The 72,089-nt window shown below is 49.6% G+C and overlaps 1 pseudogene; it reads left to right on the forward strand.

Annotated features, from left to right (window-relative positions):
• Window positions 1-25,038: 25,038 nt before the first annotated feature.
• On the forward strand, window positions 25,039-54,253 carry LOC139262689 (E3 ubiquitin-protein ligase TRIM39-like; annotated as a pseudogene).
• Window positions 54,254-72,089: the final 17,836 nt, after the last annotated feature.

Here is a 72,089-nt window from a genome sequence, read left to right on the forward strand (position 1 = left end):
AGCGATCCACTTTGGACCTTGACCATAATTCAGTATATAAACCGGATCGTTGACAGAGATGTCACATGACACAGCAGCACAATCATGATACCATTGCTGACTTTGACGTCTGTTTTCAACATGATCATTCAAATCAGGATGAACAAGAGAAAGCTTGGTCTTGAGATTTCTCTTCATCAGTAGTTCAGCAGGGGAAATCCAAGTAAGCTTGTCCTGTAACTGAGCAATATATAGGACAAATGAATCTGCAGTGAACCCTGAGTTAATAGTCTCATACTTTGCTTGATCGTTTGAGCAGCACTCTCTGTTTGACCATTAGAAGCAGGTTTGAATGGAGCTGACCTCACATGTCTAATACCATTGAGTTTCTTAGTGTAAGTACGCAACTTGGCATTGACTGGACTCAGCTTAAGCTTCACAGACTAAGTGTCTTACAGCTTGTCGAATGTCCTTTGGCTCATTATCAACTGACTCGCACCAGTGTCCAGCTCCATTGATACAGGCACGCCATTCAGCTTCTCATTAACAATTATCGGCTGGCTCTTTGCCAAGAACGAACTTTTGAACAGCCATTACAGGAGTATTGTTTAAACCAACACTGATGAGACCGATGATTGCCCCACAATGCCAACAGGATGAAATCAGATTCGGACCAGTTGGCAGACTCTGAGCAGCTACAGATTTCACATAATCAGTCGAGTAGACCCTGCCATAAACAGTTCTGCCAGAAGATGACACAATCTTGTTTACAATACCTGCCGTGGAGCTCCGACTTTTCGATGATATCTGCCTCAAATTATCATCAGTCGTCATGTATGCCTGAGCAATCGCGATGGCCTTTCTCAAGTCCAGCTTCTCTTCGGCCAATAACTTCCGGAGAATCATATCATGGTTGATGCCTATCACAAAGAAATCTCACAACATGTATTCCAACACATTCTCGAACTTACACAGCTCAGCAAGACATCGTAAGTCGGCGATGAATCCCGACACATCCTGGCCCTCATCGCGATCATGCGTATAGAATGATAGCGTGAGATGATGCTCCCCTCTTTTGGCTTAAGGTGGTCATGCACCAAAACACACAAATCCTCATACTCTTCATCTGTTGGATGTAAAGGCGAGAGAAGGTTCTTCATGAGGCTGTAAATTTTCTGACCACAAATGGTGAGGAAAAGCACCCTGCGATGAAGTGCGTCAGCCTCCCCTTCCATTTTGTTGGCCATAAAATACTTATCTAGGCGGTCGATAAAATCTGCCCAATCCTCGCCCTCCGTGAATTTCTCCAGAATTCCAATAGTGCCCATTGTACATGAGAAGGTTCTTAATTTACCTCGTCGTGTAGGGGTGGTGGGTCTGTCAGCTTGCATTCCTGACCACAGCGGTTGCGAGTCACTCCCACTCCCTGGTTCTCGACCTTGGATTTATTAATCAGGGTGTGAAAAAGTGCAGCAGACAACTGTTTTGTACAAAGAAGGTTTGGGTTTTATTCAAGAAAGCAGATAACACAAATACACTCCAATAAAAACTGTAAAATCTTACAAAAAGGTTCGAAACAATGGAGAATACTTTATTACAGGTAATAAACACAACAGAAATACCTCCCACCTCCCACTTACTTTCTAACTAGGTTAAACTCTAGGGCTCCAGGGTTTCATGCTCACCAGATCCTCCCTTTGAAAGCTAGGGCTGTTTCGCAGTTTCGGGGTTCTTTGGTTATAGCCGGTTTGCCTTGCCGTACCCCGGATGTGGTAGAAGACCTCTGCTGTGTATTGAAGCCAGTTGGGATGAGTCTGCTGATGCGGTTAGACGTGTTTTGGATTTATCTCTGGTGATTTCCCAATTTCCTTTGTTAGCAATAGGGTTTTAAGTTCTTTAGATAATTTTTACCCACTGGATAGTCTCGGCACATATTGTCGGGTGGAAAACTTGTGTGGATCCCGGTTTTCTTGGTGGATGATTTTCCTGGTTAGTTTCGTCGGTCGCGGTGGTCCGGTTGATGGCTGTTACCAAGTCAGTTGGTATTGATGTTCCACTGATTGGTTTTTGAAGTTCTTTTCTCCGATGTCGCGATGTTTCTTCCTGCGTTTTCTCGCAGTGTGCTCTCGATCTTGATCTTGTTGTTCCGAAGTGATGGTCAGAAAAAGTTTTTCTCAGAAATAGTTCCCTGGTACGATAGGCCCGCAGTTATACTCTGAGAGTCTGTTTAATCTTCGCGCCAAATCTAACGTTTCTTTTGTTTAAGTTTTGCTGCCCATTGATTTTGAGTGGTTTTCTTTGTATAAGTTTTGGTGGGCTAGCTAACTGAAACTTGATTAAATGTTTTAATCTGGTGTTGATAGACCTTGGGATTGTGATACTCCTTATTTATGAGCTGATGAACTCTTGTCCATTGTGATAGCACTGCTTTGGCTTCGGGAAGTCTGGGCTGAGCCAGATATTTCTATGCATATTGAAAAAGGTGTTGGAATATGTATGTGATATTTGGGTCCTGTGGGTTGGGTGGATAATGTTTCTTCTGTGGTCGATTGTTTAGATGCTAATGTTTTCTGGGAGCCTGACTATGGTTAAACAGCTCCCCCAGACAAACTGATTAGCTACTGACAAACTGAATACCCAAATTCCAAGGGTAAATGTTGATCCCACCCCTCTGTTTCTGTAGTTTTTCCCCACAGGCCCAAACATGCCTTTTAAAATCCCAAACGTGGTTAAAACTCGTAGATTTCTTCCATATGCATTTTCGGATCCCAAACTTTCTATTTAATAGGCCCAAATCGAATTTCCTTTTCAGTGAGTCCAAACACTGGCGGGGGGGTGGTTTCCATGAATTTTGGTATCTTACAATCCCCATTTGACACTCTCCGTCACAGAGTATCATCCTAAGTGAACGAAATTCTTGGAACCCGAGAGCTAAAACCTTTCCCTGACATTTACCTAGCTAAACCCAAACGTATATTCCCCTTTGTAATATATTGCTATTTACAGGTAAATTCAGTCATTCCAATTACATTACAGCATAAAGAGGGTCCAACGCCCCTCCATGACTCCAGTTTCACAAAAATACACAGTAAAACACACATAGTACAAACTTTTTACAACACTTGACCTCTGCGCTTTTACAGCAGGTGGAATCTAAACCAGACCGCACCATGTGACTGTTATTTTACTGCAGTGTTCTACCATATTTTGTGTTTCTATCTGTGATACAATCCTGAAGTTCAGCTAGGGCTCGTCCAGCACCCTCTGGTGCCGGGATCGATGACCTCGGCCCCTCACCCTGCAGGTAGTACACCATAAATAAAGAATAATCACCAGATGGCAGATAACTAAAATATGGGAAGCTATTCTGATCCAGGGAGGGACCTCTATATTTATGACAATGATCCAGAACTTAAAGAAGGGTAACTTTGAAGGTATGAGGCGTGAATTGGCTCGGATATATTGGCGAATGATATTTAAGGGTTTGACAGTGGATGGGCGATGGCAGACATTTACAGACCGCATGGATGAACTACAACAATTGTACATCCCTGTCTGGCGTAAAAATAAAAAAGGGAAGGTGGCTCAACCGTGGCTATCAAGGGAAATCAGGGATCGTATTAAAGCCAAGGAAGTGGAATACAAATTGGCCAAAAATAGCAGCGAACCCGGGAACTGGGAGAAATTTAGATCTCAGCAGAGAAGGACAAAGAGTTTGATTAGGGCAGGGAAAATAGAGTACGAGAGGAAGCTTGCAGGGAACATTAAGACGGACTGCAAAAGCTTCTGTAGATATGTAAAGAGAAAAAGGTTAGTAAAGACAAATGTAGGTCCCCTGCAGTCAGAATCAGGGGAAGTCCTAACAGGGAACAAAGAAATGGCAGACCAATTGAACAAGTACTTTTGTTCGGTATTCACTAAGGAGGACACAAACAACCTTCCAGATATAAAAGGGGTCAGAGGGTCTAGTAAGAAGGAGGAACTGAGGGAAATCCATATTAGTTGGGAAATTGCGTTGGGGAAATTGATGGGATTGAAGGCCGATAAATCCCCAGGGCTTGATGGACTACATCCCAGAGTACTTAAGGAGGTGGCCTTGGAAATAGCGGATGTATTGACAGTCATTTTCCAATATTCCATAGACTCTGGATCAGTTCCTATGGAGTGGAGGGTAGCCAATGTAACCCCACTGTTTAAAAAAGGAGGGAGAGAGAAAACAGGGAATTATAGACCGGTCAGCCTGACATCGGTAGTGGGTAAAGTGATGGAATCAATTATTAAGGATGTCATAGCAGCGCATTTGGAAAGAGGTGACATGATGGGTCCAAGTCAGCATGGATTTGTGAAAGGGAAATCATGCTTGACAAATCTTCTGGAATTTTTTGAAGATGTTTCAAGTAGAGTGGACAAGGGAGAACCAGTTGATGTGGTGTATTTGGACTTTCAGAAGGCTTTCCACAAGGTCCCACACAAGAGATTAATGTGCAAAGTTAAAGCACATAGGATTGGGGGTAGTGTGCTGACGTGGATTGAGAACTGGTTGGCAGACAGGAAGCAAAGAGTAGGAGTTAATGGGTACTTTTCAGAATGGCAGGCAGTGACAGTGGGGTACTGCAAGGTTCTGTGCTGGTGAGAATGCATACTGAACATGGATATTAAATGTATACAGACATTAAAGTCGAGAAGTTGAGAACGTGGGAATTATATATGGACAGTATAAGCTAACAAAGAATTCATGGTGGAATAGCCATGACATCTCAGACTCGAGACTGCAAAATGTTACAACACTAACACAGTTTGAAACAAAACCCACAGCTTGCAAAAAAACCTCAAGGTCTTATTAGCTCATAATGGGCCTTTGTGTAAAATCAGACCATACTAAGGTCGGCTTATGAGTGGACAAAGGAAAAGAGGGATCAAAGGGGATAGGCTGAACTAGGATGTCACTCTAATTGTATCTTGTTATCTTTTACCGAAAATGTATAACCGTCGTCCCTTTACAATGTAACGTCACTTTGTCCGTAGGAAGTGAGTGCAATCTATCAGAGTGCATTCCTTCTGTTTGATAAAGTCCTCGATCGAGACTTGCTTTGAAATAAAAGCTTACTTTGTTTAAGGCAGAAACGGTATTCGACTCAGTAATTTCGCTGAACCAGATTGAGGGAAAAGAATCAACTTTTATCACTGGGGCCCCAGCTGTTTACATTGTACATTAATGATTTAGATGAGGGGATTAAATGTAGTATCTTCAAATTTGCGGATGACACTAAGTTGGGTGGCAGTGTGAGCTGCGAGGAGGATGCTATGAGGCTGCAGAGTGACTTGGATAGGTTAGGTGAGTGGGCAAATGCATGGCAGATGAAGTATAATGTGGATAAATGTGAGGTTATCCACTTTGGTGGTAAAAACAGAGAGACAGACTATTATCTGAATGGTGACAGATTAGGAAAAGGGGAGGTGCAACGAGATCTGGGTGTCATGGTACATCAGTCATTGAAGGTTGGCATGCAGGTACAGCAGGCGGTTAAGAAAGCAAATGGCATGTTGGCCTTCATAGCGAGGGGATTTGAGTACAGGGTCAGGGAGGTGTTGCTACAGTTGTACAGGGCCTTGGTGAGGCCACACCTGGAGTATTGTATACAGTTTTGGTCTCCTAACTTGAGGAACGACATTCTTGCTATTGAGGGAGTGCAGCAAAGATTCACCAGACTGATTCCCGGCATGGCGGGACTGATATATCAAGAAAGACTGGATCAATTGGGCTTGTATTCACTGGAGTTCAGAAGAATGAGAGGGGATCTCAGAGAAACGTTTAAAATTCTGACGGGTTTGGACAGGTTAGATGCAGGAAGAATGTTCCCAGTGTTGGGGAAGTCCAGAACCAGGGGTCACAGTCTAAGGATAAGGAGTAAGCCATTTAGGACCGAGTTGAGGAGAAACTTCTTCACCCAGAGAGTGGTGAACCTGTGGAATTCTCTACCACAGAAAGTTGTTGAGGCCAATTCACTAAATATATTCAAAAAGGAGTTAGATGTAGTCCTTACTACTCGGGGGATCAAAGGGTATGGCAAGAAAGCAGGAATGGGGTACTGAAGTTGCATGTTCAGCCATGAACTCATTGAATGGCGGTGCAGGCTCGAAGGGCTGTATGGCCTACTCCTGCACCTATTTTCTATGTTTCTATGTCTATGTTTCTATCCCACCAGGATGGAACGGTGATATCCGAAATCTTCACCCCTATCTCAACTGTTTTTTGTTCGAGAGTATAGAAATGTTTCTGTGATACTTTCAGTCGGGCGGGAAGATGTTTGGGTAGAGGGGGGATTTCATATCCGAAATGTGCGACATAATCTTGTAAATTTGTGAAATTGTTATTTACAGTGAGGTGAACAGTGGAGGGTTCAAGAATGGGGACAATCCGTTCCTCGGCCACTTGAACTTCCGACTCGGGTTTAAAACAAAAACTGCTTTCACTCACCGGACACCAAATGTGTTGTCAATGCTGGTAGTGGGGCGCACTTGTGGTGACACAATATGTCCCACCCGCTATATATGCTGCCTGTGGAGGAACATGATCTTGTGCCATTACCTCCATGGTACAGTTGATAGGCTGTGCGCCATGCTTTAAACCCGCACTGTGGTTTAGAATAGGTGTTCAAGTGCTGGGGACACAGTATTATGTGTGCACCCCGGCTCCAGCACCCGGAGAGGTCAGTACCCGTCATAGCGTGCTCCCACTTTATGACATAGGGTGGGACCGCTGTGAAACGAACATGTGCACTTCTTTGAATGATCCCAATATTCTCCACCCTGTACACCGGCGCGGGTCGGGCTGTCCCACCCATAACTGGCATCCTTACAACTATCTCCATGATGGTATGGTTGGACCACCCACAATCTACTGGGACAGGGTAGGCTTCAGAAGCTAGACGGAGCTGACATGGGCTTAACAAATTACTAAATGGGAGGAGGGCTGCGAGGTGCTTGTTGCTAGTCCAGGAGGGGACTAAACCTTGCTTTAAATCCTGCTTTCTGCAGCCCTCACCCAGCAACCATGCCCCGTACAGCACACACACCTCATTCCTCGCAGCCTGATCCAAGGCTTTCCTGTTCTGCCGTATAAGTAAATTTAGTGTTTTGTGTGTCTTTCCAGCTCAGCAATAATCTCCTTTAAATGGACGTCATAGCCTGGTCCTCGTGTAGCTCTGAGCCTACCACTATGTTCTCTTCCCTTAGGATCTTCCGTAGTTGGTTTTTTAGACCATTTATTTGCATTTGCAGTTCCATATCGTCCATGCTATTTATCACAGAGGTTCCTGTATTATATGCAGTGAAAATATCGTTCCAGGTTCCCCTCCTTTGTCTCCCTGTGCCCATAGTGTTCCCAGCGTATAGTGTGTATAAATCTGCTTTGTCTACATTGCCTAAATCTAATTCGTAAAATTTCCTAAACATTTCTCTGAGTAGGGCCTGCTATAGCTGTTCTGTCTCCTTCAGGCACCATGCAGGCAAGTGTACTTCTGTAAGGTTTAAGATGACTGAAGCTACTGCATAGTGTACCCCCTGGTATAATACCTTTTCGGTCAGTACTAACACTAACCCATTCCCTGGTCCCTTGGTGGTGGCAGACACCTCTCTATCACTGTCCGTACTGTCGGGATCGTGGACAGGGGCTTTCTGGTGCGTGCTATGAGTTCTGTGGCGTTGACTGGGATCGGTTGATGTGGGATCACACATGATTCCTAGCTCTGATCCCAGCCCATCCCCTCCCCCTCATCCTGCCATTTCCTGGCAAACACAATGGATATGCCTGCGGAATAGACCCTTTCTGACCCCCACATGCATACATAGATCCTCTCTTCAGACTCCCACCACTTGTCCCAACATACACTCACTCCTCCCTGTGTCCCCATGATAAGTACCATTACTGAGTCGTTCCCAGTCAGCTACCTGGTCCCCCGTGTCCCGGCTCAGCTTCCTGAGCCACCACCACCTATCCAGGGGAATCTGCCCCTTACATGTCAAACACACTCATTTCCCCTCAGTGACACTGACCCGTGCTGCAATGACCTGTACCCTGGCATGGGATGGAGGCCTCCATGTAGCTAAACACGGCCTGGCTGGAGTACCGGGTAGAATTGGACCCCAGCCACCCTGGCCAACTCCACTCGTGGAAGTAGGCGGCGATGTCCTCCAGCAGTAATGGCGGGTGCTCTTCCTCCTGAGCACCCAAAGGTACAAGATTCCTCGATGTCACCTCTGTGACCTGTACTCGCCCCCATTAGGGTGAGCAGGAGCAAGGCCCCTCTTATCATTCGGGTCCTTCCCTGTACGGACACAAAATTGCTAGCGACCTGCCAGTGAATCTGCTTGAAGTGTTCAAACAGATTCCTGACAAAGCTGTCCCGGGTCACCTCTCTGATCTGGCCTTCCATGAGCACCGGAGCTAGCACATGGTGGGGGTATGCATGACCCTGCCAGTCATAAGCTCGTATGGGGAGTACTTTTAGACTGGCTGGCCCGGACCCCCATTCGGACCGACGGAAAGACCTCCACCCATTTCTTGGTTGAATCTCCTGTATCCTTTCACAGCCTTTCCTTACTGGTTCTATTTAGTCGCTCCACCATACCCGATGACATGCCATTTCCCCTCCACACCGAGCACCTTAAGAGTTGCCTGCATGACCTGCCCGGTAAAATGACTCACCATGTCGGACTCTATGTGCAGTGGTAGTCCCCATCGTGAGAATACTTCCATTATCAGGATCCGAGCAGTACTCAATGTGGTGGCTGTTCGGCATGGGAAGGCCTCCACCTACTTGGAGAAAACATCCACCAATACCAGGCAGTATTTGTAGCCTCCCTGGGCGGTGGGTAGAGGCCCAATGTAGTCGACCTGAATCGACTGCCATGGTCCCTCTACACTCCTGATGTTTCCCATGGACACCTTCCTCTTCTGGGGGTCAGAGATGTTAGCAGCACACACCAGGCATTCCGCGCAGAACTCGCAGACGTCCTCCCTGAGCCCCGGCCACCACCCTGCCTGTTCCTGTGGTCTCAGGTCCGGGGTGTCCCTCGTGCCAGTTGGAGGAATTCCCTTTGGTACTACCCACTGCTCCCCTCGGAACAGCATGCTTTCTTTTATGGCTATATCTACTGCGCCATGTGGACCCTCTACTCTCTCCCCTTTAGCCAGCGTGCTCTGGACAGTTTTCAGGACGGGGTCCTGGGTCTGAACCATTTTCAGGTCCGAGGCAAATGCTACCCCTGCCCTCCCTGTTGTCCCAATCCTGCACCTAACCGCTGCAATTGGGCCTGAGTCATAGGGATCCCAAAACTCGCCCGTGCGGGCACCTTCTTTAGTCAGCATGTTGGCCTGCTGGTTTCCCTCTGCATGGGGTTCGGTTTTGGTGGGCCTTTACTTTGTGCATGTTCACCCTCCCTTCATCCCCTGTAGCCGCCATGATTTTCTCCAACAAGGGTTTTGTTGCCAAGGGTTTCCCGTCAGCGGCCCGTGGGCAGTATCCGCGATGGGACCAAATGGCCAGGTACTCCGTACACGAATTGCAAGTGAACATACTGTCCGAGCAAATCATGTAGGGGGTAGGGAACTTCTCTGGGTGTGTAACCACATACATCACCGCGGACAGTTCAGCGTGTTGGGTGCTCATGGTACTCGCGAGTTTAATTGCCAGGGCAATGCCTGCCTTTGGATCATAAACCCCGAAACCAGTGAGTCGCTCACCAGCAGACACTGTGTTTGAACTGTCCACATAGATTTCGCGGCCCATGGGCTGTATCCCGGCCCGAAAGCCTCTGTCAACTTCCCATACCCCTTCAACGGAATACCGGTGGGCTGTCCCTGGATAAATCATGTTAGCTGCGAGACTGGGCTTACAGACGCCTTTTACTCTTAGGTCCATTTGGGAGAGAATGGGGGTCCAGTGAGCAATGCGCACACTGATCACTGACCCATCCTTGATTCTCCCATCTAAGAGCATCTGGGTGGGTGTATGGTGGGTGAGGAGAGTTATAGCGGACCCCTGTGAAGATGAACGATCTCTTCACAGCCCAGTGAGTGGCAAGGAGGTGCCTCTCACAGTTGGAATATGCCTTCTCCACATCGGTGAGAATACTGGAGGAGTAAACCACTGGTCCCAGCTGGCCGTGCCGCTCCTGAAGCAGCACTGAGCTCAGGCTGTCCCCGCTGGCTGCCACCTCCAGGAAAAACTCCTTCCCCCCATCAATAGCCCCTTGGGCCAGCGCAGTCTGCAGATTTCCTTTTAGCTGGCTGAACACCACTTCGCAGCCCACATCCCACTCCCAATCCCCTCCTTTGTGTAGGAGTCGCAGTAGAGGGGCTGCTGTGGCTGCGTAATCTTCGATGAAGTCTCTGCAGTACCCGGTGAGCGCCAGGAACGACCTTACCCCTGTAACTGTACTGGGGGTCGCTAACTCTTGTACTGCCTCCCTCTTAGCCTTGTCAATTGCACTTTTGCCTGCGCCTACGGTCAGACCCAGGAATTTGACTTCCTTCAGGCCGATCTGCGCCTTCTTGGGGTTAACTTTAAACCCTTCCTCCTTCAACAGCTCCAGCAGTTCAGCCAGCAGTGGGCCATGCTCCTCCCCCTCATCGGTGAACAGGAGCAGGTCATCCACATACTGTACCAGCTGCTGGGGTCTGCTGAAGCCCTTTAAACAGTTGGCCATGCATTGGTGAAAGATGCTCGGTCTGTTATGGAAACCCTGAGGGAGACAGTTCCAAGTGTATTGCTGGCCTTTAAAGGTAAAAGCAAAACTTGTACTGGTGCCCCTGCCTTAAAGGGATGGAGCAGAACCTGTTGGAAATATCCAGCACTGTGAAGGTGGTCACGGAGGCTGGGATACTTCCAATGAGGTCGGCGACGGCAGCGACCGTGGGTGCATAGACGGGAATGTTACGGTTGAGTACTCGTTGTCCACCGTGGCTCTCCAAGAGTTGTCCGGTTTCTTAACTGGCCAAAGCAGGGAGTTTACGTGGGTGGCTATCGGTCTCAACACCCTCTGTTTAACTAGGGAACCCAGGGCTGTCTCCATATCTGCCTCCGCCTCCCTGGGGAAGTTGTATTGCTTTTGTGGACGGGACATGGGATCCCCTTCCACACTAACCTCGACCCCGTTTAACCTCCCACAATCGTGTTTGTGGGTGGAGAATGCTGCGAGATTAGCCTGCACATATGCCTGGTATTCCAAAGGAGTGTTACTGACCAATTGGTCGAGGTCATAACCCTCCTTTGGTTTTACGGTACACAAGTTCCCTTCCCCTGCTTGTCCGGGATAACTACCACCTCTTCCTCCTTTCCAGTGCACACCGCTCCCCAAAGACAGTGGTTCCGGAGATCCACTAGGATCTTGTGGCCTATAATGAAGTCAGCCCCCAAAGTTCCCTTCCCTTCCTGATCCCACTTCATCAGGACGCACGTCTGCTTGGTGTGGAGTGCTCCCAGATGAATGGTGAGCGGGATGGAGAATGAACCAGCCTGCTCGTTCCCTGTGAACCCTACGAGGATAGAAGTGAGGTGGCTGGGCTACCTGCATAAACAATGGTGCTCGAAGCTCCAGTATCCAGCAGATAGGTCCCTTTTACCTTTTCCACCTCCATCTTGATGCATGGCCTCCTCCATGCATCATACTCCTAGGGACACAGGTATACTGGCGGTGCCGGTTCTAGTCATTGCTCAGTGTTGTATGGGGCGGATGGGGTTTCCCACCCCATGGCCGTAGCTACCTTCCCTGGACCGCCCAATATGGACCGGAGCGCGGCCAAGAACTCCTCGAAGTAGGAGGGAGAGTTCTGCACTCCGGGTCCAGGTCCGGCTTTTTGTGCAGCTGCTGGGGGTTCCTTAGCTACGTTATCCTTCCAAGGGTTCCTACAATCCTTTCTCCAATGCCCACTTTTCCTGCACCCAAAGCAGTTATGTTTGGTGTCGGAAGAGATACCCCCTTCCTGGTGCCATTCCCCCTTTGCTTGGTGGGGCCTTAACTCATGTACCCTCCTCTTGGGTGGGTTCTCCTCCGTCCCTCGGCCGCTCCTAAAAGCCAGGGTTAGTTGCCTAATCACTGACTCCTCGGTGGCGTTGGGATCCCTAGGATCAAATCACAGCTTGGCTTTGGCCTTTACCCACCAGGCTCCGGAACCAGTGGGCCCTCTCATCCCGGGTCAAGTGATCCTGGTTGAGGGTCCCACTGCAGGCACTCTCGTAGACGGGCCACAGCCTGTCTGAGAAAGCTTGTGGGTTTCCCCTGCGTGTTGCATTGTCTTTTCCACTCAGGAGAAGGGACTACCATCGTTTAGGCCCATAACTTCCAAGACTTCTTCCTTGATAGTAGCATATGTACTCTGCCCTCTTTTACTTTCCGCAGAGAGAGAGACTGATATACTCCACTGTCTCGGGAGAATAGGAGCATTTTTGCCATTGCGGAGTCGTCGCACCCATTGATGCCTGCCGCTTGGTCTATTTCCATAAAGTGAACCGAAGGGTCCCCTTTATGGGTGAGCTTGTCCAGGTGGGCTACCATGGTTCGAAGCTGCTGGGTGTTGTGGGGGATCACGAAGTTACTTTCGAGGGGCCCTGCTGCCCCACCGAGAGTGGGCGCACCGTACTTCTGCTGCTGTACCGGGCACATCGGCCCTGGTCCCGGCCCTTGTTGTACTGGTGTCACTCCCACCTCTCCCTGCTGCCAAGCCGAGTCACAACCCGACGCCACAGGTGGTGGTGCACTGTCCCCATCTACCCCACAAACTGTTCACCCTCCTGCTGCCTGACCGGGCTAAGCCCCGGGGCCACAGGTACTGGGTGAATGTCCCTCTCCGTTCTCCCCTCCTGCTGCCTGACTGGGCTAAGCCCCGGGGCCACAGGTACTGGGTGAATGTCCCTCTCCGTTCTCCCCTCCTGCTGCCTGACCGGGCTAAGCCCCGGGGCCACAGGTACTGGGTGAATGTCCCTCTCCGTTCTCCCCTCCTGCTGCCTGACTGGGCTAAGCCCCGGGGCCACAGGTACTGGGTGAATATCCCTCTCCGTTCTCCCCTCCTGCTGCCTGACCGGGCTAAGCCCCGGGGCCACAGGTACTGGGTGAATGTCCCTCTCCGTTCTCCCCTCCTGCTGCCTGACCGGGCTAAGCCCCGGGGCCACAGGTACTGGGTGAATGTCCCTCTCCGTTCTCCCCTCCTGCTGCCTGACCGGGCTAAGCCCCGGGGCCACAGGTACTGGGTGAATGTCCCTCTCCGTTCTCCCCTCCTGCTGCCTGACCGGGCTAAGCCCCAGGGCCACAGGTACTGGGTGAATGTCCCTCTCCGTTCTCCCCTCCTGCTGCCTGACCGGGCTAAGCCCTGGGGCCACAGGTACTGGGTGAATGTCTCTCTCCGTTCTCCCCTCCTGCTGCCTGACTGGGCTAAGCCCCGGGGCCACAGGTACTGGGTGAATGTCCCTCTCCGTTCTCCCCTCCTGCTGCCTGACCGGGCTAAGCCCCAGGGCCACAGGTACTGGGTGAATGTCCCTCTCCGTTCTCCCCTCCTGCTGCCTGACTGGGCTAAGCCCCAGGGCCACAGGTACTGGGTGAATGTCCCTCTCCGTTCTCCCCTCCTGCTGCCTGACTGGGCTAAGCCCCAGGGCCACAGGTACTGGGTGAATGTCCCTCTCCGTTCTCCCCTCCTGCTGCCTGACCGGGCTAAGCCCCGGGGCCACAGGTACTGGGTGAATGTCCCTCTCCATTCTCCCCTCCTGCTGCCTGACCGGGCTAAGCCCCGGGGCCACAGGTACTGGGTGAATGTCCCTCTCCGTTCTCCCCTCCTGCTGCCTGACCAGGCTAAGCCCCGGGGCCACAGGTACTGGGTGAATGTCCCTCTCCGTTCTCCCCTCCTGCTGCCTGACCGGGCTAAGCCCCGGGGCCACAGGTACTGGGTGAATGTCCCTCTCCGTTCTCCCCTCCTGCTGCCTGACCGGGCTAAGCCCCGGGGCCACAGGTACTGGGTGAATGTCCCTCTCCGTTCTCCCCTCCTGCTGCCTGACTGGGCTAAGCCCCGGGGCCACAGGTACTGGGTGAATATCCCTCTCCGTTCTCCCCTCCTGCTGCCTGACCGGGCTAAGCCCCGGGGCCACAGGTACTGTTCAAACAGTTTCCCCCTGCTTTTCCAGGTCTGCCCGAGGCGTGCTCGGGTTTATTCGGCAGAACATGCCTTTGGCCTTCGAAAGAGCAAGGTTCAGTCTCTCAATTTGCTTTTGGCAGGGACCGTGGTCTCTAGTCTCGAACCCTCTGCTGCTTGCTACCTTACAAGCGGCCTGTACATCCCTTACCTTCTCCTCCTGCTCTTTATTTATCCTGGTGAGGCGGGTGTTTTCCTCCCGCAACACCAGTTCTTGACCCTTTGCTTCGGTGACCTGGCACTGAAGGTAATCCTGGCGGTTTCTATGTGTTTCCACTAACTGTAGTTTCCCTTGCTTTTGCTTGCCTAACTCCTCAAATAATCTCCATCCCATGATAGCCCTGGCACTCGAGTGTGCCTCGGACTCCCTGAGGTCTGCCTTCAACAGAACTACAACAATTGTACATTCCTGTCTGGCATAAAAATAAAAAAGGGAAGGTGGCTCAACCGTGGCTATCAAGGGAAATCAGGGATAGTATTAAAGCCAAGGAAGTGGCATACAAATTGGCCAGAAATAGCAGCGAACCTGGGGACTGGGAGAAATTTAGAACTCAGCAGAGGAGGACAAAGGGTTTGATTAGGGCAGGGAAAAATGGAGTATGAGAAGAAGCTTGCAGGGAACATTAAGACGGATTGCAAAAGTTTCTATAGATATGTAAAGAGAAAAAGGTTAGTAAAGACAAACATAGGTCCGCTGCAGTCAGAATCAGGGGAAGTCATAACGGGGAACAAAGAAATGGCGGACCAATTGAACAAGTACTTTGGTTCGGTATTCACGAAGGAGGACACGAACAACCTTCCGGTTATAAAAGGGGTCGGGGGGTCTAGTAAGGAGGAGGAACTGAGGGAAATCCTTATTAGCCGGGAAATTGTGTTGGGGAAATTGATGGGATTGAAGGCCGATAAATCCCCAGGGCCTGATGGACTGCATCCCAGAGTACTTAAGGAGGTGGCCTTGGAAATAGTGGATGCGTTGACAGTCATTTTCCAACATTCCATTAACTCTGGATCAGTTCCTATGGAGTGGAGGGTAGCCAATGTAACCCCACTTTTTAAAAAAGGCGGGAGAGAGAAAACAGGGAATTATAGACCGGTCAGCCTGACATCGGTAGTGGGTAAAATGATGGAATCAATTATTAAGGATGTCATAGCAGTGCATTTGGAAAGAGGTGACATGATAGGTCCAAGTCAGCATGGATTTGTGAAAGGGAAATCATGCTTGACAAATCTTCTGGAATTTTTTGAGGATGTTTCCAGTAGAGTGGATAAGGGAGAACCAGTTGATGTGGTATATTTGGACTTTCAGAAAGCGTTCGACAAGGTCCCACACAAGAGATTGATGTGCAAAGTTAGAGCACATGGGATTGGGGGTAGTGTACTGACATGGATTGAGAACTGGTTGTCAGACAGGAAGCAAAGAGTAGGAGTAAATGGGTACTTTTCAGAATGGCAGGCAGTGACTAGTGGGGTACTGCAAGGTTCTGTGCTGGGGCCCCAGCTGTTTACACTGTACATTAATGATTTAGATGAGGGGATTAAATGTAGTATCTCCAAATTTGCGGATGACACTAAGTTGGGTGGCAGTGTGAGCTGCGAGGAGGATGCTGTGAGGCTGCAGAGCGACTTGGATAGGTTAGGTGAGTGGGCAAATGCATGACAGATGAAGTATAATGTGGATAAATGTGAGGTTATCCACTTTGGTGGTAAAAACAGAGAGACAGACTATTATCTGAATGGTGACAGATTAGGAAAAGGGGAGGTGCAAAGAGACCTGGGTGTCATGGTACATCAGTCATTGAAGGTTGGCATGCAGGTGCAGCAGGCGGTTAAGAAAGCAAATGGCATGTTGGCCTTCATAGCAAGGACTTTTGAGTACAGGGGCAGGGAGGTGTTGCTACAGTTGTACAGGGCATTGGTGAGGCCACACCTGGAGTATTGTGTACAGTTTTGGTCTCCTAACCTGAGGAAGGACATTCTTGCTATTGAGGAAGTGCAGCGAAGGTTCACCAGACTGATTCCCGGGATGGTGGGACTGACCTATCAAGAAAGACTGGATCAACTGGGCTTGTATTCACTGGAGTTCAGAAGAATGAGAGGGGACCTCATAGAAACATTTAAAATTCTGACGGGGTTAGACAGATTAGATGCAGGAAGAATGTTCCCAATGTTGGGGAAGTCCAGAACCAGAGGTCACAGTCTAAGGATAAGGGGTAAGCCATTTAGGACTGAGATGCGGAGGAACTTCTTCACCCAGAGAGTGGTGAACCTGTGGAATTCTCTACCACAGAAAGTTGTTGAGGCCAATTCACTAAATATATTCAAAAAGGAGTAGATGAGGTCCTTACTACTAGGGGGATCAAGGGGTATGGCGAGAAAGCAGGAATGGGGTACTGAAGTTGAATGTTCAGCCATGAACTCATTGAATGGCGGTGCAGGCTAGAAGGGCCGAATGGCCTACTCCTGCACCTATTTTCTCTGTTTCTATGTTTCTATGTTTCAGCGACTTGACTTTCTTGTCCAATTGCTGGACCTGTTGCTGTCGGCAGACTAACCATATTGCTTTCTCCACAGAGCGTTTATGGTCCTTACTCTCAGTCCATTTGGCTGTAGCGTCCACAGGACGATCAGCGTGCAATAGGTTCAGTACCCATTTCTTTGTTATATTGACTTTCTTGAATATGTAAGAGGAAATCCTCTCTTGCATTTTGCTTCTTTCCTCAAAAACAGTGTCTATTGCATCACACCCTTTTGCCCAAGCTCCTACCTGGCTCGCCATTCTGTAGCGGTGGTGGGTCTGTCAGCTTGCCTTCCTGACCAGAGCGGTTGCGAGTCGCTCCCACTCCCTGGTTCTCAACCTTGGGTTTATTAATCAGAGTATGATAAAATGCAGCAGACAACTGTTTTGTACAAAGAAGGTTTGGGTTTTATTCAAGAAAGCAGATAACACAAATACACTCCAATAAAAACTGTAAAACCTTACAAAAAGGTTCTAAACAATGGGGAATACTTTATTACAGGTAATAAACACAACAGAAATACCTCCCACCTTCCACTTACTCTCTAACTAGGTTAAACTCCAGGGCTCCAGGGATTCATACTCACCAGATCCTCCCTTTGACAGCTCGGGCTGTTTCGTGGTTTCGGGGTTCTTTGGTTATAGCCGGTTTGCCTTGCCGTACCCCGGATGTGGTAGAAGACCTCTGCTGTGTGTTGAAGCCAGTTGGGATGAGTCCGCTGATGCGGTTAGACGTGTTTTGGATTTATCTCTGGTGATTTCCCAATTTCCTTTGTTAGCAATAGGGTTTTAAGTTCTTTAGATAATTTTTACCCACTGGATAGTCTCGGCACATATTGTCGGGTGGAAAACTTGTGTGGATCCCGGTTTTCTTGGTGGATGATTTTCCTGGTTAGTTTCGTCGGTCGCGGTGGTCCGGTTGATGGCTGTTACCAAGTCAGTTGGTATTGATGTTCCACTGATTGGTTTTTGAAGTTCTTTTCTCCGATGTCGCGATGTTTCTTCCTGCGTTTTCTCGCCGTATGCTCTCGATCTTGATCTTGTTGTTCCGAAGTGATGGTAAGAAAAAGTTTTTCTCAGAAATAGTTCCCTCGTACGATAGGCCCGCAGTTATACTCTGAGAGCCTGTTTAATCTTCGCGCCAAATCTAACGTTTCTTTTGTTTAAGTTTTGCTGCCCATTGATTTTAAGTGATCTTCTTTGTATAAGTTTTGGTGGGCTAGCTAACTGAAACTTGATTAAATGTTTTAATCTGGCGTTGATAGACCTTGGGATTGTGATACTCCTTATTTATGAGCTGGTGAACTCTTGTCCATTCTGATAGCACTGCTTTGGCTTCAGGAAGTCTGGGCTGAGCCAGATATTTCGATGCATGTTGAAAAAGGTGTTGGAATATGTATGTGATATTTGGGTCCTGTGGGTGGGGTGGATAATGTTTCTTCCATGGTTGATTGTTTAAATGCTAACGTTTTCTGGGAGCCTGACTATGGTTAAATAGCTCCCCCAGACAAACTGATGAGCTACAATACCCAAGTTCCAAGGTAAAGGTTGATCCCACCCCTCTGTTTCTGAAGTTTTTCCCCACAGGCCCAAACATGCCTTTTAAAATCCCAAACTTGGTTAAAACTCGTAGATTTCTTCCATATGCATTTTCGGACCCCGAACATTCTATTTAATAGGCCCAAATCGAATTTCCTTTTCAGTGAGTCCAAACACTGGGAGGTTTCCACAAATTTTGGAATCTTACAGTCGCAAAACGTAATGACTCAAGAGTCTTGTTACTGTAAACCGCCTCAGGTGTGAACCTAATCCATCTTTATCCACGCCCAAAGTACACACGTGACATAGTACCCCGCTTATATACCAGTGACCGCACACACGTGTGTACAACCCAATGACCTCCGACAGTGGCGCCCTCTGGCATCAATACATAACAGACTCATTAACCATTTCCTACACTACATTGTAGAAATGCTTTGCTGCTCCATACCCACCCTGGAGCCAGATGTCTGTTTGCTGTGATTTGTGTGTGTGCAGGAGGTGGGAGTGATCTGAGATGGTCCAGTATGTTGTCGCCATTTGTTTACAACAAGATGCTGATACAGTTCCCTTACTTGGGGGATATTTAAAACTGCTCCTGATTCAGGCGTGACCCTGTACACGTACTTTCGGCACATGTGTGTTATATATCTGGACTTGTATTTACTCTGTACAGCCACCAAAGGGCTCATCCCCTGGAGTCCCAAGGGATCACAGGTATTTAAGGAGGCTTCACAGTTTGGAGAGGCACTCTGGTGACCTGCAATAAAAGACTAATGTCACACTTTACTTTGAGCTCACAGTGTTCAGTCTGACTCTTTCTCCATATGCAACAACTGGCAACGAGATACAGATAGCGAACCCAAAGATGCAGAGAACAGTGGGCATCCTGGAGAAATTCTCAGAGGGAGATGATTGAGAAACTTTTGTGGAGCGACTCGACCAATACTTCGTGACCAACGAGCAAGATGGGCTGCCAAACAAAGGGCTTTCCTCCTCACCGTCTATGGGGCACCAAAGTATGGCCCCATGAAGAATCTGCTCACTCCAGCGAAACCCACGGAGAAATCATACGACGATTTGTGCACACTGTTCGAGAGTATTTGAACCTGAAGGAAAGCGTTCTGATGGCGAGGTATCGGTTCTACACCTACAAAAGGTCTGAAGACCAGGAAGTGGCGAGCTATGTCACTGAGGTAAGACGCCTTGCAGGACATTGCGAATTTGAAGGACATTTGGAGCACATGCTCAGAGACTTTTTCGTACTTGACATTGGCCATGAAACCATACTTCGCAAACTTTTGACTGCAGAAACCCCAACCTTGAGTAAGGCCATAGCGATAGACCAGGCGTTCATTGCTACCAGTGACAATACGAAGCAAATCTCTCAGCACACAAGTGCTGCTACAAGTACTGTGAATAAAGTGATGCTGTTTTCAAATCATAATGTACAGGGCAGGTCACACATACCTGCAGCTACACGTCCGCAGATAACTCAGAGTCCACCATTAAGGGTGATGAATGCAAGGCCATTAACACCTTGTTGGCGCTGCAGGGGGGTGATCATTATTTCCATTCATGCCGATTCAAAGGGTATGTTTGCAAGGGCTGTGGAACAATGGGACACCTCCAACGAGTGTACAGGCGAGCTGCTAAGCCTATTAAACCTGCAAACCACCATGTTGCAGAGGAGGACAGATCCACGGAGGATCATGACGAACCAGAGCCTCAGGTAGAGGAGGCAGAGGTACATGGGGTGCACACATTCACCACGAATTGTCCCCTGATAATGCTGAATGTTGAACTAAATGGACTCCCGGTGTCAATGGAGCTGGACACGGGCGTGAGCCAGTCCAACATGGGCAAAAAGACTTTCGAAAGGTTGTGGTGCAACAAGGCCTCAAGGCCAGTCTTAACTCCAGTTTGCACGAAACTAAGAACTTACACGAAAGTACTGATTCCTGTAATCAGCAATGCTACCATAAAGGTCTCCTACAATGGAGCAGTGCACAAGCTACCACTCTGGGTGGTTTCAGGCGATGGTCCCACGCTGCTCAGCAGGAGCTGGCTGGGAAAGATACGCTGGAACTGGGACGACGTCCGAGCGCTATCGCCTGCTGACGACACTTCGTGTGCCCAGGTCTTAAACAAATTTCCTTCGCTGTTCGAAACAGGCATCTGGAAATTCCAAGGAGCAAAAGTGCAGATCCATCTAATTCCAGGGGCACGACCCATCCATCACAAGGCTAGAGCAGTACCGTACATGATGAGAGAAAGAGTAGAGATTGAGCTAGACCGGCTGTAAAGAGAGGACATCATTTCATCGATTGAGTTCAGCGAGTGGGCCAGTCCTATTGTCCCAGTCCTCAAGGGAGACGGCACCGTCAGAATCTGTGGCGATTACAAAGTAACTATCAATCGTTTCTCCCTGCAGGATCAATACCCACTACCAAAGGCCGACGACCTCTTTGCAACACTGGCGGGAGGAAAGACGTTCACGAAGACGTTCACGAAGCTGGATCTGACTTCAGCCTACATGACGCAGGAACTTAAGGAATCATCGAAGGCCCTCACCTGCATCAACACGCACAATAGTCTTTTTGTTTATAACAGATGCCCGTTTGGAATCCGATTAGCGGCGGCGATATTCCAGAGAAACATGTAAAGTTTACTGAAGTCGGTCCCGCACACTATCTTGGTCACAGGTCAGAACACAGTCAAGCACCTGCAGAACCTGGAGGAGGTTCTTAGTCAACTCAACCACGTGGGGCTCAGGTTAAAACACTCAAAGTCCTTTTTCCTGGCGCCTCAAGTGGAGTTCTTGGGAAGGAGGATTCCGGCAGACAGCATCCTCCAACGTGAAGATGGAGGCAATCGAGAACGTGATGGAGCTACAGTCGTTTCTGGGACTCTTGAACTACTTTGGTAACTTCTTACCGGGTCTCAGCACACTGCTAGAACCATTACATGTCTTACTACGAAAGGGGGTGCCGAATGGGTTTGGGGCAAAAGAAAATGTCTTTGTAAAAGCGAGAAAATTGTTATGCTCAAACAAATTGCTTGTGTTGTATGATCCATGTAAGCGTTTGGTACTAGCATGTGATGCGTCGTCATATGACATCGTGTGTGTATTACAACAAGCCAGTGATTTCGGGAAACTGCAACTGGTTGCTTATGCATCCAGGAGTCTGTCTAAGGCTGAGAGAGCCTGCAGCATGATTGAAAAAGAAGTGTTAGCATGTGTCTATGGGCTAAAGAAAATGCATCAATACCTGTTTGGGCTAAACTTCGAATTGGAAACTGACCATAAGCCACTTATATCCCTGTTTTTCGAGAGTAAAGGGATAAATACCAATACATCGGCCCGCATTCAAAGACGGGCACTTACGTTGTCCACAGGCCAGGCACAGAAAACTGCGCCTATGCTCTCAGTAAGCTGCCATTGCCCACCACGGGGTGGAAATGGTGCAGCTCGCCGATCTAGCCATGGTGTTGGAGAGTCACTCTGGAGACCTGCAATAAAAGACTAAGGTCACACTTTACTTTGAGCTCACAGTGTTCAGTCTGACTCTTTCTCCACAGACAACAATATGTGTGTTGTAGAGGTCAAGACTCGAGCTCTTCAGTTTACAGCTGAACCAGTTTCACTCATTCCCAGACCAGGTGAGCTTTGTTGTGTTGTTTTGGGCAGGAGGCGAGAGGAACTGATTGACCCTGTTTTGTGCTCCCTGTTGGCCAATGCCCTGAAACCAATAGTGAAAGAAGCCTCGAGGAGTCTGGAACTATCAGGCACACAAACCCCAGCAAAGAATTCAGCCTGTGATCAGAGACACTATTCGTCAGATACCGGTTAGTGGCTTTTACAATAATGTGCCCAGTCCCAGAATAGTTGAGCAGGTGGGGAGGCAGAGGAAGTGAAATCTAGAAATCTAAACAAGGCTTGCATTCCCTTGACTATAGAAGATTAAGGGATGATCTAATTCAGGTGTTGAAGATGATTAAGGGATTTGATCGGGTAGTTATGGGATAAAAATTGCGTCGAGCCCCGTTTGGGGGCAGTAACAGCCGTGAGGAGGGAGTTCCTGTGCCAGGCCTGGAAATCCCGTCCCGCTCGCGATATTGGTGTTACCGCCCCGAGAGTAACTGGGGCGCAAGGTAACGAAAGATAACGCCGCACTGCTATTGTGTCAAAGCTCCCCGGTCCTTCTCCTGCTGCTCCTCCTCCTCCCCGCCCCACCCCCGTGCCCCATCGCCAGGCTCCAACTTTCTTCCCCCTCCTGCTCCTTCATCCTCATCCTGTGCTCTCCAGTCACCCTCTAATTTCAGCTCCCCCCCCACCCTCTAGTTCCAGCTCCCCTCCCCCCACCCTCTAATTCCAGCTCCCCTCCCCCCCACCCTCTAGTTCCAACTCCACCCTGCCCTCCACCCTCTAGTTCCAGCTCCCCTCCCCCCACCCTCTATTCCAGCCTCCCCCCCCACCCTCTAGTTCCAGCTCCCCTCCCCCCACCCTCTATTCCAGCCTCCCACCCTCTAGTTCCAGCTCCCCTCCCCCCACCCTCTAGTTCCAGCCCCCATCCCCCCACCCTCTAGTTCCAACTCCACCCCGGCCTCCACACTCTAGTTCCTGCTCCCCCCACCCTCTAGTTCCAGCACCCCCACCCTCTAGTTCCAGCTCCCCTCACCCCCACCCACCCTCTAGTTCCAGCTCCCCACCACCCTCTAGTTCCAGCTCCCCTCACCCCCACCCACCCTCTAGTTCCAGCTCCCCACCACCCTCTAGTTCCAGCTCCCCCCGACCCTCTAGTTCCAACTCCACACCCCCACCCCGCTCCACCCTCTAGTTCCAGCGCCCCCTCTCCCCCTGCCGGAGCTCAATCTCCGAGCCTGAGCAAGTCGCACAACTCTCGAGTCGCAGATTAGAATGTGCCACCGACTGAGCCATGCACAGGTCAGTCAGCCTCGGAGCATCAGGGGAACGGGAGGACAGTGGTTACATTATGGGATGAGTAAACCAGAGGCCTGGATAATAATCCGGAGACGTGAGTTCAAATCCCTCCATGTCAGCTGGGGAATTTAAATTCAGTTAATTAAATAAATCTGGAATAAAAATGCTAGTATCAGTAATGGTGACCATGAAACTACCGGATTGTTGTAAAAACCCATATGGTTCACTCATGTTCTTTAGGGAAGGAAATCGTCCGTCCTTACCCGGTCTGGCCTATATGTGACACCAGACCCACAGCAATGGTCCCTCTGAAGTGGCCTAGCAAACCACTCAGTTATACACAACCGCTACGAAAAACAAGAATAAAACCGGACGGACCACCCGGCATCGACCTCGGCACTGGCTTTGGAAATGACCGTGGCACACCCAGCCCAGTCGGCCCTGCAACGTCCTTCTCACCAACATCTGGGGACTTGTACCAACATTGGGAAAGCTGTCCCACAGACTAGTCAAGCGACAGCCTGACATAGTCATACTCACACAATCATACCTTTCATCCAATGTCCCAGACTCCTCCATCACCATCCCTGGGTATGTACTGTCCCACCGGCAGGACAGACCCACCAGCGGTTGCGATCAGTCGGGAGGGAGGCCTTGGGAGTCCTCAATGTTGATTTGGACACCATGAAGTCTCATGGCTTCAAGTCAAGCATGGGCAAGGAAACCTCCCACTGATTACTACCTACCACCCTCCCTCAGCTGATCAATCAGAACTCCTCCATGTTGAACACCACTGGGAAGAAGCACTGAGAGTAGCAAGGGCACAGAATGTACTCTGGGTGGATGGAGTTCAATGTGGCTCGGTAGCACCAGTACTGACAGAGCTGGCCGAGCCCTGAAGGACACAGCTGCCAGACTGGGCCTGCAGCAGGTGGTGAGAACCAACACGGGGGAAAAACCTACTTGACCTCGCCCTCACTAATCGACCTGTCGCAGATGCATTCTTCAAAAATAGGAAATGCATTGCAGTTGCAGCTACTAAGCTGCAAAACAGCATTGGTAGCAGGGACAGCACAGTCATTGTGGAGACAAAGTCCCATCTTCACACGGAGGACACCATCCATCGTGTTGTGTAGCACTACCACCGTGCTAAATGGGATAGATTCAGAACAAATCTAGCAGCTCAACACTGGGCATCCATGAGGCATTGTGGGCCATCAGCAGAATTGTATTCCACCACAATCTGTAACCTCATGGCACGGCATATCCCTCACTCTACCATTAGCATCAAGCCTAGGGACCAACCCTGGTTCAATGAAGAGTGGAGAAGAGCATGCCAGGAGCAGCACCAGGCATAACTAAAAATGAGGTGCCAACCTGGGGAAGCTGCAACACAGGACTACATGCAGGCTAAACAGCAGAAGCAGCATGCTATAGACAAGGCAAAATGATCCCACAACAAATGGATCAGATTAAACCTCTGCAGTCCTGCCACATCCAGCTGCGAATGGTGGTGGACCATTAAACAACTAACGGGAGGAGGAGATTCCATAAATATTCCCATTCTCAAAGATGGTTGAGCTCAGCAGTAAGTGCAAAAGACAAGGCTGAAGCATTTACAACCATCTTCAGCCAGAAGTGCCGAGTGGATGATCCATATCGGCCTCTTCCTGAGCTTCCCACCATCACAGAAGCCAGTCTTCAGCCAATCCGGTTAACTTCACGTGATACCAAGAAAAGCCTGAGTGCACTGGATACAGCAAAGGCTATGGGTCCTGACAACATCCCGGCTGTCGTTGTGAAGATTGTGCTCCAGCACTAGCTGCAACTCTAGCCAAGCTGTTCCTGTACAGCCACAACACTGGCATCTAACCGACAATGTGGAAAATTGCCCAAGTATGTCCTGTCCACAAAAAGCAGGACAAATCCAATCCAGCCAATTATCACCCTATAAGTCTACTCTCAATCATCAGCAGTGCTATCAAGTAGCACTTACTCAGCTGCAGGAAAAATGCAGGGTACAGAGCCAGCCCTTATACATGGCCTTCTTCGACTTTACAAAGGCCTTTCACACTGTCAACTGCAAGGGTCACCAATAACATGCTCACTGATACCCAGTTTAGGTTCTGCCAGGAGCACTCGGCCACAGACCTCATTATAGCCTTGGTCCAAATATGGACAAAAGAGCTGAATTCCAGAGGTGAGGTGAGAGTGACCGCCCTTGACATCAAGGCAGCATTTGACCGAGTGTGGCACCAAGGAGCCCGAGTAAAACTGAAGTCAATGGGAATCAGGGGGAAACTCTCCACTGGCTGGAGTCATACCTAGCACAAAGGAAGATGGTTGTGGTGGTTGGAGGTCAATCATCACAGCCCCGGGATATCGCTTCAGGAGTTCCTCAGGGCAGTGTCCAAGGCCCAACCATCTTCAGCTGCTTCATCAATGACCTTCCCTCCATCATAAGGTCAGAAATGGGGATCTTCGCTGATGATTGCATAGTGTTCAGTGCCATTCACAACACTTCAGATAATGAAGCAGTCCATGCCCGCATGCAGCAAAACCTGAACAACATTCAGGCTTGGGCTGATAAGTTGCAAGTAACATTCACGCTGCACAAGTGCCAGGCAATGACCATCTCCAACAAGCGAGAGTCTAACCGCCGCCCCTTGACATTCAACAGCATTATCATCGCCTAATCCCCCACCATCAACATCCTGGGAGTCACCATTGACCAGAAACTTCACTGGACCAGCCACATAAATACTGTGGCAACAAGAGCAGGTCAGAGGCTGGGTATTCTGTGGCAAGTGCCTCACCTCCTGACTCCCCAAAGCCTTTCCACCATCTACAAGGCACAAGTCAGGAGTGTGATGGAATACTCTCCACTTGCCTGGATGAGTGCTGCTCCAAATACACTCAAGAAGTTTGACACCATCCAGGACAAAGCAGCCCGCTTGATTGGCAGCCCATCCATCACCTTAAACATTCACTCCCTCCATCACCGACGCACTGTGGCTGCAGTGTGTACCATCTACAAGATGCAATGAAGCAACTCACCACTGCTTCTTCAGCAGCACCTCCCAAACCCGCGACCTATACCACCTAGAAGGACAAGGGTGACAGGCGCATGGGAACACCACCACCTCCAAGTTACACACCATCCTGACTTGGAAGTATAGTGCTGTTCCTTCAATCGTCGCTGGATCAAAATCCTGGAACTCCCTCCCTAACAGTACTGTGGGAGTACCTTCACCACAAGGACTACAGCGGTTCAAGAAGGTGGCTCACCACCACCCCTCAAGGGCAATTAGGGATGGGCAATAAATGCTGGCCTTGCCAGTGATGCCCACATCTCAGGAACATTTAAAAAAAAACTCAGAGTCATGCGCAACCACACATGTGCACACGCACACAGACACGCACACAGACGCAGACACGCACACACATGCACTTGGAATTTAAGATACAAAATTAGTGATCATTCCTGGTTGCTGATTATCAGTACAAATCACATTGTGTCAAGGACTATCTGAAAACATGTCGCTGCGGCCCACTCAAGAATGATCTCCACCTTGTAGTACAAGAGGATCGGGAGGCATTTCAGAGGACCAGGAGTCGGCCATTCAGCCCCTCGAGCCTGTTCCGCCATTCAACTAGATTGTGGCTGATCTGTTAATTCCTCTACTTGCTTCCATAACCATTAATACCCTTGCCAAACAAAAATATATTAATTTTACCTTTGAAGTTTACAATTCACCCCCAGCCTTAACAGGTTTTTGGGGGAGAGATTGCAGATGAGAAAGTAGACTTAATTTCATTAGTGCCTCCCATCAGACAAGCTTCCATGGTCTGCAGCCCAGGTGGGTCTGACCAGAACTGGACACAGTACTCGAGGTGGGTCTGACCAGAATTGGACACAGTACTTGAGGTGGGACTGACCAGAACTGGACATAGTACTCGAGGTGGGACTGACCAGAATTGGACACAGTACTCGAGGTGGGACAGACCAGAACTGGACACAGTACTCAAGGTGGGACTGACCAGAACTGAATACAGTACTCGAGGGGGGACTGACCAGAACTGGACACAGTACTCGAGGTGGGTCTGACCAGAATTCGACACAGTACTTGAGGTGGGACTGACCAGAACTGGACATAGTACTCGAGGTGGGACTGACCAGAATTGGACACAGTACTCTAGGTGGGACAGACCAGAACTGGACACAGTACTCGAGGTGGGACTGACCAGAACTGAATACAGTACTCGAGGGGGGACTGACCAGAACTGGACACAGTACTCGAGGTGGGACTGACCAGAATTGGACACAGTACTCGAGGTGGGACTGACCAGAATTGGACATAGTACTCGAGGTGGCTCTGACCAGAACTGGACACATGACTTGAGGTAGGACTGACCAGAACTGGACACAGTACTCGAGGTGGGACTGACCAGAACTGGACACAGTACTCGAGGTGGGACTGACCAGAACTGGATACAGTATTCGAGATGGGACTGACCAGAACTGGACACAGTACTCGAGGTGGGACTGACCAGAACTGGACACATTACTCGAGGTGGGGCTGACCAGAACTGGACACAGTACTCGAGGTGGGACTCACCAGAACTGGACACAGTACTCGCGATAGGACTGACCAGAACTGGACACAGTACTCGAGGTGGGACTGACCAGAACTGGACACAGTACTCGAAGTGGGACTGACCAGAACTGGACACAGTACTCGAGGTGGGACTGACCAGAGCCCTGTACAGTTTGATCCTGATGTCCTCTGACTGGATTCTCCTGTTTTGGATTTGTGGTCCAACATTATTCTGTCTTTGTTGCTGCAGCTCTGCATTGGTTGGACATGTTTGGTGTTGAGTTTACTGAGACTTGGAGCCTCTGCTGCTTTGCTTTTTCCATCTCTCTTTGCTCCTCTGATGGACCTTTAACTTTTTCTGTATATTTTTCTATTCGTCCCAGAGAGCTCCTTCCCCTTTCTCTCTGCAGGGTTTGTAAAGGTTATTTTGACTCTACATCAGTTTTAATTTGTTTGTTAAACTATTTTGGGTCTGGTCTGAGCTGATCAGTTTTGGGTCTGTGTTTACTGAGCCCAGCTTGCTGTATTCTGCCTCCAGATTGTAAAATTACAATCTTGTTTTTCTGATAGTAATTGTGAACTTCTGCTGCAGGCCTGAAAGGGTTAATCTTCAGCCAAAGTGAGTCATGAAATTAAACTAACAATGTCACTCCCAGCACCGAGTGTTTATAAGAATTTCACTTCCTGCTCTGGCTCCTCACTGTCGCCGGCGCTGTGTGAAACCTTTTCAAGATCAACAGGGATGTGACCCGAAGCTGATCCAGCCCGTGACAGCCGCTAATCGAGACTGTTTGATGTCAGAGAGAGACACTGTCCAGAACACAAGAAAGTTCTTTATTTCTACCTTAAAGATGATGCAGAGTGTGTGTGTGCGGTTCCTGTATAACAGAGAAATATAAATCCCACACAATGCTGAATCAAGACTCGGCACAAACTTCAATTCAGGTCAGTGACACAATACCTGATATTAAATACAGTGAGCGAGAGTTTTCCTGTTAATGACCAACATTAATTGGAACTGATTGCAGACAGTGCTGATTGAGCCCAGTGTTTTCTTGCTGTCCCAGGTCTGGGTGTTTGTTTTATGTCCGTCAGATTTGCTCCCTCCCCTTTCTCTTGCAGTCTGTCTGAGAGAACAGGGTGGGCACTGGGAGGGGTGTGAGAGTGGCCCAGGGTGACTGCCCCTCACCCACACTCAGCCCCTCCTGGGGAGGGCACTGCAGAGCTCAGTAATTCACTGTGTGGGCACCTGTGAGAACTGGCACTCCATGGCACAGGGCTGTAGAGCAGAGCATGTTGTAGCCCTGGGTAATGTTGGGGGATTTTGCCCCCTGAGCAGCAGGGAGAGGACCATTCCCGGTGGGGGGAGTGAGGGACACGCACGGGGGAGACTCAGGGGCTGGGTAGATAAACTGTTCCTCACAACAAGAGGGAATTGCTGTTTGAGAAATGCTGGTGTGTCTGAGTCTGTCTCCCTTTCCCCTGGGCTGATTCTGAAAATGGAGGAGCTGAGTCTGTGTGAGAATGCAGCACACGGTGTGTCATTGTGAAAAGTAGCCGGTGTGTGTGTGGTCACTCAGTTTATACAGGGCAGGGAGCGCCTCATTACTGAGAGCCACAGAAGGCAATATTTGTGCTCAGGGCCCAGACACTGAGGCCCTGAGATTCCCGGGGAGGTGGGGAGGGAGCGGGAGGGCCTGTCGGTGGCCCGGAAACACAGAAATTCTGGAATACAGATGTCCGAATTTAACGGCAGGACTTCATTCGAATTGTTTTATTCTGTTTCCCGTCCGACAGCCGGCCAGTTTGTGTGGCTGAGCACTGCCGGGTGGGAAATCCTGCAGGACAAGGCAGGAGCCGGAGAATGCTGGGGGCAGTCCCAATCAATCAAAATCAGGGCTCGGTGGGGCGGGACTCAGAGCACAGCGGGGAGATTGAGGGGGGTGGGGCGGTGGGAGTGCAGGGGGGGAGAGAGTGCAGGGGGGAGAGAGTGCAGGGGGGGAGTGCGGAGAGAGGTGGCGGGGGGGGAGTGAGAGAGAGGGCAGGGGAGACATATAGGGGGAGAGGGAGAGTGAGATGGTGTAGGGAGAGAGGGGGGGAGAGGGGGGTTGGGGAGGGGAGTTGGCGGGGAGAAACATTTGCGGGGAGCGAGTTGTTGGCGGGGTGTGGTGTCTGAAGATGGGCGGGGTGGGGGATAGCTTGCGGCAGGTTTGTTTGAGGGTCCAGGGGAAGCTCTCCTGCCCCTCCAGGCCCACACGCAGTGCTGGAAAAACACTTCCCTGCTGGATCTGGCAGCTCCTTCCTCCCTGCAGCTGTGGGGATTCCCGAGCCCCGGGATACACGGCCCGCAGCCGTTAAATCCAATCGCTGCCCAAATCTGAGGCACGGAGCCTTATTTAAATATTATAATTACCCACCCGCCTCCCCTGAGCAGGTTACTCGGCCCAGACCGAACCTGCCTTGGTTAAACCGGAAGGAGGCATGTTCATGGCTTCTTGTCTCCACTACCAACAGTCTCCTGAAACCCCTCTCCTCTGCCCCGTCCACCCTCACCCCCAGCAACACGTGCGAGGAGCTCATGGACCTCTTTGTCAGCAAGATTGAGAACATCCGATCAGCTGCCTCTGCCCCCTCCCTCCCTTCCCCTGGCCTTCCAAACAATCCCAAGGTTCCCCTGCTCTAGCCCTGAACTCACATCTCTCTGTAATTTCTCCCCTGTCTCCCCTCATGCCCTTTCTGTGCTCACCTTGTCCATAAGACCTGCCTTCTGTTTTCCTGAAGCTATTCCCACTAAACTACTAACCCCCCCCCACCTCCCTTCCTGCCCTCCATACTCGTTGATATTGTTTACGGTTCAACCTCCCTACCTGGCCCCATGCTTAACCTCGGTTGTCTGACGATTGGAAATGGCACGAAATTCTCGGGAGTATTGGTCGGCCATATCCATCGACATTGCTGTCTGACAAACTAAATCAAAAGTCAAGTTAAGGATTGTCAATAACTTTCTTCTGATTGCTTCATTTTTCATCCCACAATCAAAGCAATCATGCAATGCTCGGTCCTGAAAGTCTCCGAAATGATTTTGAATAGATAGCTTTTTTTAAGCTACAATATACTCACAGATACTCTCGTCATGTAATTGATCTTGTGTTCCAAAACGATAACTTTCAGCAATTTCCAGGGGCTCAGGACTGTAGTGCTGAAACTCCATCAGTGGCGTGTCCTTCGGCTTGATGGGAACAAGCACATTTTTCAGGGTTTCATACACCTCGGCCCTGCTTCAATCAGGAAAATAGCCCGTTTTCATTCTAAAATCACAGTCACAGTTTTCATTAGCCGGGACTTCGACGATACTATTTGAGCCACTCCACATACACTGCAAAAGTCTCTCAGTCACAATGGAACTCACCCAAGTGCTCTATTATTTCCATAGGCATGGCCATCTTAACTCTGACACTTCAACAAATTGTGTTTGAAATTTACCATGGAATTTTAACTGTGCTGCAAAACAAAGAACCTCTCAAAGTCGCTTTGTTGGTTAGCCAGATCATCCACCAACAAAAATTTCAGCCAGGGATTCCAGAAATCCCATACCAAATGTGATATATTCTTACGACATCACTAAAGCACACACATACAAGATGGCTGTACTCAGCAACTTGTCATGTGACTTGTTCACATGATGCTTTTATTGTATAAACATCAGCAGTTCTCCACAAGGTGGAGCTCTATATTACAGACCCCATACTCGCTGATATTGTAAATGGGCCTCTCTCCTCAGATACTGTTCACTCCCTTTCAAATCTGCCATCATCACCACCTCATCAAAAAAACTCACCTTGACCCCTCGGTCCTTGCAAACTACCATCCCATCATAGCCTCCCTTTCCTCTCCAAAGCACTTGTACATGTTGGAGCCTCTCCAATCAGGTTTCCACCTCTGCCACAGCACTTAAACAGCCCGACTAAAAATCCTCTGTGACGATGACCCTGGTGCACTATCCCTCCTCATCCTTCTTCACCTCTCTGCAGCCTTTGACACGGTGTCACACCATCCTCCTCCAATGCCTGTCCTCTGTTGTCCAGCTGAGTGGACTGCCTTCACCTGGTTCCACCCTTACCGATCCAGTCATAGCCAAAGGATCTGCTGCAGTGGCTTCTCTTCCCACTCCCGCACCGTTACCTCTGGAGTCCCCCATGGATCTATCCCTGTCCCCTACCTATTTCTCATCTACATGATGTCCCTCGGTGACATCATCCAAACATCACATCGCCACATTCCGCATATACGGTGAGACACCCAGCTCTCCCTCACCACCACCTTTATCCACCCCTCCACTGCCTTTGATTTATCACGCTGCTTGTCCCACATCCAGTCCTGGATGAGCAGAAATTCCTCCAACTAAATATTGGGAAGATCGAAGCGATTGTCTTCGGACCCGGCCACAAACTCTGCTCCTTAGCAACCGATTCCATTCCCCTCCCTGGCCACTGTCTCAGCCTGAACCAGACTTATCACAATCTTAGCGACCTATTTGACCCTGAGCTGAGCTTCCGACCCCTTATCCTCTGCATCACTGGGACCACCTGCTTCCACCTCTGTAATATCGCCCGTCTCCGCCCCGCCTCAGCCCATCAGCCACTGAAACCCTCATTCATGCTTTTGTTACCTCCAGACTTGACTACTCCAAAGCACTCCTGACCAGCCTCCTACTATGCCTCCTAAACATAAGCTTCACCGAAACTCTGCTGCCCGTATCCTAACTCGCACCAAGTCCCGTTCTCCCATCACACCTGTGCTCGCTGACCGACATTGGCTCCCGGTCCGGCAATATCCCGAATTTAAAATTCTCATGCTTGTGTTCAAATCCCTCCATGGCCTCACTCCTCCCTATCTCTATTAGCCCCTCCAGTCCGACAATTCTCCGTGAACTCTACATGCCTACAATTCTGACCACATGTGCATCCCTGACTTCCTTTGCCCCACCCTTGGCTGCCGTCCCTTCAGCAGTCTGGGTCTTAGGCTGTGGAATTCCCTCCACAAACCTGTTTGTCTCTCCACCTCTCCCTCTTCTCGTTTACAACACTCCGTAAAACCTACAACAACCAAGCATTTTGTCACCTGTCCTAAAGTCTCCTCCTTTGGCTCAGTGTCAATTATTGTCTGATTACGCTCCTGTGAAGCACCTTTGGATGTTTTACTACATTAAAAGCGCTATATAAATGCAGGTTGTGACTTTAAATCCTTTCCAATTGCCTTTACAGGAAGAATTGAAGAGAGAAACCGAGAAGCTTCGGGGAGTCCAGCAGAATTGTTCCAGCAAACAGCGAGATCAGAAGCTGAAATAAAGGTAGGGAAAAGTGGAGCTGGATTTAGAAAGGGTTTGTCTCCCCACTGAGTCAATGAACACATCAGAAACAGGCTTCCAAACCGGGCTGGTTGTGTTGGGGCCGAGTCACTGATTACACGGAGTTCCCGTGTGTTTGATGTGAGGGGAGCTGCTTAACTCTACCTGCCCCTCCCAGGGAATATTATTACATCACTTGGGCACTGGATTTCATCATCATCATCATCATTGGCAGTCCCTCAAAATGAGGATGACTTGCTTCCACGCTGAAAAGGGATGAGTTCACAGGTGTTTCAATGAAGGGCCTAATACTCTGGATCCCGAACTACATCTTGAAGGGTGGAAAATGCCTGTGCATGGATTTTGTTAAGGTGTGGTGACCGTTGCACACCAGCCACCACATGGGCTTGACAGAGCTAGGTCTTGGTCCAGTGGCAAGGATTAACCAAGATGACTGGAGACCAGCTCTGCTGCACGGACCCAGTGCGCACAACATATCGCAGTGCTGGCTGGCCCGTGTTACCCCTGGGCTCTCGCCTCTTCTGGGCCTGCAAAACCATCAGCAGGCCGGGGCCATTAGAGGGAGCAGCGTGTGGCGGGATACAACTGCAGGGAGCAGCGCGTGCTGCTGCAGGAGGGCGGGCAGGAATGGCGAGATCAGGGGGAAGGAGCGTCAAGCGTTTTTAGAGGGATGTGATTGAGGCCCAGGAGAAGCGAGAGCTCGGGGCCCAGAAAGAAGGATATACTTGCTTTGGAGGCTGTTCAGAGAAGGTTCACTAGGTTGATTCCAGAGATGAGGGGGTTGACCTATGAGGAAAGGTTGAGTAGGTTGGGCCTATACTCATTGGAGTTCAGACGAATGAGAGGTGATCTTATTGAAACCAAAGATAATGAGAGGGTGCAACAAGGTGGATGCAGAGAGGATATTTCCACACAGGAGAAACTAAAACTAGGGGACATCGTCTCAGAGTAAGGGGCTGCCCATTTAAAACTGAGATGAGGAGAAATTTCTTCTCTCACAGGGTGGTAAATCTATGGAATTCTCTGCCCCAGAGAGCTGTGGAGGCTGGGTCATTGAATGCATTTAAGGCGGAGTCAGACAGATTTTTGAGTGATAAGGAAGTAAAGGGTTATGGGGAGCAGGCAGGGAAGTGGAGCTGAGTCCATGATCAGATCAGCCATGATCTTATTGAATGGCAGAGCAGGCTTGAGGGGCAAAATAGCCTACGCCTGATCCTATTTCTTATGTTCTTACTGAAAGGATTTACTGAGACAGACACAGCCAGAGGCTGGCAGGTGAAGACTTGCCCTGAAGCTTGTATCATATGAACATAGAAAAGAAAAGGAAGAAAAGCCCATTAGCCCCAGCGAGACTGCCCCATGCAGACAGGGTTCAATCACACACACCACTGATCCACCCCGAACCATGTATATTATGTATGCAAACCTCACCAATGTGTCATACTTGCCACCAGGGGCCACACCTGTGGGAGACCTAGGAGTGATCTGTGCACCCTGGGCAAGCAGGTATAAAAGGTAATTCACCATGCTGCTTCCTCACTTTGGAGTTACATTAAAGAGACCAAGGTCACAATGGTTTGAGCTTACAACACAGTCTTGTGGAGTTATTCTTAACATAACAATTGGCGACGAGTTACAGATCACGAACTTTCACGCGGTAATGGCTGCCAATGGTATTCTTGAGAGATTTGTTGAGGGTGATGATTGGGAAGCCTTCGTTGAGTGCCTCGACCAATACTTTGTAGCCTACGAACTGGACAAGGCTGATACGGCGATCAAGCACAGGGCGATTCTCCTCACCGTATGTGGGGTCTTCGATATATGGCCTCCTCAAAAATCTGCTGGCACCGGTCAAACCAATGTACAAGACTTACACAGAGCTGTGCACAATGGTTCGGGAACACCTCAAGCCGAAGAAGAGCATCTTGATGGCCAGGTATCGCTTTTACACGCACCATCGCTCCGAGGGCCAGAACGTGGTGAGCTTTGTCGCTGACCTAAGATGCCTTGCGGGACAGTGCGAATTTGCAGGATCCTTGGGGGAAATGTTGCAGGACATTTTCGTACTTCGACTCGGCCACGAGGTCATTCTTCGCAAACTGCTGTCTGCTGAATCCCTAAATCTGAGCAAGGCCATCACGATAGCCCAGGCTTTCACATCCATGAGCGACAACACGAAACAAATATCTTCACAGCATTGAAACTCACCGGCAAGTACTGTGCATAAAATAATGCCTTCAGCAGGCAGAACTGTACATGGCAGGGCCTACACGACCGCAGAGGCCAGGCCTAGGGTGACTCTGAGGCCGCTATGGGGTGTGAATGCGTATCCATTAACACCATGTTGGCGCTGCGGCGGCAGTCATAGAGCCCATCAATGTCGATTCAAGCACTATGTGTGCAAGGGCTGTGGAACAATGAGGCACCTCCAGCAAATGTGCAACAACCTCTGACTCACCACGTGGCTGAGTCAGCAGAGGACGACCGATCCAGCGTGGATCACGCTGAATGAGCAGGAGAGGCTACTCAACGTGAGGATGAAGAGGAAGTGTATGGGGTACACACCTTCACCACCAAAAGCCCTCCAATAATGTTAAAAGTTAAACTTAACGGCATTCCAGTCTCCATGGAATTTGACACATGGGTGAATCAATCAATCAATTTGAGAAACTGTGGGGCAACAAGGCACAGAGGCCAAAACTGAGCCCGATTCACACAATACTGCACACTTACACCAAAGAACTCATACCTGTCATCGGCAGTGCGGCAGTGAAAGTATTGTACGACGGAATGGTGCATGATTTACCACTATGGATTGTACCAGGCAATGGCCCAACGCTGTTCGGCAGAAGCTGGCTAGGAAAGATCCGAAGGAACTGGGACGACATCAAAGCACTGACTTCGGTGGATGAGGCTTCGTGCGCCCAGGTGCTAAACAAATTCCCGGTGTTATTTGAGCCAGGCATCGGCAACTTCACAGACGCCAAGGTGCAGATCCATCTTGTTCCTGGGGCAAAGCCCGTTCATCACAAGGCCTGAGCAGTCCCATATATGATGCGAGAAGCAGTCGAGATCGAGCTGGACAGACTTCAACAAGAGGGAATCATATCGCCAGTTGAGTTCAATGAGTGGGCCAATCTAATTGTGCCAGTGCTAAAGAGCGATGGGATGGTCAGAATCTGCGGAGACTACAAGGTAATAATCAACTGAGTCTCGTTACAGGACCAGAACCCATTACCTAAAGCAGAGGACCTATTCGCAACGCTAGCAGGGGGAAGTCGTTCACCAAGCTAGATCTAACCTCTGCCGACATGACACAGGAGCACGCTGAACCGTCAAAGAAATTGATATGCATCAACACGCACAAAAGACTGTTCGTGTACCACAGATGCCCCTTTGGGATTCGCTCAGCTGCGGCCATCTTCCAGAGGAACATGGAGAGCCTGCTGAAATCGGTTCCATGCACTGTGATGTTCCAAGACAAGTGCAGCGAAGGTTCACCAGACTGATTCCCAGGATGGCAGGACTTACATATAAAGAAAGACTGGATCGACTAGGCTTATATTCATTGAAATTTTGAAGAATGAGAGGGGATCTCATGGAAACATATAAAATTCTGACGGGATTGGACAGGTTAGATGCAGGAAGAATGTTCTCGATGTTGGGGAAGTCCAGAACCCAGAGTCACAGTCTAAGGATAAGGGGTAGGCCATTTAGGACCGAGATGAGGAGAAACTTCTTCACTCAGAGAATTGTAAAACAGTGGAATGCTCTACCATAGAAAGTTGTTGAGGCCAGTTCATTAAATATATTCAAAAGGGAGTTAGATGTGGCCCTTACGGCGAAAGGGATCAAGGTATATGGAGAGAAAGCAGGAATGGGGTACTGAAGTTGCATGATCAGCCATGATCATATTGAATGGTGGTGCAGACTCGAAGGGCCTGCACCTATTTTCTATGTTTCTATGTTTGATCACTGGTCACACTTGCACAACCTGGAAGAGGTTCTAAAGCGACTGGACAGAGTGGGACTCAGGCTGAAACGCTCCAAGTGTGTTTTCCTGGTGCCAGAGGTTGAATTTCTGGGGAGAAAGATTGTGGCAGATGGAATCAGACCCACGGACTCCAAGATGGAGGCCATTAAGAATGCACCCAGGCCACAGAATGTGACGGAGCTGCGTTCATTCCTGGGACTCCTCAACTATTTTGATAACTTTCTACCGGGGTTGAGCACTTTGCTGGAACCCTTGCATTTATTGCTATGCAAGGGTGACAACTGGGTTTGGGGTAAATCTCAAGAGACAGCCTTTAATAAGGCCAGAAACCTGCTATGCTCTAACAAGTTACTTGTATTGTATGACCTATGTAAACGTTTAGTACTAGCTTGTGATGCATCGTCGTACAGGGTCGGTTATGTGTTACAGCAAGCAAATGTGTCAGGCAAACTGCAACCAGTTGCATATGCGTCCAGAAGCTTATCGAAGGCTGAAGGAACCTATTGTATGGTTGAGAAAGAAGCGTTAGCATGTGTGTACGGGGTTAAGAAAATGCACAAATACCTATTTGGTCTCCAGTTCGAGCTCGAAACCGACCACAAACCGCTTACTTCACTGCTCTCAGAAAGCAAAGGTATCAACACCAATGCTTCGTCCCGCGTCCAAAGATGGACACTAACATTGTCTGCGTATGACTATGTAATCTGCCACAGACCAGGCACAGAGAACTGCGCTGACGCCCTCAGTCGGCTATCACTGCCCACCCACCGGGGTGGAAATGGCGCAAGCCGCAGACTTGCTTCTTGTAATGGATGCTTTTGAGAGCGAGGGGTCACCCGTCACGGCTCACCAGATCATGACCTGGACGAGCCAAGACCCTGTGCTATCACTAGTAAAAAGCTGCATCCTTAATGGGAGCTGGTCGGCGGTTCCCGGTGAAATGCAAGATGAAATTAAGCCGTTCCACTGATGTAAGGATGAATTGTCCATCCAATCGGATTGTCTCCTATGGGGGAATCGCGTGGTTTTGCCAAAAAAAGGCAGGGAAACGTTTATGCATGAACTACACAGTACGCACCCAGGCATAGTTATGACGAAGGCTATCGCCAGGTCGCATGTTTGGTGGCCCGGCATTGACTCCGAATTGGAGTCGTGCGTACACCAATGCAACACTTGCTCACAGTTGAGCAACTCAAGCAGGGAGGCCCCACTGAGCCTGTGGTCATTGCGCTCCAAACCGTGGTCCAGGGTCCACGTAGATTTTGCTGGCCCTTTTCTAGGAAAGATGTTCCTCGTAGCAGTGGACGCTTACTCTAAATGGATTGAATGTATAATAATGTAATCATGTACGTCCACTGCCATCATTGAAAGCCTCAGGGCCATGTTCGCCACCCATGGTTTGCCCGACGTCCTTGTTAATGACAATGGACCATGTTTCACTAGCTCGGAATTCAACGAGTTCATGACCCGCAATGGCATTAAGCATGTTAGGTCTGCCCCATTTAAGCCCGCATTCAATGGTCAAGTGGAACGGGTAGTCCAAACTATCAAGCAGAGCTTGAAACGTGTAACGGACGGCTCCTTGCAGACCCGGTTATCTCTGGTCCTGCTCAGCTACCGGACGTGCCCCCACTCGCTTACCGGGGTTCCCCCTGCAGAATTGTTAATGAAGAGAGCACTCAAAACCAGGCTCTCCTTAGTCCACCCGGATCTCAATGATCATGGAGAAACCCAGCGATACCGGCATAACCCGCACCACGATCGCACGGCTGTAAAGCGTGACATTGAGGTTAGTGATCCTGTGTTTGTTGTCAACTATGATCATGGTCCCAAATGAATTGCTGGCACTGTTTTAGCCAAGGAAGAGGAACAGAGTGTTTGTTGTTAAACTGTTGAATGGGCAAACGTACAGCAAGCACTTGGATCAGACCAAACTGCAATTCACTGACAACCAAGAACAGTTTGAAGAAGACTTTACCATCTATGATCCATCAACACACACCCAACCAGCAATCGACCTCACTGTTAGTCACGAGGATGAACCCACCATGCCCGACAGTCCGATCAGACCAGTTGCGCTGCCGTGCAGCAATGATCCGACCAACTCACCCACGCCAGAACTTCAACTCAGGCGATCGACCCGGTAACGCAGAGCGCCTGATCACCTCAACCTGTAAATAACTTGTACATAAGACTTTGGGGGGGAGTGATGTTATGTATGCAAACTTCACCAATGTGTAAGACTTGCCACCAGGGGGCACACTTGTGGGAGACCTAAAGGTCACCTGTGTACCCTGGGCAAGCAGGTATAAAAGGTGATTCACCATGCTGCTTCCTCACTTTGGAGTTACATTAAAGAGACCAAGGTCACAATGGTTTGAGCTTACAACACATTCCTGTGGAGTTATTCTGAACATAACAATGTACTCACCTGGGAAAGGCAAACCGAGAGAGAATAAACACCTGCAGCCAATTCAGGACAAGCTCGGGGAAATTCCTCCCCAGCTCCCTTTTAAAGGGTGGTAGTGACTCCATACCCACCACATGTTCAGGGAATCTGTTCCAGAGATCGAGGGCTCTGGCCTCTAACCTAACTCTGTGCCTATGGATTTTATACACAGGCCCTCTAGTCCTACCATCCCGATCCATCTCCAGTACCTCACCCAACGAGTGAGTCCAATAATCCCTCCATCAGTTTAAACACCTCAATCATGTCCCTCTCGGCTTGCCTTTCTCTAAATCACCCGACCTCTTGGAGCCGATCCTCAGAACTAAACTCCATCAGACTACGTGTCATTCTGGCCCTGTCCTCTCCAGAGTCTCGATCTCCTTCACCAGGTGTGGGCACCAAAACTGGAGCCATCACTCCAGGTGTGGGTGGCCCAGGTGGCAGTGCCACACACAGTCTAAATACAGCGCTCCTTCTTTTAGGCTCAAGACTCAAGGTAACATGGTTAAACTCTGTTTCCTCTCCCAGTAGACACCCCCACTGCCAGTAGACACCCCCACTGCTTGTCTATCTTTAACGGGCGATCGAGTGGTGATCTAAACAAACTGTCCCGTCCCTGGAAAGTGCCGTGTGCTCAGGGTAACACTGTGTGGAAGGGCCGTTTGTAATGAGAATTGGTTTGGGTTTCAGACACGAATCAAGGAGCTGAAAGGAAAGCTATCGAAGAGCTTCTCTGAATGGAGGAGACAGCTGGAAGAAGATGAAGAATACGCACTGACACTGATCGATGAGGAGGGGCTCCGAGCTCTCGCACAGATTAGAAACTGTTCTGAAGCATTAAACAAGAGAATGGAACAGATTACATTAACAGATGCAGAAACCCAGAGTCTGCTACAGAGGAACCCTCTCTCCTTTATTCAGGTACATCTTCAATATAAATAGGGCCATGGCTGGGGAATGGGGCCTTTCTGTGAGGCTGGTGTGAGGGCTGAATTGTTTGAAGATTGTTGGTGGGGCCCAGCATTGGTGCTTCCCCCTCAGCCCTGTCCTCGGAGTGTTGGTGCCCCCTCAGCCCTACCCTCGGAGTGTCGATGCCCCCTCAGCCCTGCCCTCGGAGTGTCGGTGCCCCCTCAGCCCTGCCCTCGGAGTGTTGGTGCTGCCCCAGGATGGAGTGCAGTGAAATGTGGGATTATTTCCCATTCCTGTGACTGGCCCCACCTACTGTTACACACTGAACTCTTTGCTCTCAATCCCAAATTCACCGTTTGCTTCCATTGGGTGTTGGTTTGTTCGTTGACTGATTTGATCTCCTCCCTTTATTCACAGAACTCGAAGCAGCTCCTTTCCAGGTAAGTCCCTCTCCGTCACACAGTACCTGCTGCTGATAGGGAACCTTCACCTGTATCTGGGAGAAGAGTGAAAGTAGAATCACGGCTTGGAAACCTTCCCAGATAAGGAGCTTTCAAATGATGGGAATATTGAGTGATGTGTAACTGGGGTCTGAGGGGTTCTTGGCTCAGGCAGCATGTGGGCAATGGGAGATTCTACATGTACAATATCGACTCCCAGCTCTACCTCACCACCACCTTTCTCCACCCTCCACTGCATCTGACTTGTTACGCTGCTTGTCCGAGATCCAGTCTTCGATGAGCCAAAATTCCCAGCAATTAACCATTGGGAAGATTGAAGCCATTGTCTTTTAATCCCGACCACCAATTCCATCCCCCTTTGTGCTCACTGTCTGAGGTTGAACCACACTGTTTGCAACCTCAGCATCCTATATGACCCTGAGGTGCCTATTCCAATGTTCTCCTGGCCGGCCTCCCAGCTTCCAATGACCATAAACTTCACCTGTATCTAACCGAGGCTTCTAAAGGCTCCATGTGTGTCAATGACAGCTTTATTCCATTGGGTCAGTAAGTTCTGTGTGATTGGCTTGTTCTATCAGCCAGCCCATGGAGAATGAGGAGAGAGGCAGGTCCCAGTGTCAGGGTGACAGTAAGATGTGTTGTGATTGGCTCATTCTATCCACTAACAGAGAAATGAGTGGGTGCTGAGACGTCCCAGTAATGTCAGTGTCCCTGGACACTCTGACCCCGATGTTACCAGGGAGATGGGGAGGGTGCAGGGGGAGGCCGTTAACCAGGGAAGGATGGGGACGTGGCGGCCCTGTCGGTAATTGACAGCCTAGCCGGCGGACGGAGTGAAACAAGCAGCAGAAAGTCGCAGCCGGGGACCCAACCATGGGGGGCGTTCCCCGTCACTCAGTGCAGAGGAAAGCAGAGGCTCCGAGGGGGGGCCAAGCGGGGCTTGTGGCTGAGGGAGGCAGAAGGCTTCCTTGTGAGGCCTGGGGCTCTCCTGCTCCTCCGGGCCCACAAGCAGTGCTAAAAGGAGCAGATCTTTAGCACTTACTTTGGCCAGTCGGCTCCTCCCGCCTCGGATCTGCTGCCGGGGAGCCGACAGCACAGGCCTCCCCCTGACCCACACTCACATTTCACCCACCGCCCCCATTATATCCTCAGGCCCACACTTTCCATTGTTCATTAGGCCCCGCCTGCCCTTCACAGGAGCCTCGTCGATGGCCTGATTTGTGTTTGTTAAAATTGGAATAGCTGGGAACAGGGTCGGGCTGGGGTCGGGTTACTCGATCCCGAGGCTTTAACCCCCGACCCTCTCCCGCCCGTCGGGGGGCGTGGGGTTAGAATCGAGACGTCTGTGAGGGCATCCCACTGACCCCAGGTCCCTGGGAGGCTGTTCCTTCTCCTCTCCTCACTTCACATGATTGTAGTGAGTGTGTTCCTGCAGAGAGCGGGGAACAGACTGGAGACCCTCGGGATAATAATAATGATCAATAATGGAAAGATGAGGCTCCAGTACAGAGAAACTGGACTGAACACAGACGGCTTTGAAAATCACAAACTGAGCTGAAGTGGCAGCAAACCAGGATCCCACTGCACGTGTGGAGATCAGTGTGAATGTAGGGAGACGGCAAATCCCGGGATACTGCCATTTTCCGGATGGGTTGCTGCGGGGTGTCAGGACCAGCATTAGAAGGGGGGCAGCTTGTTGCACTGATCACTCGATCCCCTTTGGGTTTCTGATCTGAAATGTCCCCACTGATAAAAACATTCTCTCCTCTTTCATTCCAGAGTGACAGGGACTAAGAGAGTTACAGACCCAGATGTTCCAGCGCTCACCCTGAACCTGTCCAATATATCGCAACTTATCCAAGAGAGGCTGAATGGATGGGAAAAGTATCACTCAGATATATTGGGAATCATCAGTAAGATGGTGCAGCTTTTCTCCAATATAAGGCACTGAGAGCAGGTGGGGTAGTTGTGTTCAGACAGCTGGGAATATCCCGAACTTTAATATCAGCTCCCTGTGTCTATGGATCAGGAGCCTGAGATTAATCCTCAATCCCCAGTGACACCTGCTTTAAACATTCCTCACTGTAATGGGCCAGAGCTTCACCCACCATGGGTCAGGTAGGGGCGGAGTTACACACTGCCAATCATACCAAAAATAGTGGGGAACCGAGGGACTAATAAGAGTGAGGAACTTAAAGTAATTAATATCAGTCGAGAAAAGGTGCTTGAGAAACTAATGGAACTAAAAGCCGACAAATCCCCTGGACTGATGGCCCACATCCGAGGGTTCTAAAAGAGGTGGCTGCAGCAATAGTGGATGCATTGGTTGTGATCTTCCAAAATTCCCTAGATCCTAGAATGCTCCCAGCAGATTGGAAGGTAGCAAATTTAACCCCGCTATTCAAGAAGGGAGGGAGAGAGAAAACAAGGAATTACAGGCCAGTCAGTCTGACATCAGTAGTTGGGAAAATACTAGAATCCATTATTAAGGAAGTGGTATCAGGGCATTTAGAAACTCGTAGTATGATTCGACAGAGTCAACATGGTTTTATGAAAGGGAAATTGTGGTTAACCAATTTATTAGAGTTTTCTGAGGATGTAACGAGCAAGGTGGATAAAGGGGAACCAGACGATGTAGTATATTTGGATTTCCAAAAGGCATTCAATAAGATGCCACTTAAAAGTTGACTACACAAGGTAAGGGCTCATGGGGTTGGGCGCAATATATTATCATGGATAGAGATTGGTTAATAGATAGAAAATAGAGAGTAGGGATAAACGGGTCATTTTCCGGTTGGCAGGCTGTAACTGGTGGGATGCCGCAAGGATCAATGCTGGGGCCTCAGCTAGTTACAATCTATATTAATGATTTAGATGAAAGGACCTCGTGCAATGTATCCAAATTTGGTGACAATACAAAGTTAGGTGGGAAAGTAAGCTGTGAGGAGGACACACAGAGCATGCAAAGGGATAGAGACAGGTTAAGTGAGGGGGCAATAAGGTGCTAGATGGAGTATAATGTGGGAAAATATGAGGTTATTCACTTTGGCAGGAAGAATAGGAAAGCAGAATATTTTATGTGATGAGAAGCTTTTAAATGTTGGTTTTCAGAGAGATTTGGGTGTTCTCGCACAGGAAACACAAAGTTACAGTTGCAGCAAGCAATTAGGAAGGCAAATGGCATGTTGGCCTTTATTTCAAGGGGATTGGAGTACAAGGGTAAGGAATTCTTAGTACAATTGGACAGGGCTTTGGTGAGACCACCCTTGGGGTACTGTGCACAGTTTTGGTCTCCTCATCTGAGAAATGATATAAATGCCTTGGAGGCGGTGCAACGGATTTCACTCGATTAATCCCTGGGATGAGAGGCTTGTCATATGAGGAGTAGATTGGGCCTGTATTCTGCGAAGTTTAGAAGAATGAGAGGTGATTTCATTAAATATATAAGATTCCGAGGGAGATTGACAGGGTAGATGCTGAGAGGTTATTTCCCCTGGTTGGAGAGTCTAGAACCAGGGGGCATAGCCTCAAAATAAGGGGTCAGCCATTTATTTCTGAGATCAGGAAGAATTTCTTCACTCAGATGGTTGTGAATCTTTGGAATGCTCTACCCCAAAGGACAGTGGACACTGAGTCATTGAGTATATTCAAGGCTGAGACAGATAGATATTTGGAGGTAGAGGAATCAAGGGATATGGGGATCGGGCAGGAAAGTGGAGTTGAGGTCAAAGATCAGCCATGATCTTATTGAATGGCGGAGCAGACTCGAAGGGCCGTATGGCCTACTCTTACGTTTAATCAGAGTGTCTTTTAAAGCGACACCGTTCCTCACAGGGCTGTCAGTATTATTAAAGAATAAAGTAAAAAAAGGAAGGCTTGCATTTATATAGCACCTGTCACAACCTCAGGAATCCCAAAGTGCTTTACAGACAATGGAGTTCTATTTTTGAAGTGTAGTCACTGTTGTAATGTAGGAATATATAAGTATGGAATATATAACCCCCCCATCGAGTAATATGAAGGAGGTGGGACCTCGCTGTGTCACAATTCCCAATCACCGTGAGCTTTGTTTACAGGGCCAGCTTCCACCGAATACAGGGGCCCATCGACTATAACTCCTCTCCCACACAGCTCCTCTGGGCAGCCCCTGTCCCATGGATCGCCATTAAGCAGTCGACTGGGATCAGAGGGAGAGCGGGAATATCCCGAAATGTGTTTATAATCTGAAACGGGGTTCACACTGATTGTTTTAATTTGTGTTTAACTCTTTCTTTTTCTATGACGTTTCTTCAGTCAGGGTTCACTGCGAGGGATTCGCAGGGCGAGTTCCTGCACCTGTTCCCTCCTCACAGATCGGAATTATTCCGAGTCTCAGATCCAGGGCCCGAGGGGATGTTGGTCAATTCAGAGTGAACAGGGAGCAACAGTTTTATGTAGAGAAGGGCCTTAAGATTCCTCTCAATTCACAACTGAAACCTCACTGCTGTGTGTAAAATGATACACAGTGCTAGGGGCTTGTGTGATTAAATTGACTGCTTCTGTGTGTCTGACTGCAGTGTTTGTCCTGAGTGTACAGCACTGGGACCCACACCTCTCCACCTCGCCACCTCTCTACCACTCGCTCCTCCTTTAAGACGCTCCTTAAAACCTACCTCTTTGACCAAGCTTTTGGTCATCTGCAGTAATTTCTTCTTGTGTGGATCAGTGCCAAATTTATTTGTTTTGTCTTATAACACTTCCATGAAGCGCCTTGGTGCATTTTACTATGGATATATTCTTACGACATTATTAAGAAGCACATGCACACAAGATGGCTCTGAACAGAAGCTGTCATCATGGGACTTTGCCACATGACCCTATTATTATTTACATCAGTGATTACATTACATCTGTAGTCCATTAGATGGAGCAATAGTCCACGAGGGGACCTCTATTACACTTCTCCCTCCTTATTGAAGATGTAATCATAACAAAATAATCATCATACATAACTTGCATGGTATGCACAACAAAAGATATAAACGTATTTTTCCATATTTACAAATCAGACTTAACCACTGGTTTTCTGTTTCGAAGAGATTACCTTCACCCTTTGACAGAACTTTCCAAACTTGGTGTCGAACTTGGACTCATTTCAGGCTGAGCCTGAGGAGAGTTTTTCTCAAAGGGCAACCCTTGATCTACTTTTGGACTCTCTACAACTTCAGACTGTTTGTCTGCCTGACTCAGGCTCAGACTTCAATTCTGACTTTCTCTTAGATTTGTTTCTTGTAAATCTGATGTAGGATTTGCTACTGGTATTCTCCTTGTACCAACATTATCTGGGGCCAAAATTGCCCTCCGCCCGAAACGGGTCATACTTAAAACTCTTGACGTGTTCCCCAATGCATGGGGCGGACAATTATATCTGATGCATCACAATGTCCCTCCCCTTCAGTTAAATGGGCAGGGCCGTTGCAAACACTGGGCCACCAGGGAGGGGGGCCAGGCTGCCTGATGGCGGCCTGACTGAACCCGGGGGCATAATTGTCAGACCAACCTGGCAGTCGGCCGATAAAACAAAAAACGGAGTCACCAGCAGCGCCACCTTCCCTTTAAGAGCGGCCACACCGCCAAGCCACAGATAGGGTACCGACAGAAAAAGCTGTTGGGGGCACCGACTGGTGGTGGCACCACTCCTGCGGGGCAATTTACAAACAGGACAATTTCGGAGAGGGGTGACCATTGGTCGGTAAGAGGTCGGTGCATGCATGAAGCGGCGGGAAAACGGGCAGAGCGGTCCCGGACACCGCTCCAAAAGTAAAGGAGGGCTTTAGCAAAAATGGCGGCCCCTCCGCGGTGACTCGGCGGTCATTTCGCACCGACCCGTGACCGCCGTTTTCAGGCCTTATAGAAAGGGGCAATTTCAGTCCCTCTGACTCATCAGAAATAATCGAAGCATTCCAACTTTCAACTCCTTCTCCAGCTGTAGGTAAAACATGATCAATGTGAACAAACCCAACCTTTCCATGATCAAACATCTTGACGAAATATGTGCGAGGACCACATATCTTCACTACTCTTCTTGGTAACCACTTTAACCATTTATGCTGATGGTTTTTCACTCTAACCTTCTGATTAAATTCCACACTTCTCTCTCTTATTCTATCTCTATCATGACTCTCTTTCTGTCTTAATTGTTTCTCTTCTACTGACTGTGGCAAGTTTGGCTTTAACTACGATTACCTGGTTCGCAGCTGTCGTTTGAAAAACAACTCTGCTGGTGTTCCACCAGTAGTTGTATAAGGATTATTACGATAAGTAATTCAAAAATTTTCTAGTTTGTGTTCCAATGACAACTGCCATTTCCTTGGATTTGGATCCAACATTTGCTTGATGAGGGCACGTTTTACAAGTTGTACTGTGCGCTCTGCTGCACCATTTGAAGCAGGGTTGTATGGTGGAACCTTGGGATGTTTCACACCATTTCTTCTCATGAATTGTGCAAATTCTTCTGAACAAAATTGCAGTCCATTATCAGACACAATTTCTTCTAGGAGGCCATGTGAAGAAAACAATCTTTGCAAATTGTCTCGTGTTTTACTTGTTATTTTCTGCATCATTACACCTCTAGCTACTTCGAATGACTATCAATCGCAATGAACAATTTCCTTCTAGCTCAGCAAAGTTTACATGTAACCTTTGCCACACCCTGGGAGGCCATTCCCATGGCTGTAATGGTATTTGTGGTTCCTTGCTTACCAATTGACATGCAATACACTGACTAACAATCTACTTTACAGGGCTAGATTTTCGGGGTTTTGCAAAAATGGTAATTTAACACCAAAAATTACTGTTTTCAGGCCTAACTTTCGGTCTTTACTTTGCATCAGTAAAATCGGCATTGCACATGGATTCACGGCACAAACTACTTTAGGCTGAGTTTGGGTGCGCTACGAGGGAGGCCTTGGAAGGGGGGAAAAAAAAATGCAAAAATCAGAAAAAAAAACATTGACAAAACATTCAAAAAACTTACCCAATAAATTGCTGCAAAATAATGTAAAAATAAAAACACTGTCGGTATTGTGGGCGCGGCTTACGTGTCCCGACGGAGCCAAAAGTACGACGACAACGCAATCCGCAGCATTGCACATCGTTTCACATCGGCGCTCCTCTCCCTGGTGGTATGTGAAAGCGCCGCCGCGAAGAGGGCGCCGAGGATCCCGCCGACTAGGTTTTCGCAGTGGAGGATCAAATCGCAGCGAAAACCCGGTCGCAAAGTCGGCTAAAATCTAGCCGATTATCTTTATCTAAACCTGGCCACCATAAGTAACTGCGTGCAAAATTCTTGGTCAAGCACATTGCCAGGTGCTGGTCATGAAGATCTCCTAACAATTTGGAGCTGAACTTATTTGGGATAATCACTCTTGCACCCCACATGATACAATCTTTATCCTCTGATACCTGGTTTGGCCAGCCATTTGCTAGGTAATCTTTTGACATAACTGGACCATGTCTGGTTGCTCTACCAATCTCTCCAGCAGTGACTGGCAGTTCATCAGTATATGAGAAATAGAACACTTCTTCTACCTTCGAGATAATGTTCTCAGATTCTAGTCTTTTGAGTTCTTGCTCAACTTTCTCCTTGAGTGCATATGGTACAAGACATGGGTTGCAGTAAACTGACCTTGCGTCCTTCTATACTCTGATATTCACCGTGAAGCCTTGGATCAGACTGCCTGTTTCGCAGAACACCTTTGGATACTCCATGATGACGTCATCTTTCGATGCAAATTTTGTTTCCACACAAAACATCTCATTCCAATCCAGCTTCAGTGATCCCAACCAATTTCTACCTATCAAGGCAGACTTGTCTCCTGTCATTGCTAAGAGAAGCAAGCTCTGAAACTGATCCTTGTATTTCACTGGTATGATGGTACATTCTACAACAGGGATTTGCTCTTCTGAGTAGCCTTGCAGCTCTATATTAAATTTTCCAGTCGAAAATCACTCAACCTGTCGAGGTATAGCGAATTTGGTACTATGCTCATGGATACACCAGTGTCAATTTCCATGGATATCCTGGTTCCTGCAACGTCTATGTGGATGGCGATACATCGCGAATCGTTGTGAGATACACTTGTGCTCCTGATGACATGCATCTCCAGAACTTCCTCGTTCTGTTGTTTCTCTTCAATGCTATTTCGTGTCTGGCAATTTCTACTTCTAGCATTTAAGATCTGTTTACTCTTCAGTCAGCAAGCCTTTGCAAGACGCCCAGTTTTCTTGCAGAAGAAACACTCTGCCTTCACATATGGACAGTTTTGAGCAATGCGTTGTCCCAGGCACCGAAAGCACGACTTCAATTTATTGTTACCTTGGCCAGTTGCTGAGGCCTTGGGACCCAACTGCCTTTTACTTTTAACTTGCAGGCAATTCGCCCTCAGTTGTCTGACCACTGGAAATGGTGTGAAATTCTCGGGAATATTGGTCGGCCATATCCGTCGACATTGCTGTCTGACAATTAAATCAAAAGTCAAGTTTGGGATTGTCAACAACTTCCTTCTGATTGCTTCACATTTTATTTTTCATCCCACAAACAAAGCGGTCACGCAATGCTTAGGCCTGAAAGTTTCCAAAATGACACTGAATGGATAGTTTTTTTAAAGCTACAATGACCTCATTGATACCCTCATCAATTAATTGATCTCTTATTCCAACATGATAAATTTCACCAATTTGCAGGAGCTCAGGACTGTAGTGCTAATCTCTGTTAGTGGTGTGTCCTTTGGCTTGACGGGAACTAGCAAATTTTTCAGGGTTTCATACACATCAGGGCCTGCATCAGTCAGGAAATAGCCCGTTTCCTTTCTAAAACCTCCCATTTACGATTTTCATCATCGGGGACTTCGACAATACTATTCGGGATGGAACTAATTTCTATCCGCTCCACATATGCTCCGAAAGTCTCACAATGGAACTCACCAAAGCACCCTATTATTCCCATAGGCGCAGCCATCTGGTCTCTGGCAATGTCGACAGTTCAGCCAAATGTGCTTGTCATTTACCTTGGATTTTTAGCTGTTCTGCAAACAAAGAGCTCTCAAAGTCTCTCTGTTGGTTGGCAGGAACATTTACCAAAAAACTTCAGCTGGGGAATCCTGAAATCCCTTTTCTTACTTACATCAGTAGTTGCATTGCATCTGTAGTCCACTAGATGGAGCAGTAGACTGCTCATGGGAGCTATCTTACAACTATGTTAAAGGCGCAATATAAATAAAAGTTGCTGTTGTTGTTGTCGTGTATCTCACTGCAGTGTTTGCCCTGAGTGTACAGCACTACATAAGAACATAAGAAATAGGCTACTTGGCTCCTCGAGCCTGCTCCGCCATTTAATAAGTTGATGGCTGATCTGATCATGGACTCAGCTCCACTTTCCTGCCCTCTCCCCACAACCCTTTATTCATTTATCGCTCAAATATCTGTCTATCTCCGCCTTAAATATATTCAATGACCCAACCTCCACAGCTCTCTGGGGTAGAGAATTCCATAGACTTACAAACCTCTGAGAGAAGAAATTCCTCCTCATCTCAGTTTTAAATGGGCGGCCCTTATTCTGAGACTATGTCCCCTAGTTTTAGTTTCCACTATGAGTGGAAATATCCTCTCTGCATCCACCTTGTTTAGCCCCCTCATTATCTTATATGTTTCGTTAAGATCATCTCTCATTCTTCTGAACTCCAATGAGTATAGGCTCAACCTATCTTCATAAGTCAACCCCCTCATCTCCAGAATCAACCTTGTGAACCTTCTCTGAACAGTTTCCAATGCAAGTATATCCTTCTTTAAATAGCGAGACCAAAACTGTATGCAGTACTCCAGGTGTGGCCTCACCAATACCCTGTACAGTTGTAGCAGGACTTCTCTGCTTTTATACTCTATCCTCCTTGCAATAAAGGCCAACTTTCCATTTGCTTCCTGATTACTCACATTTATGCTTCATGCAAAAGAATCCCAGGTCCCTCTGTACTGCAACACTTTGTAATTTTTCTCCATTTAAATTATAATTTGCTTTTCTATTTTTTCTGCCAAAGTGGATAACTTCACATTTTCCCACATTATACTCCATCTGCCAAATGTTTGCCCACTCACTTAGCCTGTCTGTATCCTTTTGCAGATTTGTTGTGTCTTCCTCACAATTTACTTTCCCACCCATTTTTGTATCATCAGCAAACATGGCAACATTACACTCGGTCCCTTCATCTAAGTCATTAATATAGATCGTAAATAGTTGAGGCCCCAGCACTGATCCCTGCAGCATCCCACTCGTTACTGATTGCCAACCGGAAAATGACCCATTTATCTGGGACCCACACACTGCTATTGAACAGGGATACTGATCGAAGGCCATTGATTTAACATGGGAAGAATCCAGTCTAACAGGTAATATGGGGCTGACTGTCTGGGAAATACTGACACTCCTACCCTGCAGCTGTCAATCATTGATCTGAGTGGAATAACCCTGACTGACCAATCTCTTCGCTCCTCTCTAGGGCAAAGGTCACCGATGAGCCTGGATCCAAAGACAGCAAACTGGAACTTGGTTCTGTCTGATGATCTGAGGTCAGTAACATGGACTGAACAGGGAGAGCCCTACCCACCTCACCCAGAGAGGTTTAAAGACCATCCCCAAGACCTCTGCTCCCAGAGCTTCTCCTCAGGATCCCATTCCTGGGATGTGGAGACTACTGGGGATTACTGGCGAATAGGGATTGTGTGTGGGAGTGTAGAGAGGGAGGGGAAATTGTATTACCTTGGGAACAGCAATAAATCCTGGTGTTTATATTATCATGGTCGTCTCTGGTCCCGGGACAGTTGGCAGATTATTGAGCTCCTCTCACTGGTCCGGTCTGTGAGCAGGTTCCAAGTTCAGTTGGACTATGAGGCTGGGACTGTGTCATTTCACCAGATCACTGGCTCAAAGGGACATTTATACACATTTCGAACCACGTTCACTGAACTCGTGTTTCCAGCATTTTATTGTCGGGACAAATCCCTAAACTGTTAAATTAATCCTGGTTGGGGGCTGTGATGATGTCATTTCCAGCTCTCCCACGGTCATGCTATGGGTAGGGCTTGCTCCCAGGCCCCTCCCTCTGGTGATGCTGTGAGTGGGACAATCTCAGGCCCCTCCCCTGGTGATGCTGTGGGTGGGACAATCTCAGGCCCCTCCCATGGTGACACTGTGGGCGGGTCTTTCTCAGGCCCCTCCCATGGTGATACTGTCGGCGAGTCTTTCTCAGGCCCCTCCCTCTGGTGATTTTGTGCGTGGGACTCTCAGGCCTCTCCCACTGGTGATGCAGTGGGCCGGTTTCTCTCAGGCTCCTCCCACTGGTGATGCTGTAGGCGGGGCTCTCTGAGGCCACTCCCTCTGGTGATGCTATGGGCGGGGCTCTCAGGCCCCACTCCTGGTGATGCTGTGGGCTGGGCTCTCTCAGGCCCCTGCCCTTGGTGATGCTGTGGGTGGGGCTCTCTCAGGCCCCTTCCCGAGGTTTGAGGTGCCTGTGACTGACAGGCCGTGCTGGGCTCAGTCCTCAGACTGTATCTGTGGTGCTGAGGCTGGGACCCGGCTTCCTGCTCTCCAGGTTTCTGTTCCCTCTGTTCCCAGGCAGGCCCCTCACTCCCTCTCCACCCTCCTTATTCCAGCAGGGGTTGTGAGGTGCTGGATTGGAGCTCCCTCCCTCCCCGGATTCTCCAACTTTCAGCCTCTCTACTCCCAGTGCTTCAGGAGCTGTTGGCGGGGAGCCCCCCAAACGCAGCCATTCTCAGCTGGCCCATCCTGTGCCCGTCTCTGGCTGCTCCGGTGACCAATCAGAGGCTGGTCAATGGGGAAAGGAGAGCGTCTGCCCATGAGCTGATCCCCCAGGCTTCCCCAGGGCAGGCTGGAGGCTCCAACTATCCACTTTCTGTCAGACAACTTCCCGGCAGTCCCAGAGACCACAACCAATCACAGCACTGACTGGGGGAACAGTGCCTGAACCTACACCAGCCCTGATTCTCATGGCTGCACACACTGCTGCAACTTCCCAGCAATGTTTCCTGCCCTGTGGAATAGATCGCCATATCCCACAGGGAGGGTGAGAGGAAGGAGGTGAATCAGTCCTCGTGCTGGAGTTCAAACCTGATCCCACATCTTCAATCCACCTGACATGGTCAATGATCGATCCCTTGTCAGGGTCCAACATCACTACATCCTTCGCCAATTCTTTTAAACCTTTTATCGAGGTCAGGGAACAGCATCTGCAGCAGCTGCTGGAGGCTCCACATTCTCAGCATCTGCATCTGGGTCCTCAATATTGTATCCTGACCCGACCACAACACCCACATCATTGGTCCCTGACCTGATCCCTTTACTCTCCCTACTGGAACCGATTGTGGTGAGCACAATTCTGATTCAATGAATGATTTAAAGTTGTTCGATTTCTCGCACTCACTTGAGGGGCGGCTGAAGGATTTTGGACTTTTAAAAAATATTGTTAATTACCTGGTAAAGGAGCTGGGTTTGATTAAAAGTACTAATTCAACAAAGGAATTGTTAAACTGACTGTTCACTGGTATGCTGGGAAGGTTGGCCACATTGGAAAAGTCTTATAGACTGTCTCGAAGGTTAAAGATAAGACAGCTGTGAGGTCTTGATGATCTGTGAGAAACTGCTGTAAACATCAGATTCTGTCGTATCAACTTGTTTTATACCCTGGGAAAGAGAGAGAGTGGAAACATACCAACAGTGTGTTGTTGCCAGCAAGAAGGGTATAAAACCAGCCATTTCAGTAAGATCGAAAGAGACAGTCATGAGACAGACCAATAGATCCCCACACAGGATGGTGATGGAGAATTAACCTCTCAGTCTCCCAAAGCAGAATAATTGACCATTCTGAGTTGAGTTGTATGACTGACTTATAGCCTGTATTAATCTCTGTCTGTAAAACTAATTGTACTTCAGTGCTAATAAAACCAATTAGTTAGAAATGTTTAAAGCCTTGGTGATCTTATCTCCTATTACCCTAAAGAGTAAAGAGAGTAAATTTAAAAATCAGACAGTTGCTCTGTCCCTAACAACAGTTTTGTCATGTATTTCACCATCTTGCAATGATTATAAGTATGTAACTGTAACTCATGCACACTGTACCTGTACCCTTGTAATGCACACCCTGACTACAGGGAGTGAGCTCCTCACCTGGGCTTCCAGGTATAAAAGGGGAGTTCCCACCCAGGATCAGCACTCTTTAGTCCTGGAAATAAAGTGAAGGTCACAGAGTGACCGTGTCTGACATATCCATGCCTCGTGTGAGTTTGTAACAAGGTGCAGAGACACAACATCTGGCGACGAGAAGCGGGAATCACCAAACCACGAGGATGGCCACCGGCAGCACAGAGGAACGTTACTGTGTGGGTGAGGACTGGGACGACTGTGGAAAGACTCCAGCAGAGCTTTGTCACAAAGGACTGGCTGGAAGAGGCAGCGGCTGACAAGCGGAGGGCGCATCTACTGACCAGCTGTGGTCCACAGATGTATGCGCTAATGAAACACCTGCTCGCACCCCAAAAGCCAGCGGACAAGTCCTTCAAAGAGCTCAGCCAGCTGACCAGTGAGCATCTCAAGCTGGCCCGGCACCGGTTCTACTCTCACCGGCGTCGGGAGGGTCAAAACATCTCGGACTTCGTGGCGGAACTGCGGCGTTTGGCCAGTATCTGTAAGTTCTCCGATGCCTGCAGCGGGGAGATGTTAAGGGACTTTTTCATCGAGGGCATTAATCATGCCGGCATTTTCACGAAGCTCATAAAGACGAAGGATTTGACTTTAGAAGGGGCAGCGTTGATAGCTCAGACCTTTATGGAAGGGAGAGAGGAGACCAAGCTAATCCATGCACACAGCCCTGGTTTTAAAGTTGCGTTGAACCAGGGAATAAATGTTATAAAAATGACACAGAACCCCACAGACAGGGAAGGGCAATTCGACACTGTCCAGGCAGACAGGCAAGGGCAATTCAACACCACCCAGGTAGCAACAAGCTCCTGGCAACAGGGACAATGGAAAGGGGATTGGCAATTCACGCCATCACGAGGAACAATACATCCTGTGATGGGACAATTAACATCCCCATCAGAGTGCTTAGAAACAGCCAAAAGGGCCATCAGAAAGGGATGCCTGGGAATAGTCCTTTTGTTAACAGCAATCTCAGCTCATGTTGGAGAAGTGGGAGCAGACACACTGCAAAAATCTGCAGGTTCCAACTTTACACCTGTAGGATTTGTAATGTCAAGGGACACCTGGCCAGGATGTGCAAAAAGGCAGTAGCGAGGCTAATCTGCGAGACAGAGGAACCAGACGAGGGGTCTGAAATGCAGGATGAGGCCTGGGGAACAACCATGGATGCTGAAGTTCAGAGAGTTCACGTGGCTGACGTCCACAGTTCATACACCAAAACGCCACCCATGATGGTGAAAGTCTTACTGAATGGCATCCCGGTGCACATGGAGCTGGATACCGGAGCTAACCAGTCACTCATGAGCGCCCAACAATTTGAGAGACTATGGCCACACAGAGCTAGCAGGCCCAAACTGGAACACATTGAGACGCAGCTACGTACGTACACCAAAGAGATCATCCCAGTGCTGGGCAGTGCAAACTTGGTGGTAACACATAATGGATTACAGAACCGGCTGCCACTCTGGATCATTCCAGGAAATGGCCCCGTGCTCTTGGGGAGGAGTTGGCTAGCTGAGATGAATTGGAAATGGGGGGATGTGCACACCATTTCATCCGTGGAGCGAAGTTCATGCTCGCAGGTATTGCAAAAATTCGAGTCACTCTTTCAACCCGGTGTCGGAACGTTCAAGGGCACCAAAGTAGTGATACACATCACTCCGGACGCCAGACCAGTGCACCACAAAGCCAGAGCGGTGCTGTATGTGATGCGTGAAAAAATTGAAAGTGAACTGCTCAGAGAGGGCATAATTTCGCCCGTTGAATTCAGCGACTGAGCAAGTCCTATTGTTCCCGTCCTCAAAGCAGATGGCTTGGTTAGGATTTGTGGCGACTACAAAGCCATCATCAGCCGAGTGTCGCTGCAAGACCAATAACCGCTTCCGAGAGCGGAGGACCTCTTTGCCACACTGACAGCTGTTCATGAAGCTGGACCTCACTTCGGCCTACATGACTCAGGAACTGGCAGAAGATTCCAAGCTTCTGACCACCATCACGACGCACAAAGGACTATTTGTCTACAACAGGTGTCCGTTTGGCATTCGTTCGGCAGCGGCTATCTTTCAATGAAACATGGAAAGCTTGCTCAAGTCCATCCCTGGAACGATCGTATTCCAAGACGACATCCTTATAACGGGTCGAGACACCGAGGGACACCTCCGCAACCTGGAGGAGGTGCTACGCCGATTGGATCGGGTAGGCCTGCGGCTTAAAAAGGCCAAGTGCATGTTTTTGGCCCCAGAGGTCGAGTTCCTGGGCAGGAGGGTTGCCGCAGATGGGATCCAGCCCACTGAATCAAAAACTGAGGCGATTCGCCGGGCGCCCAGGCCTGGCAACACGTCGGAGTTGCGATCATTCCTGGGACTCTTGAACTATTTTGGGAACTTCCTGCCGAACTTAAACACATTGTTGGAGCCATTACACATGCTCCTCCGTAAAGGTTATGAATGGTCTTGGGGGGATTGTCAAGAACGGGCTTTCAATAAGGCGAGGAACCTGCTGTGTTCCAACAAACTGTTGACTTTGTATGACCCCTGTAAAAAACTGGTTTTAACATGCGATGCGTCATCCTACAGGGTTGGGTGTGTATGCAGCAGGGTAACGATGACGGCCGACTCCAACCGGTGGCTTATGCCTCCAGGTCGCTCTCCCAGGCAGAGCATGGATACAGCATGGTCGAGAAGGAGGCACTCGCGTGTGTGTACGGTGTGAAAAAGATGCACCAGCACCTTTTCGGTAGACGGTTCGAGCTAGAGACGGACCACAAGCCGTTAACATCCCTGTTGTCCGACAGCAAGGTTGTCAACGCTAATGCGTCAGCTCGCATACAGCAATGGGCCTTCACGATGGCTGCGTAGGACTACACCATACGGCACCGGCCAGCCACCGAAAATTGCGCTGACGCGCTCAGCAGGCTCCCACTGGCCACCACCGAGGGGGCATCAGAGCAGAGCGCTGAGATGGTCATGGCCATTGAGGCTTTTGACACTGCGGGCTCCCCTATCACAGCCCGACAGATCAAACTCTGGACCAACAGGGACCCCCTCCTATCCATGATAAAAAAATGTGTCCTGACTGAGGACTGGGCGCCCGCACACGGGGCGTGCCCCGAGGAAGTCAGGCCGTTTCAGAGACCGATGGATGAACTCTCCGTCCAAGCCGACTGCCTGTTATGGGGCAGCCGGATCGTCATGCCCCAAAAAGGGAGGGAAGTGTTCATCAGGAAACTCCACAGCGAGCACCCTGGCATCGTGTTAATAAAGGCCATTGCCCGGTCACATGTGTGGTGGCCGGGGATTGACTCAGACCTGGAACACTGGGTGCGCAGGTGCACGACGTGTGCCCAGCTGGACAATGCCCCCAGGGAGGCCCCACTTAGCCCATAGCCCTGGCCCACCAGGCCATGGTCACGTATTCATGTAGACTATGTGGGCCCGTTCATGGGAAAAATGTTCCTGAGGCGGGAGCTCGGAGCAGCGCGAGTCCGGGGTCGGCGAGAGGCCTATAAAGGCCAGCGGGAGCTCGGAGCAGTCAGTCGAGGAGGCGGGAGCTCGGAGCAGCGCGAGTCCGGGGTCGGCGAGAGGCCTATAAAGGCCAGCGGGAGTCGAGCAGTCAGTCGAGGAGGCGGGAGCTCGGAGCAGCGCGAGTCCGGGGTCGGCGAGAGGCCTATAAAGGCCAGCGGGAGCTCGGAGCAGTCAGTCGAGGAGGCGGGAGCTCGGAGCAGCGCGAGTCCGGGGTCGGCGAGAGGCGTACCGGTGCAGCTACAGGGAGAAGGCAAAAAAACAAAGGTGACGTCACAGCCGAGGGGGTAAGTGATTGGCTGGTGATTGGTGAGTAGTTTTTCTTTTTCTTCTTATATTGGTCAGTAACTTTTAACATTGTTATTACCAGTTTAAGTGTATCTAAGGGTTAAGTCATGGCAGGAGAGCTCGGTCGGGTGTTATGCTCCTCCTGTACCATGTGGGAACTCAGGGACGCTTCCGGTGTCCCTGACGACTATGTGTGCGGGAAGTGTATCCGCCTCCAGCTCCTGACGGTCCGCGTTACGGAATTGGAGCTGAGGGTGGATTCACTCTGGAGCATCCACGATGCTGAGAATGACGTGAGTATCACGTGTAGTGAGTTGGTCTTACCGCAGGGAAAGGGTCCACAGCCAGATAGGGAATGGAAGACCAGCAGGAAGAGTAGAGCAAGGAAGGTAGTGCAGGGGTCCCCTGCGGTCATCCCCCTGCAAAACAGATACACCGCTTTGGGTACTGTTGAGGGGAATGACTCATCAGGGGAGGGCAGCAGCAGCCAAGTTCATGGCACCGTGGCTGGCTCTGCTGCACAGGAGGGCAAGAAAAAGAGTGGGAGAGCGATAGTGATAGGGGATTCAATTGTGAGGGGAATAGATAGGCGTTTCTGCGGCCGCAACCGAGACTCCAGGATGGTATGTTGCCTCCCTGGTGCAAGGGTCAAGGATGTCTCGGAGCGGGTGCAGGACATTCTGAAATGGGAGGGAGAACAGCCAGTTGTCATGGTGCACATTGGTACCAACGACATAGGCAAAAAAAGGGATGAGGTCCTACGAAACGAATTTAAGGAGCTAGGAGCTAAATTAAAAAGTAGGACCTCAAAAGTAGTAATCTCGGGATTGCTACCAGTGCCACGTGATAGTCAGAGTAGGAATCGCAGGATAGCGCAGATGAATACGTGGCTTGAGCAGTGGTGCAGCAGGGAGGGATTCAAATTCCTGGGGCATTGGGACCGGTTCTGGGGGAGGTGGGACCAGTACAAACCGGACGGTCTGCACCTGGGCAGGACTGGAACCAATGTCCTCGGGGGAGTGTTTGCTAGTGCTGTTGGGGAGGATTTAAACTAATATGGCAGGGGGATGGGAACCAATGCAGGGAGACAGAGGGAAACAAAAAGGAGCCAAAAGCAAAAGACAGAAAGGAGAGGAGGAAAAGTGTAGGGCAGAGAAACCCAAGGCAAAGAACAAAAAGGGCCACTGTACAGCAAAATTCTAAAAGGACAAAGGGTGTTAATAAAACAAGCCTGAAGGCTTTGTGTCTTAATGCAAGGAGTATCCGCAATAAGGTGGATGAATTAATTGTGCAAATAGATGTTAACAAATATGATGTGATTGGGATTACGGAGACGTGGCTCCAGGATGATCAGGGCTGGGAACTCAACATTCAGGGGTATTCAACATTCAGGAAGGATAGAATAAAAGGAAAAGGAGGTGGGGTAGCATTGCTGGTTAAAGAGGAGATTAATGCAATAGTTAGGAAAGACATTAGCTTGGATGATGTGGAATCTATATGGGTAGAGCTGCAGAACACCAAAGGGCAAAAAACGTTAGTAGGAGTTGTGTACAGACCTCCAAACAGTAATAGGGATGTTGGGGAGGGCATCAAACAGGAAATTAGGGGTGCATGCAATAAAGGTGTAGCAGTTATAATGGGTGACTTTAATATGCACATAGATTGGGCTAGCCAAACTGGAAGCAATACGGTGGAGGAGGATTTCCTGGAGTGCATAAGGGATGGTTTTCTAGACCAATATGTTGAGGAACCAACTAGGGGGGAGGCCATCTTAGACTGGGTGTTGTGTAATGAGAGAGGATTAATTAGCAATCTCATTGTGCGAGGCCCCTTGGGGAAGAGTGACCATAATATGGTGGAATTCTGCATTAGGATGGAGAATGAAACAGTAAATTCAGAGACCATGGTCCAGAACTTAAAGAAGGGTAACTTTGAAGGTATGAGGCGAGAATTGGCTAGGATAGATTGGCGAATGATACTTAGGGGGTTGACTGTGGATGGGCAATGGCAGACATTTAGAGACCGCATGGATGAAGTACAACAATTGTACATTCCTGTCTGGCGTAAAAATAAAAAGGGGAAGGTGGCTCAACCGTGGCTATCTAGGGAAATCAGGGATAGTATTAAAGCCAAGGAAGTGGCATACAAATTGGCCAGAAATAGCAGCGAACCTGGGGACTGGGAGAAATTTAGAACTCAGCAGAGGAGGACAAAGGGTTTGATTAGGACAGGGAAAATGGAGTACGAGAAGAAGCTTGCAGGGAACATTAAGGCGGATTGCAAAAGTTTCTATAGGTATGTAAAGAGAAAAAGGTTGGTGAAGACAAACGTAGGTCCCCTGCAGTCAGAATCAGGGGAAGTCATAACGGGGAACAAAGAAATGGCGGATCAATTGAACAAGTACTTTGGTTCGGTATTCACTAAGGAGGATACAAACAACCTTCCGGATATAAAAGGGGTCAGAGGGTCTAGTAAGGAAGAGGAACTGAGGGAAATCTTTATTAGTCGGGAAATTGTGTTGGGGAAATTGATGGGATTGAAGGCAGATAAATCCCCAGGGCCTGACGGCCTGCATCCTAGAGTACTTAAGGAGGTGGCCTTGGAAATAGCGGATGCATTGACAGTCATTTTCCAACATTCCATTGACTCTGGATCAGTTCCTATGGAGTGGAGGGTAGCCAATGTAACCCCACTTTTTAAAAAAGGAGGGAGAGAGAAAACAGGGAATTATAGACCGGTCAGCCTGACCTCAGTAGTGGGTAAAATGATGGAATCAATTATTAAGGATGTCATAGCAGTGCATCTGGAAAATGGTGACATGATAGGTCCAAGTCAGCATGGATTTGTGAAAGGGAAATCATGCTTGACAAATCTTCTGGAATTTTTTGAGGATGTTTCCAGTAAAGTGGACAAAGGAGAACCAGTTGATGTGGTATATTTGGACTTTCAGAAGGCTTTCGACAAGGTCCCACACAAGAGATTAATGTGCAAAGTTAAAGCACATGGGATTGGGGGTAGTGTGCTGACGTGGATTGAGAACTGGTTGTCAGACAGGAAGCAAAGAGTAGGAGTAAACGGGTACTTTTCAGAATGGCAGGCAGTGACTAGTGGAGTGCCGCAAGGTTCTGTGCTGGGGCCCCAGCTGTTTACATTGTACATTAATGATTTAGACGAGGGGATTAAATGCAGTATCTCCAAATTTGCGGATGATACTAAGTTGGGTGGCAGTGTGAGCTGCGAGGAGGATGCTATTAGGCTGCAGAGTGACTTGGATAGGTTAGGTGAGTGGGCAAATGCATGGCAGATGAAGTATAATGTGGATAAATGTGAGGTTATCCACTTTGGTGGTAAAAACAGAGAGACAGACTATTATCTGAATGGTGACAGATTAGGAAAAGGGAAGGTGCAACGAGACCTGGGTGTCATGGTACATCAGTCATTGAAGGTTGGCATGCAGGTACAGCAGGCGGTTAAGAAAGCAAATGGCATGTTGGCCTTCATAGCGAGGGGATTTGAATACAGGGGCAGGGAGGTGTTGCTACAGTTGTACAGGGCCTTGGTGAGGCCACACCTGGAGTATTGTGTACAGTTTTGGTCTCCTAACTTGAGGAAGGACATTCTTGCTATTGAGGGAGTGCAGCGAAGGTTCACCAGACTGATTCCCGGGATGGCGGGACTGACCTATCAAGAAAGATTGGATCAATTGGGCTTGTATTCACTGGAGTTCAGAAGAATGAGAGGGGACCTCATAGAAACGTTTAAAATTCTGACGGGTTTAGACAGGTTAGATGCAGAAAGAATGTTCCCAATGTTGGGGAAGTCCAGAACCAGGGGTCACAGTCTGAGGATAAGGGGTAAGCCATTTAGGACCGAGATGAGGAGAAACTTCTTCACCCAGAGAGTGGTGAACCTGTGGAATTCTCTACCACAGAAAGTAGTTGAGGCCAATTCACTAAATATATTCAAAAGGGAGTTAGATGAAGTCCTTACTACTCGGGGGATCAAGGGTTATGGCGAGAAAGCAGGAAGGGGGTACTGAAGTTTCATGTTCAGCCATGAACTCATTGAATGGCGGTGCAGGCTAGAAGGGCTGAATGGCCTGCTCCTGCACCTATTTTCTATGTTTCTATGATCGTTGTCGATGCATACTCGAAGTGGATCGAGTGCATCATATTGAACTCGTGCACGACATCCATCACAGTGGAGAGTCTGCGTATGGTTTTCGCGACCCACGGCTTGCCGGACATCCTGGTCAGCGACAATGGCCTGTGTTTTACCAGCCATGAATTCCAGGAGTTTATGTCGGGCAGTGGGATCAAGCATGTCCGGACAGCGTCGTTCAAGCCGGCCTCCAATGGCCAGGCGGAATGGGCTGTCCAAGTCATAAAGCAGGGCATGCTACGCATCCAAGGACCCTCCCTTCAGTACCGCCTATCGCGCCTCCTGCTGGCCTACAGGTCCCGGCCGCACTCGCTCACGGGAGTCCCGCCAGCGGAACTCCTCATGAATAGCACGCTCATGACGCGGCTGTCCCTTATTCACCCAGCCCTGGTAGACATTGTTGAGGGCAAGTGCCAGTCCCAAACCGAGCTCCATGATAGAGGCTCAAGGGGGAGATGTATAGAAATAGATGACCCGGTATTTGTTCTAAACCATGCTTTGGGAGCCAAATGGCTTGAGGACACTGTAATTGGCAAGGAAGGAAACAGGATCATGGTGGTCAGACTAAACAATGGGCAGATATGCCGCAAACACTTGGACCAAGTAAAGACAAGGTTCAGTGCAGACACGGAGGAACCGGAAGAAGAGCATTATGAGATAGCACCCCCATCACTGCCAGCGTACGAGCAACAAAGACAGCCCTCAGCATGCACAGGCCATGCGGCCAGCCCGGACAGGCTGGAATCACCTCAAGTGACAGAGACGCGTGCTGAGGCTCAGCCACCAGAGCCACAACTGCGATGCTCCACGAGAGAGCACCGACCACCCGATAGACTTAACCTCTGAAACTAAAAGACTTAAGTGGGGAGGTGATGTCATGTATTTCACCATCTTGCAATGACTATAAGTATGTAACTGTAACTCATGCATACTGTACCTGCACCCTTGTAATGCACACCCTGACCACAGGGAGTGAGCTCCTCACCTGGCCTTTCCGGTATAAAAGGGGAGGTCCCACCCAGGATCAGGACTCTTCAGTCCTGGAAATAATGTGAAGGTCACAGAGTGACCGTGTCTGATACATCCATGCCTCGTGTGAGTTTGTAACAAGTGCAGAGACACAACAAGATTCTAGTAACTTCGCCACAACAGATGTTCGACCAATAGTTCTCCTGCAAGAAAGAGGGAAATGTGTTAGTGAGAGTGTTGTGAGGTGTTTGGAGAATTTGGCTGTAATGGTGGAAAAGCTGACCGTGTGTGTGTGTGAGATGTGAGTTGTGGGTAAGTAGCCGCCTGAGGAAAAGAGTGTTTGAAGACCATACCCTCAAAACTGTCACCAAGCTCATGGTCAACAGGGCTGTAGGAATACCTACTCTCCTGTATGGCTCAGAGACATGGACCATGTACAGTAGACACCTCAAGTCGCTGGAGAAATATCACAAACGATGTCTCCACAAGATCCTACAAATCCCCTGGGAGGACAGACGCACCAACATTAGCGTCCTCGTCCAGGCCAACATTCCCAGCATTGAATCACTGACCACACTTGATCAACTCTGCTGGGCAGGCCACATAGTTCGCATGCCAGACACGAGACTCCCAAAGCAAGCGCTCTACTCAGAACTGCTACATGGGCAGAGGAAATGTTACAAGGACACCCTCAAAGCCTCCCTGATAAAGTGCGACATCCCTACTGACCTGGGAGTCCCTGGCCAAAGACCGCCCGAAGTGGAGTAAGTGCATCTGGGAGGGCGTTGAGCTCCTCGAGTATCGTCACTGAGAGCATACAGAAATCAAGCGCAGACAGCGGAAGGAGCGTGCGGCAAACCAGGCTCCCCGCCTACCCTTTCCTTCAACCACTGTCTGTCCCACCTGTGACAGAGACTGTGGTTCTCGTATTGGACTGTTCAGCCACCTAAGAACTCATGCTAAGAGTGGAAGCAAGTCTTCCTTGATTCAGAGGGACTGCCTATGATGATTATGGGGGGTGTAAGTGAAGTTTGAAATAGTGTGAGTGTGTGAGGAAGAGGAGAAGGATGTTTAGTGAAGTGTGGTGCAGTGATTGTAGCACAGTGCAGGGTAGTGGGGGAGGGGAGTGTAGTGAGTGCTGAGAAAGTAAGGCCAATAAAGGCCAAGATACCAGTGGCCTTCTTGATCACTTGCTGTACCTGCACACTAACCTTTTGTGTTTCATGCACAAGTACCCCCAGGTCCCGCCGAACTTGGCAATTTTTCTCCATTTAAATAATAACTTGCTCTTTGATTTTTTTCTGCCAAACTGCATAACCTCACACTTTCCAACATTCTACTCCAAGCCTGTCTTTGTCCTTTTGCAGATTTTTTGTGTCCTCCTTACACATTGCTTTTCCTCCCATCCTTGTATCATCAGCAAACTTGGCTACGTTACACTCGGTCCTTTCTTCCAAGTCATTAAAATAGATTTTAAATAGCTGGGGTCCCAGCACTGATCCCTGCAGCATCCCACTAGTTACTGATTGCCAACCTGAGAATGAACCATTTATCTCGACTCTCTGTTTTCTGTTCGTTAGCCAATCCTCTATCCATGCTGATATACTACCCCCAACCCCGTGAAGTTTTATTTTGTGCAGTAACCTTTTATGTGGCACCTTGTCAAATGCCATCTGAAAGTCCAAATACACCACATCCACTGGTTCCCCTTTATCCACCCTGTCCGCTGGGAAATTCTGGACTGGCTTCAAACGCAGAAACCAAATCATTGGTAATAATCTCGAGAATTAATGAATAACCAGTGGGACTGGTCTTTTGGTCTTTGGAGACAGGCCCAGAGAGAGCAGAGTTCCTCAATGATAATCTTTGCACTGTCCACACAAACCCAATCACAGGGAACTGGACAGCAGCTCGGTAAAGGAAATGGACCACTCCATCCGTACACAAGAATCCCCCATTCCCCATGTATCGTGACGGCATTCTCACACCTCAAAACAGGGTGGGGTCTCCCTCACAGTTGCTGATGATATCACCGGTTGGGTACGCCCCACGAGGTGGGAAATAGCATCAGGAAAGCTCCAGACACGGCTGGATGATGTGGGGAATGGGCAGCGCAGAAAATGACAATGCCTGCTTTACCCCAAAAGCAGCGTGAGAGGAAGAGGGTGTGAGGCTGGGCCAGAGGAAGAGGATGTGAGACTGGGCCAGAGGAAGAGGGTGTGAGGCTGGGCCAGAGGAAGAGGATGTGAGGCTGGGCCAGAGGAAGAGGGTGTGAGGCTGGGCCAGAGGAAGAGGATGTGAGACTGGGCCAGAGGAAGAGGGTGTGAGGCTGGGCCAGAGGAAGAGGATGTGAGGCTGGGCCAGAGGAAGAGGATGTGAGACTGGGCCAGAGGAAGAGGATATGAGACTGGGCCAGAGGAAGAGGATGTGAGGCTGGGCCAGAGGAAGAGGATGTGAGACTGGGCCAGAGGAAGAGGATATGAGGCTGGGTGAGAGGAAGAGGATGTGAGGCTGGGCCAGAGGAAGAGGATGTAACGCTGGGCCAGAGGAAGAGGATGTGAGGCTGGGTGAGAGGAAGAGGATGTGAGGCTGGGCCAGAGGAAGAGGATGTGAGGCTGGGCCAGAGGAAGAGGATGTGAGGCTGGATGAGAGGAAGAGGATGTGAGGCTGGGCCAGAGGAAGAGGATGTGAGGCTGGGCCAGAGGAAGAGGATGTGAGGCTGGGCCAGAGGAAGAGGATGTGAGGCTGGGCCAGAGAAAGAGGATGTGAGGCTGGGCCAGAGGAAGAGGATGTGAGGCTGGGCCAGAGGAAGAGGATGTGAGGCTGGGCCAGAGGAAGAGGCTGTGAGGCTGGGCCAGAGGAAGAGGATGTGAGGCTGGGCCAGAGGAAGAGGCTGTGAGGAATGGCTGGTGTCAGACACCAATCCAGATCTGCCGACAGCAGACCTCGGCAACACTTTCCGGGCGGATGTGGCTGGGACACGCCACATGGACGGCATCACCACCAGGGCATCAGCTAATAGTGAGCCTTCTGTAGACAGGAGCCAGGAGTCAGCCACGGGACTTTGCTCACACTGTACAAAGCCTCCATCCACCCTCTCCTCCAATATGACCCTCTGGCCCGGTACACAGCGAGCGAGAGAGACACAAACTGATGAGCCAGCAATAAGGGCAGTGTGCTGCCTCTCACACTTTAGCTGCTTAAGCTGTCTGCACAACATCTGTGGCCACCAAACAATGGAAGGAAGGCTTCGGAGACTGCGGCAGAGATACCTGCACAAGGCAAGGACTAACCTGTCACTGTAACTGCAGATAGAGGAGGGAGGTCAGAACTCGCCCCCCACCCCTGTACAATTACAACACTGCACTGTCCATGGGCCTGCAGTAAGTGGCAGATCTTAGCAACCTTCAATCACAGAAAAGATTGTGTCTCAGGAGCCAACTGAATGTTATTGAAACCCAGTCACTGGTCAGAACTGACCGTCACAAACTCCAGCATTTCTGATCTCCAAAGGATGCTAAAAGGGTAATAAACCCATGCCCATCCTTAGCGAGCGCCGACTGTCATTAGTGGGAATCATTTCAATAGTTAGCAGCCCCAGTCTGCACCTGGTTTGTGCTCAGTGTCTCCGCAGAACAGCAAAGGCAATATCAGCACGTGCAGAGTGAGGGATTGAACCTGCATCCAGCTGTGGGTCCCACACCCAGTGTGAAGGGTGAACACATCCCAAACTGATCCAATGTAGAGTCCATACAGGGGAGAGATTAAAAGGAACTTTCACTGCATTAGCTGCAGCTTGATTCAACTCAATGTCGGAGAAACGAATGGGTTGTGTGTGATCCCATTCTGTAAACACCCCTCATCTCCCATCTATAGATTACACACATGCCTCCAAATGAGGAACGCACACCAGGTCCTGAGACTGCCAGAGAACCAGGCCAAAGCCTTCAGTGGGAGTGTGGCGGAAGGGAAGCAAAATAGGCTGGAAACCGGACACAGCAGGTTAGAGCCTGCACTGGGAGTTCCTGATAGGCCATGTAAAGGGTGGAGCCTCCCACTGCCCCTTACAGGGCCTGTGATGTAGAGGGGAAGGGGCAAGGGAGGTCCTGGCATCCTGAACCTCACAGAACGGTTGGGCATCTGTGGAAGCTGATCCAGCGAGAAGGGAGATGTTACCATGCTCCTGATCGATGGGAGTGAGGGAGGGTCCAACCGGGGTCATTGCTCGAACCCCTGAAGTGGAGGTTTGTGAAGTAACTTTGAGAAGGTCCAAGTCTGGAGGTTTCTAGGGGAGGCCCCAGTAACATCTCCCCAGCTCAGTTCCCCGTGTCAGTGTGGCACACAGGCACCTCCTGAGATCCACACCATGGGTGGGTTCGAGGGTTTGACTGGCAGCGGCTGACGGCCCGTGGTGAAGGAGAACCGGGGGAAGGGGGTCCGGGGGGAAGGGGTTCCGGGGGGAAGGGGTTCCGGAGGGAAGGGGGTCCGGGGGGAAACGGGGTCTTGGGGGGAAGAGGGCCTGGTGGGGGGAAGGGGGTCCGGGGGGGAAGGGGGTCCGGGGGGAAGGGGACCCAGGGGGGAACAGGGTCCGGGGGGAAGGGGACTCGGGGGAGGGAAGGGGTTCCGGAGGGAAGGGGGTCTGGGGGGGAAGGGGACCTGAGGGTGAATGGGGTCTAGGGGGAAGGGGGGCCTGGTGGGAAGGGGGTCCTGGGGGGAAGGGGACCCGAGGGGGGGTTGAGAAGGGAGCCTGGGAAGAAGGGGCCCAGGGGTGAAGGATGACTGGGGGGAAAGGGGCCCGGGGGGAGAGGGTGGAAAGGAGCCCGGGTTGGAGGGGGCCCGGAGGGGAGGGGGCCTGAGGGGGAGGGGGCCCGGGGTGGAAGTGGGCCCGGTGGAGAAGGGGGCTCGGGCAGGAAGGATGCCTGGGGGGGAAGGGGCAATGTGCCCGATACTCAGTCCGCCCACAGTTCCACCATTCCCCTGCCCGGGGGACGGCTGCTGGGAGAGAAGGGCTATCCATTCTCCATCCGGCTCATGACTCCCCTTCACAACCCCACCCCTCGTGCCCAGCATGCCTATAATGAGAGCCATACTACCACCAGGAACATCAGTGAGCAGACCATCGGCTTATTGAAGCAACAGTCTCGCTGCCTTGACCGTTTGGGAGGAGCCCTCCAGCACTTGCCAGACCAGGTGTCCCATTTCATGGTGGTTTGCTGCATTCTCCACAACTTGGCCAGCATGAGGGCGCAGCCCTTGCAACAGGGAGTGGGATCACCTCAGGAGGAGGATGAAGCAGAGGAGGGTGAGAATGAGGACGATGATGAGGAGGAAGTTGATGAGGAGGAGAAGGAACAGGAGGGAGGGAGGAGGCAGCGAGACAATCGGCCTTCTGGACAGGAGTCCGTGACCGGCACATCAGACACTGATTCACATGAATGAACCCCAGGTCCCCGTAGCTCACCAGTTCCCCAGCCTGTCTCCTGAGGTATCACAGCATCCTCCTCCGCACAAAGGTGAAATGAGAGAGACTACAAAATATTCCAAACAACATCAATCAATTTATCTATAACCTTATCACACAGATCACATGAATTCTAATAACTAATGACCCTTGTGCCTGCCATAGTCGAAGCTCTCATTGTGTGCAAGGTGTGAGATGTGGGTGTGAGTGTTGCTAGGCACAGATTGTTGGTGAGTGAGTGCTGGGGGTGTGGTGCATTGAGCAATGTGTGAAGCTTGTGGTACAGATGGTGGTATGTAACATTTGTTGAAGCCTTCACTCACCCTGACCAGTTGTTGTTGTAGTGCCGAGCCTGCTGCGGTTTCAGATTCCGGTTCCCCTGCTGGGAATTGTTCACTCCCTGCTGAGTTAGCTGTGATCTGCTGGTTTCTGCTGGTCCCCATCCTGCTTTGGATTCCGTCCCACTGCTGCCCAATGCCCTTTGTTCAGCGGCTTTCTGCCTTTCCTTCTCCGGGATTTATTCCCTTCCTTTCAGTTCTCTCGCCCCTTCGTGCTTTATCTTGGAGCTCCCTGCTGTGGGCATCAATGCTAAAGTATGACAGTGCTGCACTGCACAGTTTCTGGCAGTGTCGGCCTATCTAATGCAGGACTATCCAGTGGGGAATATAGTAACTCGTTGGCTGTAAAGCACTTTGGGACATCCGGAGGTGGGGAAAGGTGCTATATAAATGCAAGTTCTTTCTTTCACTGTACACAGTGATGCTGGCACACAGGCCAAATTGTGGTCATTCCCAGCCTTCAATCCCATTCACCCATCACCACTGAGACATTGGGACAGGCGACCAAACGCTTGGTCAAAGAGGGAGGTTTTAAGCACCATTTCAAATGTAACTCTGGCTGGTGGGGTTTCTCAGGCCTCAGGTAACCCACCAGCTAAAGTGAGGCTTGGACTGCTGGATCCAGGAGGTAAGTGTAAAGGCAATAGTCCCTGCCTCACCCACCCACTGCCATCGGAAACCTTCCCCGATTCCTCCGATTTCCCCCCCCACCACGAGGCCTCCGATTTCACCCCCCGAGGTCTCTGATTTCCCCCCTCCCTCGCTCTCCACATTTCCCTTATAATGTATGTTCACTTGTAAATAAAGGCCTTGTCAGCCATGACCGTATTGTGGATGATCAAATTGACATCATGTCATTGACGGAGACATGGTTGAGGGGTGATGAGACCTTTCCCCTCAGTGAAGTTTCCCCACCTGACTATACGTACCACCATATTCCACGGTCACACCGCCACGGTGGTGATGTAGCCCTTATATCTAAATCACACCTCGGTCTGTCTCCCTACTCCTCCGGCAACTTCTCCTCCTTTGAGCAACTCACCTTGTTCCACCTCTCACGTCTCTCTTTTAAAATCCTTATTCTGTACCGTCCACCCAAATACCACACCAATTTTCTCAATGTGATATCTTCTCTGCTCTCCTCCCTCTGCCTCTGCACCGAGCGACTTCTCATCCTCAGTGATTCCAACCTCCATCTCAACTCATCTTGCTCCCTCTCCTCTGAGTTCACTGTCCTCCTTTCCTCCCTTAATCTCTCCCTTCATGTCAACTCCCCCACCCATATACACGACCACCCCCTCGATCTTATCATCTCACGTGACCTCACTATCCCCTCCGTAACCATCACCGATGAGGGAAACTCCGACCATTTCCTCATCTCACTCTCGACCCATTTTCCCCTTCCCGCTCTTAAACCCACTTCTTTCTGTATCCACTCCTGGGAAAAACTCTCCCTCAAGTCTCTTACCGCTGCACTTTCTAATTCCCAACTACCTGGCCTTTGGCGTACTATTCTCCAAGACATCTCTGCAGATACTGACTTACTGAATCACACCCTCTCCACCACCGTTGATGCCCTTGTCCCATTACAATCATTACACTCTCTCACCCAAGTCATTCCCCCTGCTATACCCGTCATCTCCACTCCCTTAAATCCAAGGGACGCAGACTTGAACGTCTTTGGCAAACAACTGGTCTATTCATTTATCACCAGATTTGGCAGATCATATAAAGCACCATCGGGTCCTGCTCTCCATCACTAAAACCACCCACTATTCTAACATCATCCAGGCGGCAAAAATAACACCAGTCTTCTCTTCACCACTAACCATCTCCTCAAACCACCCTCCCCTGCCTCCTCCTCCCTCACCTCCAACAATAAATGTGAGGAGCTCAGGACTTCTTTGTTAAAAGGTCAACAACATCCATTCACCTGTTTCTGCTTTCAATTCCCTCCCTCCCCCGGCCCACCGGACCGCACTCCCTCTCCCGTCCCCCGGCGCATTGGACCTCACTTCCTGTTCCCTCCCCCGGCGCATTGGACCTCACTTCCTGTCCCCTCACTGGCCAACGGGACCTCATTTCCTCTCCCCTCCCCCGGCCAACCGGACCTCACTTCCTCTCCCCTCCTCCGGCCCACCGGACCTCACTTCCTCTCCCCTCTCCCAGCCCTAACCCTAAATTTGCATATTTCTGTCCTATCTCCCCTCTTGCCCTCTCACAGGACATCTTGTCAATGAGACCGACCTCCTGCTCTCTCAACCCTATTCCTACTAAATCGCTGACTACCCAACGTTCCTTCCTGGCTCCCATGTTAGCGGATATTGTTCACGGTTCTCTCTCCTCCGGTATTGTCCTCCTTTCCTTCAAATCTGCCGTCATCACCCCTTTTCTCAAAAAACAACCCTTGACCCCTCCATGCCTGTAAACTATCACCCCATCTCCAACCTCCCTTTCCTCTCCAAAGTTCCTGAACGTGTTGCCACCTCCCAAATCCGTGATCATCTTTCCCAGAACTCCTTGTTTGAATCCCTCCAATCAGGTTTCCGCCCCTGCCACAGTACTGAAACTGCTCTTACCTCGCTCACACATCACATCCTCATTGACTGCGACAAAAGTAATCTTTCCCTCGTCTGCAGCTTTGACACAAAATTCTGCTCCAACACCTCTCCACCATCGTCCAGCTGGATGGGACGGCACTCGCCTGGTTTCATTCCGATCTTTCCAGCCGTAACCATAGAAACAAGTGCAATGGCTTCTCTTCCCGATCCCACACTGTCACCTCTGGTGTCCCCCAAGGTTCTATCCTTGGCCCCTCCTATTTCTCATCTACATGCTGCCCCTCAGTGACATCATCCGGCAACACAAGCTGAGTTTTCACATGTACGCTGATGATACCCAGCTCTACCCCTCCTCCACCTCTCTCACCCCTCCACCGTCTCTATACTATCGGACTGCTTGTCCGACATCCAGCACTGGATGAGTAGAAATTTCCTCCAATTTAATATGGGGAAGACTGAAGCCACTGCCTTTGGTTCACGTCACAAACTCCATTCCACTGATGCGACCTCTCTCCCCGACAGCTGTCTCAGGCTGACCAAGTCTGATCGCAACCTCGGTCTCACGTTTGATGATGAATTGAGCTTCCTACCTCATATCCGTTCTA

The sequence above is a fragment of the Pristiophorus japonicus genome, chromosome 4, assembly GCF_044704955.1.
Source record: "Pristiophorus japonicus isolate sPriJap1 chromosome 4, sPriJap1.hap1, whole genome shotgun sequence".
Lineage (NCBI taxonomy): Eukaryota > Metazoa > Chordata > Chondrichthyes > Pristiophoridae > Pristiophorus > Pristiophorus japonicus.